This window comes from Myodes glareolus, chromosome 15 (assembly GCF_982192425.1).
Source record: "Myodes glareolus chromosome 15, mMyoGla1.1, whole genome shotgun sequence".
NCBI classification, from domain to species: Eukaryota; Metazoa; Chordata; class Mammalia; order Rodentia; family Cricetidae; genus Myodes; species Myodes glareolus.
The window spans coordinates 41409915-41482003 of NC_142040.1; positions in this window are offsets into that span (position 1 = coordinate 41409915).

Genomic DNA, 72089 nt, shown 5'->3' on the forward strand with positions numbered 1-72089 from the left:
ATCACCATGGAAAATAGGAAGGAAAGACTACTGTTTTGCACAATTCTTGACCAACCATTGAAAAACACAATATGAAATGCTTATTAAACACCTTACTGACACATATTAACACTCTTACTAATATTAATGTTGGCTCCATAAACTCATTCCACAAAGAAACATGACATCTGTGGAACATTTAAACTTGGTAATTGGGTCACAAAAATACTAAGCAGAGACCCAAACTCACTTGGAAATGTTTACTTTTATTTAAAAACAGAATTCTCAAGTGCCTCTCTGCTTTCTGAATTCATTCAGGACAAGAATGAAAATCCTGAACTGTGGCAGGACTTCTAAGGGAACCAGGGCCAAAAAAAAAAAAAAAAAAAAAAAACAACCCACTGAAAATATTGTTCAGATTTCCGGTGATTTTGCAGGGTTGAGTTATCCATCCTTCATTCTTATCCCCTCCGCTGTACCTGAACATGCATCACTGGTTCTTGTCTTAGGGTTTCTGTTGCTGTGAACAGGCTTCATGACCATGACAACTCTTATAAAGGAAAATATGTGATTGAGGCTGCCTTAAAGTTCAGAGATTTAGCCCATCGTCATGGTGGCACACAGGCAGACATGGAGCTGGAGAAGGACCTGAGAGTTCTACATCTGAATCCACAGCCAGCAGGAAGAGACAGTACGATATTAGGCCTGGCTTGAGATTCTGAGACCTCAAAGCCCACCCACCAGAGACACAGTTAATTCCCCCAACAAAACCACGCCTACTCCAACAAGGCCACACCTTTTAATAGTTCCATTCCTTAAGGACCTATGTGGGGACACTTTTATTTAAGCTGCCATAGTTCTTGTCACCTCCACTGTATGGGTACCTGGACATCCATTGCTGGTTCCTGTCACCTCCACTGTATGGCTAACTGGACATCCATTGCTGGTTCCTGTCACCTCCACTGTATGGCTAACTGGACATCCATTGCTGGTTCCTGTCACTTCCACTGTATGGGTACCTGGACATCCATTGCTGGTTCCTGTCACCTCCACTGTATGGGTACCTGGACATCCATTGCTGGTTCCTGTCACTTTCACTGTATGGCTAACTGGACATCCATTGCTGGTTCCTGTCACCTCCACTGTATGGGTACCTGGACATCCATTGCTGGTTCCTGTCACCTCCACTGTATGGGTACCTGGACATCCATTGCTGGTTCCTGTCACCTCCACTGTATGGGTACCTGGACATCCATTGCTGGTTCCTGTCACCTCCACTGTATGGCTAACTGGACATCCATTGCTGGTTCCTGTCACCTCCACTGTATGGGTACCTGGATACCCACTGCTGGTTCCTGTCACCTCCACTGTATGGCTAACTGGACATCCATTGCTGGTTCCTGTCACCTCCACTGTATGGCTAACTGGACATCCATTGCTGGTTCCTGTCACCTCCACTGTATGGCTAACTGGACATCCATTGCTGGTTCCTGTCACCTCCACTGTATGGCTAACTGGACATCCATTGCTGGTTCCTGTCACCTCCACTGTATGGCTAACTGGACATCCATTGCTGGTTCCTGTCACCTCCACTGTATGGCTAACTGGACATCCATTGCTGGTTCCTGTCACCTCCACTGTATGGCTAACTGGACATCCATTGCTGGTTCCTGTCACCTCCACTGTATGGGTACCTGGATACCCACTGCTGGTTCCTGTCACCTCCACTGTATGGCTAACTGGACATCCATTGCTGGTTCCTGTCACCTCCACTGTATGGGTACCTGGACATCCATTGCTGGTTCCTGTCACCTCCACTGTATGGGTACCTGGACATCCATTGCTGGTTCCTGTCACCTCCACTGTATGGCTAACTGGACATCCATTGCTGGTTCCTGTCACCTCCACTGTATGGCTAACTGGACATCCATTGCTGGTTCCTGTCACCTCCACTGTATGGCTAACTGGACATCCATTGCTGGTTCCTGTCACCTCCACTGTATGGCTAACTGGACATCCATTGCTGGTTCCTGTCACCTCCACTGTATGGCTAACTGGACATCCATTGCTGGTTCCTGTCACCTCAACTGTATGGCTAACTGGACATCCATTGCTGGTTCCTGTCACCTCCACTGTATGGGTACCTGGACATCCATTGCTGGTTCCTGTCACCTCCACTGTATGGCTAACTGGACATCCATTGCTGGTTCCTGTCACCTCAACTGTATGGCTAACTGGACATCCATTGCTGGTTCCTGTCACCTCCACTGTATGGCTAACTGGACATCCATTGCTGGTTCCTGTCACCTCCACTGTATGGGTACCTGGATACCCACTGCTGGTTCATGCCACCTCCACCGCTCTAGGGAGTGGATATAGACACTGAGAAGTGACGGTCCACATCTGAGTTCACCGGTTAGCGGTGCCATCTGCCAGATACGCCACTAAGAAGGAAGTTCTTGTGTGGTGTGCAGAGAGACTGTCCTTTCGCATCCGACTGTGACTGCTCTCCCTGGTATTTGTACCCTGTTCACATAGCCTTCTGCTCTGGCCCTCCTTCAGCTGGCTAGCACCGTAGCACAGGAGATGTCATTCTACGATTATCAGTGGGGCAAATCTTGTAAGGAAATGACTCATCTAGACAGCCCGGTCTCAATTACTCAGGGAATTATTCTGATTTGTCGTCTATGCACAGTGTTTGTTCTCCGTACAGAGACACTAACCGATGATGCTTTTATTTATGCAAATTCTTCCCTCTCTGTCAGAAGGGACGTAGAATGGTACCAAAGAATGCCTTTTTATCTCTCGGGTTGTCAGGCGATTTCAACTAGATTGCCTGGAAGTAGCTATCTTCCAGGTTGCATGCTGTTTGTTAGTGTGCGGGCTTTTCATGTCCTGGTACACTCTGTTTTAAAGAGATGAAGCCAGTTTACGACGCACTGACACTGCATAAGCTCGTCTCTCAGTTTTGTGTCTTGTGCCCGATCATTAACAAGCATATTACACAACGTGTGCCATCTTAACATCGTCTTCTTGTCCAGATTCTCACTTCTCTGTGCCGAGTGTTCTGCCTTTCTCTTGGTAACACAGCCATCCTGCTTCCCCCCTCTGGCATTCTTTGAAACCAGACAAGCCTCATACATGTCAGTCTTGTAGGAAAACATTGCCAAGGGCACTAACTGCGACCCTTGGCCCCTGCTCCTCAGCCTGTTTGCAGCTTTTGAGGCTTGACTGCTAACCTTGCTCTCCCCTGCCCTTGCAGCCTTTACGGCAGCACAGTGTGTTCTGGTTCTGTCGCTGTCACTGGTTGCCATTTCCCTCCTACCCTGTCCCCAGATCGTGAGACTCAAAAGCTTGACAGTTCATTCTTCTGGCTCAGAAATCTTGGTCCTCTCGTAAGGAACTTTTGAAATAGAGTAACAATACTCTTTTCCATTGTCCACTTTTTTTTTAACCTCTTTCTCTCTCTGACTCTGCTTTGTAAGAGCCAGCCAGACCTCTTTATAGACTGCACTGCTCCATCTTTCATGCCTCATGGTTTCTGTTTGGGTTTGGTCAAGGTGGAGATTAACAGGTGGGAGGTGAGAGTGTGCAGGTAATTTCTTCTCTTTTTTATTTCAGTTATTTTTACTTAGATAGTCCTTAAAAATTCACTGATCTTTCTTTGTTCATCTGTGTGTGTGTGTGTGTGTGTGTGTGTGTGTGTGTGTGTATGTGTGTGTGTGTGTGCATGCGTGTGTGTGTATGTGTGTGTGTGTGTGTTGGGGGCACATGTGTGCTGTGGCTCATATATGGAAGTCAGAGGACCGCTTGTGGGGATCTATTCTCTCCTTCCACAATATAGATCTTGGTAGATCAGACTCAAGTGGTTAGGTTATGTACGGCAGAAAGCACCTTAGTAGTCTCTCAGGCCTCAGGTGGACCTCTTCAGGTTCTGCTTTCCTTTTGTTTTGGGTTTGGAGGTGTCCTAGTTTTATCCTACTGTGATAAAACACTGACCGAAAGCAACTTGGGGGAGGAAAGGGTTTGCTTGGCTTACATGTCCTGATCCTAATCCATTTCTATTGAAGTCAAGCAGGAACTGAAGGCAGGAACCTGGAGAGAGGAACCCGGAGCAGGAACTGAAGGCCACGCGTTGCTCACTCACTCTTCACAGCTTGCTGTAGTTGGTGAAGCTCCACCACGGCAAGGTTGTTTAAATTGGGTTGGGTGTTCAGGGTGCAACAGAGCCATTTCCGGCAATGTTTGAGACTATGTGAGTAATTATAAAGTCTATGTGAGTATATATGAGTATGTTCATGCTTGTGTGTGTGTGTGTGTGTGCGTGTGTGTGTGTGTGTGTGTGTGCATATATTGGGAATTAAATATAGTGAGCCGAGGACAGGCAACACTTGAGACTGAGCACTGAGATTAACTCAGTCTTGGGCTCTGTGCTTTTTGCTCTGACCAGGAAGAAGTGCATCTGGACAAGAGTGATGATAAATGATTTGATGCTTTCTCTGCAGGACCTGCAGAGTCTATAGACAGAACAGAAGTTGAGACATGCTGAGAACAAAATCACTCTCATGTGAACTCATTGCTTAAGGATAAGACAATGATATCAAATTCCAACTTCCATTCAGCCTATTATGTTGGTCATCGAAGCATTGTCTTAACTAGTTGGGCTACAACCCAACATACCTCTGTACCTTTAAATCTCTTCAGAGTATAGGAAATTTGAAATATTGATGACAGTAAGCAGACACTGATATGTACTGGACAAAATCACTGAACTACACAGCCCAAGTTAAGTAGATACCATTGGAATTATCTAGTAAATTATTCTGTTCCAACAGTCGAATGAGATGATTTTTGACTTAAGTTATTTTTTTTTCTCTTTTGGCTTATGCAGCCAGTCTGAATTGGCTAAGAAACACTCAAGCTAATGGAAGGCTGTGGGCTTTGAGGCAATGGTTAGCAGTAACAGAATAAAATGGAGTCATGTCTGTGGAAATCCTGAAATCCCCTGTGTTTCAACTGGACTTTAACAGGAATGGGAACAAGTAATATAAATGTAGCTTACTTTTGGCACCAAGAGGTTAAAAGGGAGAAAAAATTCAGCATTCCAAACTGAAGCTTCATATTCTAACTTGTTAGGTTAGAGAGAAAAACTAAGAGCAAATAGTCACCTTTGACTGATGTTAGTTGAAATGGCTGATAATATAGGCCCGACTTTCCAGATTTCTGCTCTGGAATGGATGTTTTAGGCAGAGGCCATCTTTCCCTGAATTAGATCCACATCCTCTGTGTTTCTTCAATTAAGAGACACACAGCCCACACTCATGGTGAACAGAGCTATTATTTAATGGAATCTTTCCACTGTGAAAAAGTTATTTTAATTGGCTTAAAATAATACTAAATGCTAAGAGCCAAGCAGGCGACCTCTGGCCCTGTTGGTGTTTCAGATATCATAGCCTTCATAGTTTCGGGTGAGAATCTCAGACCCGCCTCTGAAGATGGTCCAAATGGAAATCAATTCATAGTGTTTAGATCAGGGTTTTGCCAATGTATATTATAGCTCATAGAAACCCTTACTATATAACTCCCTTCCTTGGGTTTTACAGAGTTCTTGTTTGTTGACATTCAGGGTGTGTCTAGAAAGTGTATTTTTGATTTATGCTACTCACCTAGGCAGAGTGCCCTGGACACTAGGGGATCTGGTTTATACTTTGTGGTTTATTTTTTGTGGTTGTATGTTTCCTATGTTTTGTTCATATGCCTTAAAACTTCTTAGGAAAAGCTTGACAGCTCATTTTTATAAATCAATAAATAGGTAAGTAATACATCATGGATCAAAGACCACGGAACAGCACCACAGAGAGAATTATATTGTCCTAGGCACTTACGTACTTATAATGATGATATCCTTGGACTTGAGGCCCAGCACATTTTTCATTAGAACTATTAGATTCCATATAAGATCAACAATTACAAACACTCTAGTCAAGATGATTAAAATTTAACAGGCTTCTTTTACAGGCTTCATAGTTTAGTATTCTCATGTCCTCTTCTTTGGCCTGGCTTCTTCCTGTATTTCAGAATTCTCTTGTTTGACTTCCAAAAGCCACTCTGTTAATACCTCTTAAACCCAGAGGCAGAATTGAGGAAGAACAAAACTTGGAATTCCTGAGTCTTTAATGAGACTCCGTGGAGCCAGGTCTAGGTTAGGAATTCTATCCAGCAGCAAAGGCTGCCTGTGACTCTCCATAGCAGGTCAGACTTCAGAGCGTGGACAGGCTTCTCAGGAACCAGACTCCAGAATGTACACTGTGTATCTGGGGACCATCATGTGCTGTGTTCATCACTGTCTCCAAACCCCCAACATGTTCCTGGCAACAGAGGATCTCAGTATCGCTTGCCAGATTCATGAACGAAAGCAAGCAGAGAAATCAATATTTGAATGGATAGTATCTAATTTCTAATTATAGTCTTCTCGCCGCCTGCGTTTCAAAATGAAACAAAGAGAAATTTGTGAATAAAGGAAAATAAAATGCAGAGAAAAGGAGGGGGTGCAGAGATGCAAGGAAGATGAAAGATTGTATTCTTTTCTGACAATGTGATTGTTTTCCTGCTAATGTGCTTGCTTTTATTTTAAATTCTCTTGCTGTCATTTTCGTCCTGATCTACAATGGAAGGAATGGGCAGATGCAAGGAAAATTATAATCATTGAAATTTGTTCAAAAATCATCAGCACAACCTTCCCTTTAATCATTTTATTACCTAATAATAAGATCAACACAGTAAAACAGCTCCTATGTTTTGAAGCCTTATTCTTTGCCAGGTATGAGCTAAGAGTGTTAAATGGGTAAGTACATGGATTCCTATGTCAACCTTGTAAAGCAGATGCCTTGATCTCCTTCATTTTACAGATGAGATCAGGAGGCTTAATGAAGATACATTCACACAGCATATACACAACAGATTTGAACTCAGCCAGTCCTGTCTCACACCTCCTCTAGGGAGCTTCATGTTCTCAAAGCATCTCAGTGCCTATAATCATTATAGTATTCTCTTAGGCTCTAAAGTCTTAGAAGTTCTACATTGTAGCCAGAAGTGTGTTAGATATTCATAACTGTACGTTCCTTCAATTCACATGTTGATCTCTTAATATCAATATTCATGGTATTTAGAGGTGGACTTTGGGGGTTAGGGTATGAGGTACAGCTCTCACCCATGGAGTTAGAGAGCTCTCTGAGCCCTCTGCCATATGGGGACACAGAGAAAGACTATGAATGCCGAGGCAGGTCTGCATCAGACACTGAATGCAATGGCCCAGGAATCTTGACCTTCCCAGTTCTCAGAACTGTGGAGAAATGAGTTTCTGTTGTTTATAAGCTCCTCTGTCTGTGCTGTTCAGTTCAGGCAGCCCAAATGGCCAAAGTTAATGGGCTTTTCTAACCTCACACCCTTCGAAATTTGTTTATGTTCTTGAGAGTCTTTCTCAGAAGAACAAATCCTTGCTATTAGGTTAAGAGCTGATAATGAGTTAAGTTGTAATTATTCCAAAGAAATTCGTTTATATGTTTAACAGAAGCCTTCTGAAGATCAGGCTTTGCCCAAGGGAGAGATTGCACTGTTGAGACGTTCAAACTATTGGCAGATATTTGAAAAGGGGGCTCTAATTCGGTCCAGGCTGACTTCTCAGTGCCATTCACATCCCACTGAAGAAACAGATGCCTTTTTGGCCTGTGTTCTGGGAAGATGTGACAGGGAGAAAGGGGTGTGTGTGCTTTCATTAGTTATAAGTTGTGCTACTCAGACTCATTCATATGTATACACTCATTTCCCCCTTTGGCTATGAGAGCACCTAGGAAAGTTTTGGCCTGTATCCCTTGGGAATTTGTTGGGGAAATGGGCAGTGTGGAGGAAAAGAGACTGCCTGCTCCTTTTGATTGGCATTTGAGAGCAAACATGCCTTTCTGTGGGTGGGTATGTTCTGAATCAACGTCAGAATTCTTCATTTAGTGTTATTGTTTGTTGTGGTATATGTGTGTGGATGGAGAAAGAAAGTGTGCGGGGAGGGGGTAGGGAATAATGGAAGAGGGAGAGGGAGAGAGAATTGAAAAAGCTCTAGATTTGTTTAATTGGGAATTACTGAGTCTTTTACATCTGTGATTTTAAGTGAAACATATTGAAAATAAAAAAAACTAAACTTGAATTAACTGGTTTCAACTCTAATTATAATTGCGATGCAAAGCTCAGGAAGAAATGTTAGTGGTGGGCAGACAGTGTTGCCGAGCCTGAAGGCCTTGCTGTTGGGGTCGACTTGCTGTGTGGTTGTTGTGTGTGCTGAAGCAAGGTAACTTATCTTGGAGGGTCAACTATGAGATCCTCTCGTCTTGGATTTCCTGTAACTATATGATAATGGCTAAATATTTGTCCTCTTACTTCAAAGACTCTGCCAGCTGTCCTAGGTTGTCTAGTTGCAGGTACCCTTTCCCCCCAATTTCCCAAGCAAGAATTTTGTAAAGGCCGTGCCTTGGAGACTAGAGTGAGTGTATGAGAAACGGGACAAAAGGTCGGAAGCCAAGCAAACTGTTTCAGGAGCGTCCTGGCGAAAGCAGTAGCGTCAGAGCTTCAGTCTTACTCACACAGAGGTCTGGAGTGGAATTTTCATGCCTTAGGGCAAGGGAGCTACAATTCCAATCTCCGCCCTTGCAAAACGCTCCTTTGTCTCCCTGACCCTTCCCTCATTTCCTCTCAGGTTTGCGTTCTCCCAAACAGAGGGGCTCTAGTAGCCCGAGGGCAGTCCTTCCAGAAGACTAACTGCTGGCTACTGGGAGTGCAAGTGTCGGCTGAGAATGAGGTACAAGAAGGTTAAGGAGCTCTCTGAGACGGTCCAGGTGAAGCACCATTCTGTTCCATTCGACCACACACGGAGAAGATTCTCCTGCCCTTGCTAAGCTGCCAGGCCACTACCAACACGGACTATCCATGGACAGAGAGATGGTAGCAACCACTTGAGGATAAATGTCATTGTCAGCGGAACTAGTTCTTATCCTCCAGCCTGTCTGCTTCAAAAGTTCCAGGACACATGGGGACAATATCTGTTCTGATTCCCCTGAAGAACGATGTGACATTTTTTTTTTTTTCACATCACTTAAAGTCAGAGACAGTATTAGGGTGACAGTCGTCGGCTCTTCTGTGTGATGTTCAGGGTCTTATAAAGGAAACTTATCTAAAAGGCAGTCTACGAGGGATAAAAACAAACGAAAGGGGGTTGGGGGAGAGGGACGCTTGCATATCCAAATATTCCAAACAGCAAATGTATTTATGCTCAGATTTCAGGCAACCGTTTTATTTCTTCCTCAGACACACTTATTTTTTTAATGAACCACTTTATTTTCTTTGAAAACACCTACATGCTTAAAATGTTTTCCTTATGAATCATTTTTTTTATTTGACAGAAATTAAGATACTTGTGCCCACAAAAAAAAAATGCCATGTGTTTTTGAAGTGTTAGAAAAAACAGGTCTTTGGCACTAAACAAAGCTGAGGCAGGAGCACAGGGGGAGCAGCTGCGGAGCGACAGAAAAAATGTAAGATAATGAGGCATGTGAGAGAATGTATAATTTAATGTGGGGCCTCGAAGCAAATGGGAGGAAGAGGGCCATAAATGAGAAAACAGTTAAAAATAGCGACTAAATTGACTTTAAATCCAATAACACCGAAAATGAATCAATTAGTGCTTAAATGTTGGAGGAGGCATGACGTTGTGAAAGAATCTGGAAAAGGCGGACAGATTTCTAGTCTATGAATTTAAATTCATAGGACCAACAATTTCTCTGCCTTGAGAAATTTATATGCTGGTGTTCCTCCCTACATTCGTTGACAGAATGACTTCCTTTTCCTCCCGCTTTCCGAGGCGTGACCCGATCTGTTAGAACAGCCTCAGCTTGCAGTTTTCTGAAAACATTGCCCAAGATGTATGGCAAAATGTGTTCACGTTTTAGAAAATTCCTGTAATCCTGTTAAACTGTGGCTCCCTTTGCATATGGGTATTAGAACATCTTCTTGACCTGAGTTAGCTCTGTGAGACAGGCTGATGGGAGTCTGGGAATGACGGCAAGGAACATACGGTCCTTCCTGATGTCTTATTATTATATTTTAGAGACGTCTTACTGGCTTTTAATTATATTTTCCCTGTTTCTGGGTATTAGATCCTGTAGCAATAACACCCGGAGCTTTCCGGAGAGTGCGCCGAGCTTTCCTGTGAGCGCTAACTCCATGGGAAGTTATGGAAAGCCTTTAAGAGCCTGAAAGCCTTTGAGGAGCAGCTTGCCTAGCAATCTGCCTGGAATTGCTTACCTGAAGCTCGCCTTCGTGGAAGTAGAAGTCTGGACAATGTTAGTGCTCCTCACTTGTGAAGGAAAATACAGAGATGCCTGTCATGTTCTAGCAAGCTTAAACTCCTCCAAGCCAAGCTCCACTGAGTCCGCCTAGCCTACCACACATTTTGGTTTAACACATGGTGTACTAGGGATGAGCAGGTCTTTCCCTGGAGATCTCGACGGAGACTCGAACTGCTGCTCACTGCTGTGGCTCAGCATTGCCAGACAGTATCAGAGCTATGTGTCCCCGGCTCAAAAAATGTTAAAATTCAGAAGTTTATGTTTTTTTTTAACCATGTGTGTGTGCATATATGGTGTATGCATGTTTGAATGTGTATGGGCACATGTTGCGTGTAGGGGGTGCATGTGTGCAAGTAGAAGACAGAGTTTGAAATCCGGTATCTTCCTTGATTGCTCTTCCCCTTATACTGTGAAGCTAGGTCTCTTATTGAACAGAGAGTTCACCAATTCAGCTAGTCTACCTAATCAGTCAGCCATCTTGTTCCCAGAGCTTCCTATTTCTTCCTGCAGCCCTAGGATTATACCCAGCCAGCCTTTATGTGATAACTTCAGTCCTCACAGCTGTGTGTCAAGGGCTTTCCCAAATGCTCAGCCAGGTCTCCAGCCTGCTGCATTGTAGTTTCTACCGAATGCGTAACACTCTCAAATGAGAAAACCACAAGTCTCACAGTTATACGTGTTCTCTGCAATAAGTACCTATTCATTACTGACTGAGCACACGAAGGGATTAAAAATAAATACTATGAAAATGAGGTTTGTGCAGTCTGTCTCCAAAAGAATATTTTTTTTCAAAATGACATTTTCATTTAGAATGTTGTAACAATAAAAAAAAATTTATTTTAAACTAAATGTTCGACCTCATCAACATCTTTCTTACACACTCCAAGCTCACATCATCAACCTTCCCTAAAATAACCGTGTCCTTCAAACAGTTTCAATGTTTCAGTTTTTCTTCAATTTTCTTCTAACCAATGATATAAAGGTACCAAAGAAACATTCTAGGGATTATTCTCTTTAAGAGTTTAGATATTGTGCCCGTTGCCATCATTGAAAGAAGCTGTTGAGTCAGGAAATCTGCATCTGAGTGTTATGACCACCTGAGATCTTCAGCTCCTGCCTCTTTATATTTGGATAGTGTTTGTGAACTAGGAACTCACTGTCTCAGGATCATCTGGCATGCCTGTTAAAATTCAGATCGCCTCAAAGAAAATGGAAGGGCTTAGGCACTGAAATCAAATCTGCACCTTCTCCAATCCGCCCTCTCAAGGTCATTCTTGTGAGTGGGAGAAGCCAAGAACTGTTGCCCTAGGTGCAGAGTGGACCGGACACTGTTGTCCTGGGTGCAGAGTGGACTGGGCACTGTTGTCCTGACTGCAGAGCGGACCGGGCACTGTTGCCCTGGCTGCAGAGTGAACCGTTGGCAAAGCTGGGCAGTCTTCTGTGTCTGTTGTGACTCAGCCACTCTTTTGCATGCTACCCGTTTGTACCTTCGATTTCTTTCTCATCTCTTCAAATGTACCATTGTAATGAAGTCTCTCTGGCTTGATTGTCACCTGTGACTTGATTTGTCACCCTTGCCACTCGGTATATGGGATGGCTGAGGATAGAAAGGCAAAGCTGAAGGATCAGCTTTCCACTGGTGGCCTTGTGGCCATTGCGATAGAGCAGTTCCTGGGGACAGAGAATGCGCCTCAGCTTCGGTCACGTGGTCAATGGACTTCATCACCCACATTTCCCTCCTCGCCAGTTGACTCTTCTGCAGTACTAAGTGTAGGACCCCTGGGGACCAGAGTCTGAATAGGGGTCGGGCAAGAGCATCATGAATCTTCTGTCTCTCGTGGTTTCTTTAAAAGTTTTTAATTAGGGAAAATTCTTCCCTTGCCCCAGATGAAAACTTGCATAACTCTATGACTTTTTTGGTCTTAAAAAAATGCAGTCTCACTGGAGTCATTTACAGTGTCTAATTTCATGTCATAATCAAAACTTAGAACTTGAATTAAAATAGAACTCCTCGCCCCCCCCCCCCACCCCCCATAGGACAGAATAAATAGAATCTCCATTTTCCCCAGCGAGGCCTTGCTCTGGGCTGTCTGCTTGCATTGCCCTTACTCTTCTCCCTTAGCCTTGACTAGTATTACTTCTCCCATAATGATGAAGTGAAGGGGTTTCTGGCAGACCTGAGGGTTAGCAGGATTTCCCCTTTGTTCATGTGGTCTTTGGTTGGTCAGACACTCTCTACTCGGAGGTTCAGCCTGTGTTTCAGCCACTTCCCCTGGGCCCATGTGGGTCTTGGAACACAAGTGATGCGCATCTCAGCTTGTGGTTTCTCTCTCCCTTGTTCCCTTGTCTTCCTCCCTTCTTCCTGCTCCCTGATTTCTTTTCTCAATCTCGTTGTTGGCGCGTGCTATGCACACGTGCTTACTACAGAAGCTCCTCCATACCAGGGGCAGGAGTCCTCAGAGGGACATAACTGAGCAGAATTATATAATGTGGTGTGTATTATGGATGTGTACTAATGAAAAGGATGTATTAAGTTGATTTACATGATATGGGCTAGGTAACAAGGCCGAGAACCTGGTAGATGCTACAACTTCATGGAGCTGGGTGCCTCAGTGGTTCTAATCTGGTGCTGAAGGCCTGGAACATTCCTGGAGACCTGTCTGCTGGTCTCCAGTCCCTATTAGAAGACTGGAGTCAGGTTAGTGAGGGTGGTGGCAGTGGCGAACAGAAGGGGTAGACAGAGTCACCAGTGAGAAGTCAGTATATCTGGACCACCCAGAGCAAGGCGCCCCACACTGTGAAGTTTAGTTAGTTAGTGCTTTCTGGAAAAAAAAAAATATATATATATATATTAGCTTGTTCCAAATCCCATAACTCCAAAAATTCAGATTAACCAACTCATCTTGAGCACTATTTTAAGTGGCTTTATGTGTGTGTGTCAAAACTCATGACTTTCCGCAAAGACAGATTTCAGGCTCATTCCACTCTCCTATAGCCTTCACCCCACCCCGTTTTCTATCTGTAGCTGGCTACTTCAGGTATCTATTGCCATGCAACAAATGACTCACGCAGTAGCTTAATGTGAAAAAAAAGAAAAGAAAAAGAAAAGAAAAAGAAAAGAAAAAGAAAAAGATTTCTAATATCCTGTTGCTAAGAACTTCCATACCAGTTTTGTCTGACCCGATTCACACATTGCTTCCAGTAGAGGCTTGGATGCCTGGAGACCCAAGATAGCCTTGCTCAAAACTGTATTGGTAATGCTGGCTGTTGCTGGCATCACTTCCTTTTTTCCCAAAAGGTGGAGATGACCTCGTATGTGGCAGCCTTGGCATAGTTTTTCAAGAGACAGCAGTGACAAATCAAATGCAGAAGAGCTGAACACCATGATAAATGATTAACGGCGTTTGTGGTCAGAGTTTTCTTTGTCTTGACTTCTAATGTGTGCTCACAGAGGTCAGAGGATGACACTGGATCTGGTCCCCACCGTCCACCTTGCCTGGCGCAGGGTCTCTGGGTTGCTTTCTGCTTTGTACTGCACGCTTGTTGCCCTAAGAGCTTCCCATCTCTGTGTAGGAGGTCTGGGATCACACAGGTTAGCCGTGCACATCCTACTTTTGCACGGACTCTGAGGATTTGAACTCAGGTCCTCAGGCTCATTTGGCAAGCATTTATTCACTGAGTCATCTCCACAGTGATGCGGTCAGAGATCTTCTCAGACTTTTTGGTTTTCAGATTTATGTCAAACACCAGTTACACGTCCCTATAATGACAGAAGAGACCCACTGAGCTCTCCCAGTGATTCTGCTGAAGAAATTCCCTTGGGCTGGATTTGAAATCAGGCAAGAAGCCTAGATGGCCACATAAAACTCCTCCCCTTATCTCCTTCCAGATCTACCCCCACCTTCCTGCCTACCCCCCAAATTCGTGTCCTCCTTTTAAAAACGTAATAACCCATGGTCTGCAACTTGCACTATCCACATACTTTTGGGTGTGGGGCCACCATAGCTTCTCAGGGTAGAAGTTCATGAACTCCTTTCCCCTTCACACTGGAAAGTTGACTGGGACGGCTTGCTTGTGTGCAGACAACCACAGATGCTATGAGTTCATGTGTCCCGCAGTACCGTGACATCCAGAAGACAGTGTTTTCTCTGCTCCTCACCGACTGAAAACTCTTATAATCTTTCCACTCCCTTCTTACTTGCTGCTCCCTGAGCCTTGGGGATGAGGTGTTCTATACATGTCATATTTGTAAATGGGCACACTCCACAGACACTTACTTGGTGGGAGATTTTTCTGTGGTCAAAGAAATAGGCACCTTGTGAAAATGTTAATATCAGGATCCAGTGCTTGCTGGAGGTGGCCACTGTAGCACGATTAATAAAAACCTAGAGACAAAAACTGGGGCTCAACCTGAAGGTCAGAAAAGCAAAACAGCCAGCCACTGGCTCTTACCTCTACATCACTCCAAAATGGCGATCCAGCCTCCAGGAATCTCAGAATGAGACTGAGTGTGAGAATTTTCTCCTCCCATTGTTTATTCCTCTACAGTGCTGGGATTAAAAGCATGCACCACTACTGCCCAGTTCCTATGGCAAACTAGTGTGGCTACTGGGATTAAAGGTGTGTGTCACCACTGCCTAGTCTGTAAGAGTGACCAGTGGGGTTATTTTAGTCTCTGATCTTCATGCAAGCTTTATTTATTAATATATAAATGAAATATCACTGTAAAGAATCAACCAGGAAAACCGTCTGTTTTATTTCATAAACCTCTTTCCACCCAGTCTGGCATGTCTTACAGTTTGCACACAAAATAGCCCTTCCAAGTTCGCGTGTTTAAACTTTGGATCTCCAGATACTGGCGCTGTCTTGGGAGGTTGTGGAACACCTACAGGGCTTGCCTGTAGGACTCAGGGCCATAGGAATGCAATTTGAGGGTCATGGCCCAGCCCTGTTACTGGTCTAGGTCTTTGTTTTCCAGAGGCAGACGTGATAGAACCAGTCACCTCATGCTTACATTGTTACAGTGGTGAGCTGCTCCAGCTACCATACCTTCCTTGCCAGGATAACTGTACCCTTTCAAACTGAAAGCCAGCATAAATTTCCTCAAACTTTACCTTTCAAATATTGTGGTCAGCTGTATTAGCTGTCCCCTGGCTTGTCTTCACCATCTTAGCACGGTTCTCAGTTGGAGGGCAGATTTCGTGTTATGTCTTCTACTTGGTTCAAGAAACCCCTTTGACAAGATACTTCTTCGGGCTGTCCTGCTTGGCAATGATCAGTGTCTGTGCTCCCATACCTTCTTCATCTCTGTCCTGAAATCAGTAAGTAGGCCCCCCTGAAGGGAGTGGGCAAGATGGTCAAGTGCAAAGAATGCAGGCATTAGATTCATAGACAGGTGCTTGATGTCATTTCAGCACCAAGTGTTCTGGGGCATGTCTCTCTGTTCTTATCAACTAAGTCCTGCTAGTGTCAACTGAAGACATGCTGATAAAGCAAGGTTATGATGACGATTATGTACAAAATTAGAAGATAGAGTCTATGGACCTTTTTTTTAAGGTTGTGCCCAAACAAGTCTTTTGAGGATGTCAGCTAAACCACTCAGTGGGGATTGGTTTCCTCAAGGTGGGTAAAAGAGGACTGATTTTCACAGAAAGGTAATTGGAATCCTTGGAGCAAGACTACAAGCCAAGCCGAACTTGTCTGGGAAAGTCTTTATCCTGTGCAAACTCAGGACCAGAGACTGGCTTCTCCTGGCAGTAAGTACAGTAGGTGGGGTTGGGGCCAGAGAGGGGGTGATGGGGAATTAGTATGGATGAGGTTTCACAAAGTTGACAGCAAATACCCTCAGGCACCCACGACCTGGCTGTACCTGCATTGGGTCTGGGATGAATGGGCGTGTCTTCCTATGTGGAAGACCAGAGGCAAGGCAGATGCAGACTTTGCCAAGTTAACACAGGGTGACTCAAATCTACACGACAAGCTTGCTTTTGGAGTTGATCCAATTGTCAAAAAAAAATGTGACTTCTCTCCATTTTGGGGTGGGGAAGAATCTACACCTCTTGTGGGTAACAGCAAAGGTCCAAATTAGAACCGTGAGTTATAGCAATGAAGGGGCTGAAACAGGCCCCTCCTTCATGTAGAGCAGAGCCGATCCTTGATTGGGAGGGAAGTGTGTCAGTGTGCAACTTGACCCAGAGGCATTGAGTCAGAACTTAGATGGCAAAAGTGAACACAAATCTGAGAAGAGATTCTGAGAAAGACATGGCCTCAGGAACACTGTCAAGGAGCAAAGGAAGCAGAAGCGGGAGACCCGGAAGACAAGCGGCGCTGGGGTGGCACCAAAGGTCCCAGCGAATTCAACCACAGCTTGGTGATGGGAAGACTTGGGAAAAGGCGACCTGTTTTCAGCAAGCATTCAATGCAGAATATCTGCAGATAAGAGTTTTTCCTTGGATAAAGGTGATTCTCAGAGAGAAGCATAGTTCTGAGTCAGGGTCAAATAATAGCTAATATTTCCCATAGTTAAGAAAAAAGAGCAAGCCCACTGCAGCCCCCATTATTAACCCTGGCTGTTGTTGCCCCCTATAGTCGGAGTGACTCAGACAAGGTCTCATAGCACTTAGCACAGTTCACCTGAAGCTGTGCAAATTGTAGGGCAACCGTTGCTTAAAAACACCACTAACATTTTTGTGTGTCTGCTCCTGAGACCTTGACCAGCCTGCCGGCAGCTGGTGTCTTCTCTTTTAGAATGAGATTCTGCTCAAATTGTGGTACCCAAGTCACCTATCTATTCCTAGCAAGTCTCCAGCCAAAGAAAAAGCCAGAATAACGGAATGAGACGCGTACTACATTAAGTGTTTTTCGCTCTCTGTGGCTCTCATCTAGATGCCAATCACACAAGACAGAAGACATTCAACGCACCTTACCTATAATAGAGGAAAGACCTCATTATCTTTCGAGGGGGTGAGAGTAAGTGCCTTCATTTGCAAGGTGCCCAGATACCATTGTCTTAAAAATGTATTTATTCCCAGTCTCAGCTCCAAATGTTCCCTGCTCTTAACTATCAGGGCAGCAGTCAAGAAATGAAGCATGCAGTGTAGGTGGTCTAGCAGGGTGTTTAGAGTAATTGTGATCTGAGACCCAAGGAAAATGTTATGTGAGTGGTGGATGGCCGCCACATTAACTGTTGCTTGTTCAATCACGCAATACAGGGACATGCTAATTTAATGCACGGCAACACTGGAAGTAGATAGGGGATGCTTGCAGAAGTGCGTGCAGCTGGTAAGAGGCTGAGGTGTGGTTCGAAGGCCGGAGGTGAATTTCAAAGCCTGAGAGTTTACCCTAGACGCCCCTCTTCTGACCTTACTCGCTCTGCTCACCCGTATTAAGCTCAAAAGCAGCAATGAGTAAGTGCTTCAAGATCCAGAAAATAGAACGTTCTTAAATTTAAAGAAATAAAAAATAATGAAATAAACATTCCTTAATAAAAGCACATAGAATTAGCCTTTAAGGTCCTTTTTATACCCCAGCTGCTTTCCATTTGAAGCTTAGGTAGATATCAGGGGTAATGCTCAGTGCAGACCTTCCATCTGAGGGGGCTCAGAGTCCGAGTCGTAATAACTTTTAAGCAGAGAAGTTAAAATGTTCCCAACACACCCCAAAGCCAGAAAAGTTCACAGTTCAACATTAACATGTTAGAAAAAGATCACATTGCAGCAGCTGCTTATGTGGATTACCTAGTCTAGCCATTCTGCTAAGGCTTAAGAAGAAGAAGAAAAAAAAAACCCGTCTGAGTCGTGGAAAGAAAAAAGGAAAACAAGCCTTGGAAATATCAAGTTGGTGCTTGTTGATAGAGCTACGGTTTCCCATTTGTTGCTCCAGAAGACTCAGGTGGATCTGAAACAAAGTCCAGATGTTTCCGCAGACTCCAGGCAGTGGAAGGGTTGCAAGGCTGTGCGTTTTCTCCCAGGGACCAAGGCTGTCTCCAGAACCATAGTTCCCTTGAATATCTTTCTTTCTCTCTTTTTTTCTTTTTCAATTCTTGGAATGTTTTACAGCTGACCCAAACATTAGGAACTCTCAGTCCTTTCCTATAGTCGCTCTACACAAAATTTCAACTTTAATACTATATGTGTGAGAAGAATGAAATATATTTGTATATGCTGTCTTCAACTTAAGTTTATACAAAGACCAGTGATACCTGGAGAGAGAAAGAGAGAGAGAGAGAGAGAGAGAGAGAGAGAGAAAGAGAGAGAGAGAGAGAGAGAGCCAGAGAAAGGAGAGAGAGAGAGGAGAGAGAGAGAGAGAGAGGAGAGAGAAAGCGAGCATGTGATCTTTTAGGATTTAATGCACTTTCTACAACATTAAATAAGTTTTTAATCTTTAAAATGTAATGGCTGAATCTAGTTTTATCTAGTATTGGGGAATGGAGCCCAGGGATTTAAGCATGACAGGCAAGTATTCTACAAGGGAGCTACATGCCTAACCCCTCACTTGACAATTGTGTCATTGGCTTCTTCCCTTTTCTCATTTTGTGGTTACTGTTGGGCTTAATCATGGTAAGAAAACCTAACAAAGTCAGATCCCCAGTAGACTATTTCTTCATTCAGATCATGTTAAAGACCGATCTTTGATGCATGGATGCAGTTCCAACCTAGTGATTCAGATTCGGAGATAGGAACAGTGTACGTTTTCAGGGTCCAGAAACTGTCAGAGAGAAAGAGCTCTTGCTTACGTTGTAGTGTTTTGCCACAAGGAGTGAAACTTCCAACCTAGTTTGAGGATGCTTATAGAAGATTATGAGTTACCTGGGAAGGACTCATGAACCCAAAACAGAAGGCTGTGTTTCTCATCCTGTTGTTTGTAATTTCAGTGTTTCAGGCTTCTGTTATGAACTTTTTTCTCAACTTGAAGCCCTGGGGTTCCTCATGCATGGAGAGAGCTGGCATGAAAGTACACACAGCTGATGTCACCTTACAAAAGGCCAATCAATCCACGGTGTTGCTCTTGGTAGATAAACAGACTAGAAGAAATTCATGTGACAGATCTCAAGCTTTATGATTCGTATAGTCTATTGGCGAAGGCTTTGCCTCCCTTCATGGAGCCTACACCTGGGCTGCAGTGGATAAACAAAGTAAGTGACTCATCCAGCTCCACACTGAACACAGAGGAAGAATCCAATGCTACTTTTTAAGATTGTCCCCAAAGATCCAGGGTTCTCCTCTTTTCTTGTTCTGCCATATTAGTACATGCTTTTTGTCCTCATTGTCTTCAGTTCCAAGTTAGGCATCAAATCCAGACTTCAGGGAAAGGACAAGAAGGGAAAAAGAACACATTTTAAACATATTTTCCCATTTATAAACAGTAGTATTAAAAACATTCTTACCAGAATTCCACATAATAGAATTCCTTCTATATTTCATTGGCAAGAATTGCTTTACATTGCTCTACTTCAGTGCCAGTGGGTTTGGGGAAATGTTTCTGAGTGTCAAAAAGCCACCTTGAATTTTATTTTTTGTTGGTTAAAGAAGAGTTGAAGATAATTATTGAATGTAAACCTAAAATTAGAATGGTTAATGCCAGTGCCCAAGAAAGATATACCCTTTATTCCTTCTTTCGATTTAATGTTGTAAAGATTATTTTATTTTATGTGCACTAGTGTCTTGCCTGCAGGTAAGTATGTGCACCAGGGCGGATGCCTCATATCTGTGGCGGTGAGAAGAGGGCCTCGGATCCTCTGAAATAGGAGGTATGGGTGGATACGTGTGATTATTTGAGGTCTTGAGAGTGGAACTATGGTCGTCTATAAATGTGAAGACTCTTCTCTAGTTTTTATTCTATCGGACTTTCCATTCTTTCTCTTCCTAACTTTTGTCTTTCATCAACCTCCTCCCTCATCTGTGCGCATCACCACATAGTCTTGCGCTGTCTCTCGGCACCATTTTATTTCTGTTCAAAGCAGACAGATAATCAACAAGGACCGACATTCTTCCATTTGGAGCTATTACCGCTCACCTGGAATGAGCTTACTGCACACAGCAACTGTCTCTTTTCCATATACTGAGTTAATTCATCTGTAAATAAAGCTCATTACCCCCACCATTTTTTTCTGAGAAAGTAATTTTATTAAATTATAAAAGTTTCCATTTCCACCCCTCCTCCCAACACCCTCCCACTCCCCCCACTCCCTCTCCTCCTCCCTCTTCATCCCTAAGAGCAGTCAGGGTTTCCTGTCCTGTGGGAAGTTCAAGTTCCTCCCCCCTCCCTCCAGGTCCAGGAAAGTGAGTATCCGAACAGACTGGATCCCCAAAATCCAGTATATGCAGAGGAAACAAGTCCCAGTGCCACTGTCAAAGGCTTTTCAGAAAGACTCCGGGCCAGCCACATTCAGAGAATCCGGCCACATTCAGAGAATCTGGTTGGATCACGTCCTCGTTCAGTCCCAGTCCAACTGGCCTTGGTGAACGCTCATTAGATCAGTCCCCTTGTATCAGTGGGTGATCGCATCCCTCGCAGTTCTGATTTACTTTTTCATTTTCTTCCTCCTTCTGCTCCTCATTTGGACCTTGGGGGGCTCAGTCCGGTGAACCAATGTGGGTCTCCGTCTGTATCGCCATCCATCGTCGGATGAAGGTTCCCTCTGGTCTTGCCTTCTTTGCTCACGTTCTCTTTCCTTCTGCTTCTCGTTTGGACCTAACCTGTCAAAAGAGATACTCCACTTCCCAGATGGAAGAATCCTACAGTGCGAGCTGGAGGCATGCCACACTAGCGGGCGGGGCAAAGCGCAGACTGATGGAGAGGCATAGTGTGACTGTTGTGGATGATGCTTATTGTTACTCATGTTTTCGGCTTACTTGTATTTTCTGTCTCAGCTCATGCCTAATTTCTAAGGTTCCATTTCTATCTTAGGCTTCAGTTTTCTTTTCCTTCAAAACGGTTCTGTGGGCCAAATTTAGCCTGGTGTTGTACACGGCCATACCCATTCAATTAACTTCAATGGCTGCTTTCTCACCCCTCATGGCAGAATTTAGCAGTTACGATAGTTGCCTCCCTGGACCATAGAGTGCTAGTTGGCCTTTTCTGAGGCAAGTTGTCTGACCTCTGGTGTAGATGAATCTGAATTTATAAGATTTCTTTTTTTCCTAAATAACTTTTAATTTCAGGGTTCTGTCCTCTCCAACTCAGGAGCTTAACTTTAGCCAGGTATACCTCTGAGACCGGGGATCCAGCCATGTGTAGAACTGTGCTGTAGGTTCAGTAGGCCTAGATTTGATCTTCAGCTTTTTTTCTGACCTTTGCCTGTAGGGAGATGAGAATCTTTCTAAACATCAAGAGGTCTGATCTTTTATTTACATCTCACTTACATTGGCTATTAAGCCTCCAACCTATTATTGCCTTACTCCAATGCACCACCACTGGGGACAAACACACTCCACATAAAGAATATGTTTCATAAATTTCAAATGTTCAAGTTAGTGTAGCTACCATTGCATTTCAATATCCCAATGTCCCAATCTACTTTACCCCTCAGGGCTGGCTTCAAGGGTTTTTTTTAACATGTAGAGTCGCATAGAGCCTTGCGCTCATGGATCTTGTGTTTGGTTTAATACTATGCTGTCATACTCTTGGAATTCTTAATACCTTTATCTTTGAACTGTGTTTCATATGTGGAGTCCAGTGAGGCTGCAGAGAGACACAAGCATTCAGATCATAACATAATGCCTTAGGACATGAGTTAAATACTCTTATATTATATTTAAGACATAGTATACAAGGTAAACACAAGCTCTAAGACTTGTTTAGAAACTCTGGCAGAACTTTTTTGTTGTTATTTGCTTATTTTCTTTTATTTCTCCTCATTGCACTTTAACTTGGGGGTTTTGCAAACTCTGTGGCTTGTCCTTTACAGCCATAACCAAACATGGTGAGGTCCATCGGTGAATGTTCTACCGCTGCTGTTTGTGGCTGGCGGGTATGTGAGATCTTCTCATTAACGTAGATTCTGACTCTCTAATAAGATTTGTTTCAAGGTCTACCTGAAGCTGATTGCAGGATTGTCCGCGAGGAGTTAGGGAGGCAAAAGGTCAGGGGAAGTGGCCCCCCACACAGTGTGATTGTGGCAAGATTGATCTAGCCAGGCGCTGGAGGGCTGACACGACTCTTCAGAGTCCCAGGTAAGGCACAGCACCCAGACTTTTTCTCTCACACTGAGCAGTCGCAGGCAGGCTGTGCCAGAGAGGAGGCTCTAACTGTTGGTCAGGTGTTTCTCCTTCAGCTGAGGGCAGTTCCTGGATAAGGAACGATTTGTAAAGCATAACAGGTGCCAGACATTTAGAGCAGCTGAGAAGTGGTCAGCTCTATCCAAAATAGGGCCTGAATGGTCCATCCTCCACTGAAGAGAGGCCGGGGCAGAAGACAGAACCCAGAGGCATCAAAAGATTCCAAAAGAAGCTAAAGATTTTCTCTCTATCTTCCAGGCTATAAAAATCCAGACAGTGCAATATCTGCTGTCAGATCTATCACGGAACTACTTCAGTGGTTCAACTGTAACTATTAAAATACAGACAGGCAAGATCTGTTTTAGTACCAGAAAACCAGTACTCTCTCTCTCTCTTTTTTTTTTTTTTTGAAAAGTAATTTCTCCCCTATCTTTTTTTGGTTCCAGACATTCAGTCTCAAGACTTAATTAACTCATCGTCTTCTCCCTAGAGAAAGGTAGGAGCTAGAATGATCCGCTTCAGAAACGTTCATCTCGAGGCTTTATCACAGCAGGGAGGGACCCAATTGCACGGCAGTACAGCTAGGGACAGTCAGCCCAGAGTGACAAAGTAGCCTCCAGTACAGAAAGCGGCTTTAGAATAAGAAGTTCAACCTTCCTTTATGATTGATGAGATTCCACATGGGAGAGGCAGAGGTGGCGTGTGAGTGTGCTTGAATGTGGGTATGCTGGTTGGTGGTTAGAGTGGGGTGCTGGGGGAGGGGGGACACCTTACAAGTTTGAACTGGGCAAGCCCAAAGGAATCATGCTTGGCCTAGGTCCCATAGGACAAGTTTGTACTGGGCCGTGAAAGATGATGCTGGGTTCTGTGTGTGACACCTGGCGTACAAGCTGAAAGGAAGGCATGCCTTGTCAAGGCTTTTCCCAGATGCTTTCTGGATTTCTCCATCATTGTCAGCAGCTCCCTTTAGACATACAAAGTATGTGGACCATGCATTGCCAAAACACTGTTATGGGAGCTGCCTGCTAGTTATTCTTTCTCATAGGAATAATCTTGGGTGGAGGGGGAGACCAGCAAGAAATAGCCCCTCCCCCTTCACTAATCAAGAGTCTTGGATTTGCTGGTTCGAAAGGAAGAATCACACTGCTTGGGCATTTAGATGGAGCGCTGAGACAAGGGCCAACCTCCATCTTTCTTTATCCTGTCTAGGATAGTAGGGTCGTAAGTAGAGCCCAAGCAACATTGTGTAGAGAAACCCAAAGTCCCAGCCTCCAACAGCAGAGAGAAGCCAAATTTACGACCTTTATTTTTAATTATAAAAGATGTGTGTTAGGTTTATATTACTGTGGTAAAATAGTATGAACAAATGTAACTTAGGGAGAAAGGCGTTTATTTCAGATTACTAGTGCTAGGTTGCACTCCATCACTAAGAGAGGTCAGGGTAGGAATTCAAGGCAGGCACCTGGAGGAAGGAACTGGAGGAGAGACAATGGAAGGATGATGATTTATGACTTGGTCCTCATGACTTGCTCAACCTGCTTTCTGATAGCATCCGTGATCACCAGCTCAGTGGTGTTAGCGCCCAGATGAGCTGAGCCCTTCCGTATCAATCATCAATCAAGAAAATCCTTCAGAGTCTTTTTCCCAGGCCAGTCTGGTGGGGCACTTTCTCAGTAGGGGTTTCCTCTTCCAAAATAACTCAATTTGTATCAAGTTGACACAAAACTAGACAGCACAATTGACTCCTTGTCAGCTTGATACACAAACACACCGCTGCCAAACCCTAACATTTCCTTTCTTGTTTATCTCCGAGAGCTCATATTAAAACAAATATCACGATATAAAACATTAAAACTTTTGAAAGTCTAAGTCTTTAAAAATCCAAACACTTTAAAAGCTCAGTTTTTATTTTTATTTATTTACTTTTTATTTATTTGTCTCTCATACAATGCATCCAAAATGTAGTTTCTCCCCTCTCCACTCCTCCCAGCACACCATTTCTCCCCAAGATCCAGCGCTCCTCCATTTCCCTTCAGAACAGAGCAGGCTTCCCAGGGATCAAACAAACACAGTATAACAAGATGAAATAAGACTACTCACAAACCCTCATATCAAGGCTGGACGGGGCAACCCAGTGGGAGCAAAAGGGTCCCAAGAGCAGGCAAAAGAGTCAGAGACACCCCACTGCAACTTTTAGGAGTCCCACCAAGACTCTAAGCTAAACAACCATAACACACTTGCAGGCTCTGTGATCACCAAAAAGTTCAGTTTTTTAGGTCATCTAAAGTCTCTTTCAAAGTTCTAAGTTTCTTTAAAATATACAAAGCCTCTCTAGAATTCCAAACTCTCTATACAAGTCCAAAACCTGTGGCTTTGTAAAATCAAAAGTAAGTTAATTCCTTTCTCACTCTAGTAAAGAAAAACTAGGGGGCAGTTGTAAAAATAATAATAAAAAAAAACAACCAAAGTTCAAGAGTATGAAAAGTTCAGTGCTCAGCAGGTTCTATTTATGTGTGTATATATTAGGTGTGTGCATAAAAATATAAAAAAGAGGATATCACCTTGAGACAGGAATATGGGAGATCTTTGAAGAAGGGTAACTGGAAGGAGCTGGAGGGAGGAAAGGCAGGAAGAAAGTAATATAATTATATTTCTATTAAAAAAATTCAACAAAATTAGTGCTTGCTGCCTGGGACTTGTTCCTAATCCTCTGGGCTCTAAAGTGCTCCACTTCTCACCCCTGCCATTTGCAGTGCAGAAAGGCAGCTCAGGCTGGCTGAACTCCTTGACTTCGGCTGTCCTTGGTGGTGTTCCCATGGTGCTGGGATTTCCAATCTAGGGTCTCCATTGCAACTGGGATGCACCTGTACACATAGCCTCTCTTGGTCCTGGGATTTCCAGTCTAGGGATTTCCAATCTCGGGTCTCCATTGCAACTGGGATGCGCCTGCACACGTAGCCTCTCCTGGGATCTTTTTAGGGACCCTGACACATGGTGCCAAGCCACAGCCTCTTTCCAGGACATCTTCAATCCTGGTTTTTTTGTTTTGTTTTGTTTTTCTGCTACAGAGGCTTCATCTTCACCATGGACTTTCCTGGCTTCTAGTGACAAGACTCAACTGTTTTTTTTTTTTCATGACCCCTGCACACCTTCAAAACCAGAAACACCTGGGAAGCTCTTACATGTTGCCAAGTTTGGATGCTAGCACAAAGTACAGCCTTGGGCCCCCTGAACCACAGCTTCTGTGAGTTGACCCCGAGGAAAGACTCCTCAGAAAGTTTTGCCTCATAATGGTTCTTAATTCAAATTATTTAAAGCCCTTAAAGGACTCTCAAAATCTCTCTCTCTCTCTCTCTCTCTCTCTCTCTCTCTCTCTCTCTCTCTCTGTGTATGTGTGTGTGTGCACCTGAGCACAGGCCTCACGGAGGTCAGAGGAGTCAGATTCTTCTGGAACTAGAGTCACTTAGCACGGGGCCAGGAACTTCACTGTTCCTCTGCAAGAGCCATACATGCTCTGACCCCTGGAGCCACCCCTCTATAGTTTTCAAGACTATTTTTTTTTTTTTTAAATTCTGACTGGTCCTGTTTTAGCTCCGGTGCAGGTGCAGGAGTTGGAAGCACTAGTCACAATCTCCTTTAGAAGTTTTACTCACAAATCTGTTTTTCTGCGCTTTTACACTAACCAATATTCCCTACCAAATATGATTTGTCAAATTTTGCTTTCAATTTATTTTTTGAGAATGATGCCTATGTATACAATAAAATATGATCATATCTGCTCTTCATTTTCCCCTCCAACACCTCCTAAAATAGACCTTCTTGACAAGTCCCCCTCTTAACTTCACCCCTCCTCCTCTTCTTCCTGTTCCTGCTCTTCCTCTTCTTCCCCACTAGTCAAATTAGTGCTGCTTATATGTGGTAGGATGGGCAACTTACCAGTGGCCACACCCTTAAAGAGTGGGTCTCCCTCTGTTGTTAGATACAATCTTAATGAAAGATCAGTGTATCACCCATCACTTGGTGACTTCATTTGACCTTAAATCTGGTGGGTTCCATATAGCTAAGTAAGCAGAGCACAAATTGCCATTAAATGAGCTTTTGAGGAATCATGCTTCCCGAGGTAAGGAGAAATGTCAATACGTTAACCCTGTACTGTATGAAAACAGTCTGGGGCTTGATTCTCTTCTTTATAAAGTCAACAGCTTGTCCATCAGGTGTCCACAGCAAGACTGCATCCCGGAAACTACCTCCACCCCTCTTCCTCATGCTTGCCCTGTCACATTAGCCTGACTCAAACCCTGACTCAAGAGATTAAGCATTCTGGTAAGTGCTTCACTCGCTAGGCATCCAGCTCTGTCCTTCCCCTCATTGCCTCCCCCACCACTCTCTAGTTGTCTCAGCACCCAGGAAACACAAAACTGTCACACATTCAAGCAGCTTTCTTGTCTCACAAAACAATGATCATATTGTAAGCCCCAAGAGCTCTGCAATTGGTGTCTTTCTGGTCCCTTATTAAATGCTGCTAGCATTTGTCTAGCCTTAAAAAAAAATTTTGGCTGTATATCTTATTCATATTTTGGGGCTATAGCTTGCGAGAATTGTTGGGACAAGTAAAACATTTCCCTTTCAGCATTCATTACAAGCAGAAAAAAACCCCATTGTATGTCTTTTAAAGTAACTTGTGACTCATCTCCTTTTTAGGGATAGTTGCAGCCAGAGATTTGGCCAGTGACATGCTTTTCAGTTGTGAAAGGGAAGGGAAGTGCTCCGAGGATGAGAGGTGTTGAATGTGGGTTGTTTTAGGCAGCATTTGCCACTGCTTCAGGACTCTGAGGACATGCGGCAGAGACACTTCATGGACTAAACGACATGGCTTCTGGGACGAGCGCTCCAGCTTCAGACTGACCTGATAATCCTAGGAGAAACGAACACAAAGAGAACAAGTTCCACGTTTGCACAGAACTGTTTTTTAACCAACTTTAAAATTTTCGATTTTGGAGAAATAGAAATAGCTTCTTTTGTGATTACTAAGCAAACGTTTATATTTTAGAGCTTTAAAAATCGTCCCATTCACCAGACAGTGGCGGTGGTGCCCATTTCTAATCCCAGCGCTGAGGAGACAGAGCAAGGCAAATCACTGAGCTCAAGGCTACTCTGGTCTAGGATGGCCAGGGCTATACAGGGAAACAAGCCTCAAAACAAAACAAAACAAAACAAAACAACAACAACACAAACAATAAAAGCATTGCGTCATAAGTTGAAAAAACATACTGACATTCCTATTATCATAAATCTTTTAGAAGGAACAGGGCAGTTAATGCAGAAAACACATTATTATTATTTATGATGAATATTATCATCTAGCAATAATTTGCATTTAGGGATAGTTTCTATCCTGCCATCTTGACTGTCTATTTTCTATGTGTATATATCCATGAGTTTATTTCTTTTTGTCAACACAGTATTTCACCATATATTCTGGTTTCATATATAATGAGTTTCTTTATTCATTAATAAATGAACTACAACATTTCTTATCTTAAACATTTCAAATTATATTTGTGTACGCACGCATGTGTGCTCTCCTGTGTCACCATGAGTGAAGAGATATCAGAAGACAACTGTGGAAAATGGTTCTCTCCTTCTACTATGTGGGTCTTCAGTATTGAACTCAGGTCAAGCTTGGGGGCAAGCATCTTTACCCACTGAGCTTGGACCTTCCTTTTTAGTGAAAAATACTTCATGGAAACATTTTCATAGCAAATAAATTTTATGCCATTTTGTTAGCAACCTGGTGGAAAGACTCAGTAAGTGAGAAGGAACAACTTAAATATTTGTTTTAAGCTTCTTCCTTAATTACAATAAAGGAAAGCATCTAGGGACAAAGATTATAGAACCAAATGGCTGATCATAAGCCTTCCTGAGACTTTAGGCACGGGCTGCCTGAGGACCTGCTCGGTGTTCTCAGGAAGTAAAGGGCAGAGGTCTTGACAAGTGTTAGCCTGGATTTCTGGTCAGAACAGCGTCTGAAATGTTGGTGAAGAAGTTTTTTTTTTTTTTTTTCTCAGCATGTAGCCTTGACTGGCCTGGAACTTGCTATGTGGATCAGGCTGGCCTTATTCCCTCCAAGTGGCAGGATAAAAGGTGTTCAGCAACATGCCTGGCACTAGAGATGTTTTTAATTATTAATTAATTAGTTAATCTTTCAAATGCTGAGAATTGAACTTAGGGCCTCACATATGCTAGTCAGGTCTTTACCACTAAGCTATATTCCCAATAAAGATGAAACTTCTTTCTTTTTTTTGTGCTCATCAATAGTTTAATTCCAACTCCAAAATGTGATTCTTTTCCAGATTAGTTTCACTTGCATTTTGCTTTCTAACTTTGTACAAAACCCAAAGTGAATTTGTATTAAGAATTCATTGTGTAGAGGCTATAAATATGTTGAACTTTAAATGATTTGGTTTATGTAAGTGGAGTAAAATTTTGTTTATTTATTTATCTTACTTTTAAAACCAAATATAAATTTATATTTTTTAATTTTTTTTTATTGAGTCACGCATTGCTTGCACAAATTAAAGGAAATTACTTGTAATTGGAATGGAGTCAAAACTTACCTATTTGAGTTTTGCAAACCGCACAAGAAAATGCACCCAAGGTAGCCTGGATTTTTAAGTAATTCTAAAAGTAGAAAACCTGAACTGGTTGACATTTGACTGTCTCTGGATCCTGAACTTTTATTGAATACTTAGCTGGGGTTGTAGTATGAAGACTAGATGGAACTGTCCCACGTGACTTCCACCTCCTCACTGCACATGGTCTTCCGAGTCCATCTGAAAGGGGCTGTCCTTTGTTTAAAAAACGCCACAGTCACCTTGTGTAGTTTTAAATGAAGCTTACAGCACAGAGAGGGCAAAGCTCCTGGGAAATCTCGTCGGAAAACTATGCAGTTGCAGCAGTCTTGGCTTATTCGATCACGTGATTCTTGAAAGTCCCATGTCTGAACCTCAGGGCCGGAAATGACAGAACTGTCCTGCAGTTCTTTGAGCACAACCGAAAATGGACCCTTGCTCACCTTGCTTCTGGTTAAGAGTCTGTATGTTTAAACAAGAAAACGCTCAATTTTCTAGCTATTATTATTATGTGTACTTTTGGTTAGTGTCAGCCATTGCCTTTGGCAGAACCCAGAACAGTAGCACTGAACTGAGTGATTAAATTCTGCATTGAATTAATTTACAGTACTGAAGAGATGAGTCAAAATCATCTCATTGTATAAAAATTAAAGCACGCACGTGTGTAACTGTCATCAATAGAATGTCCTAAATGTATTCTTTTTTTTTTTTGTAAATTTTATTAAATTATAAAAGTTTCCATTTCCACCCCCCCTCCCAACACCCTCCCACTCCCCCTACTCCCCCTCCTCCTCCCTCTTCGTCCCCCAGGGCAGTCAGGGTTTCCTGCCCTGTGGGAAGTTCCAGTTCCTTCCCCCTCCCTCCAGGTCCAGGAAGGTGAGTGTCCAAACAGACTGGATCCCCAAAATCCATTATATGTAGAGGAAACAGGTCCCAGTGTCATAGTCAATGGCTTTTCAGAAAGACTTCGGGTCAGCCACAGTCAGAGAATCCGGCCAAATTCGGAGAGTCTGGTTAGATCACGTCCTCTTTCAGTCCCAGTCCAACTGGCCTTGGTAAACTCTCATCAGATCCGTTCCCTTGTATCAGTGGGTGATAGCATCCCTCGCAGTACTGATTTCGTTTTTCATGTTCTTCCTCCTTCTGCTCCTCATTTGGACCTCGGGGGGCTCAGTCCGGTGCTGCAATATGGGTCACCGACTGTATCGCCGTCCTTCGTCAGATGCAGGATCTATGGTGATAAGCAAAATATACATCAGTATGGACATGGGCCACGGCCGATTCAGGCACCCACTCCTCTGTCCAGAGAGCAATCTGGGGGATCTCTCCTTGGACCTGGGATCCCATATATAATCAAGTCTCCTGTAAACCCTAAAATGGGTCCCTTAGTTGAAATATAATCTTCCCTGATCCCATATTCATCCTTCCTCCCTCCCCCCCCCATCCCAGGCCACCAAGCTTTCCCCTTTCTTCCCCTACTCCCTTCTCTCTAACCTTCTCCCCTTCCATCGACCCTCCCTCCCCCCCATGCACCCTAGGTTACCTGGGACTCTTGTCTATTTCCTACCTCCTGGTGGATAGCTAAATAATCTTCATCAGGTTCATCTTCTTATTTAGCTTCTCTAGGATCACGAATAATAGGCTCAAAGACCTTTAATTATGGTTAGAATCCACTTATGAGTGAATACATACCGTGTTCCTCTTTTTGGGTCTGGCTTACCTCACTCAGTAAAGCGTTTTCTATTTCCATCCATTTGCATGCAAAATTCAAGATGTCATTGTTTTTTACCGCTGAGTAAAACTCTAATGTGTATATGTTCCACACCTTTTTTAACCATTCTTCTATTGAGGGGCACCTAGGCTGTTTCCAGGTTCTGGCTATTACAAATAGTGCTGCTATGAACATAGTAGAACAAATGCTTTTGTAGTATGATCGGGAATCTTTAGGGTATATTCCCAAGAGTGGAATTGCTGGGTCCTGAGGGAGGTTGACTCCCAGTTTCCTGAGAAACCGCCACACTGATTTCCACAGTGGCTGCACGAGTTTGCATTCCCACCAACAATGGATGAGTGTTCCCCTCACCCCACATCCTCTCCAGCATAGGATATCATTGGTGTTTTTGACTTTAGCTATTCTGACAGGTGTAAGATGGTATCTCAAAGTGGTTTTGATTTGCATTTCCCTGATCGCTAAGGAGGTTGAGCATGACCTTAAGTGTCTTCTGGCCATTCGAAGTTCATCTGTTGTGAATTCTCTGTTAAGTTCAGTACCCCATCAAACTGAATGGAGAGAAACTCAAAGCCTTTCCACTAAAATCAGGAACGCGACAAGGCTGTCCACTCTCTCCATACCTCTTCAATATAGTGCTTGAAGTTCTAGCAATAGCAATAAGACAACATAAGGAGATCAAGGGGATTCGAATTGGAAAGGATGAAGTTAAACTTTCGTTATTTGCTGACGATATGATAGTTTACATAAGTGACCCCAAAAACTCTACCAAAGAACTCCTACAGCTGATAAACACCTTTAGTAACGTGGCAGGATACAAGATCAACTCCAAAAAATCAGTGGCCCTCCTATACACAAAGGATAAAGAAGCAGAGAGGGAAATCAGAGAAGCATCACCTTTCATGATAGCCACAAATAGCATAAAATATCTTGGGGTTACTCTAACCAAGGAAGTGAAAGACCTATTTGACAAAAACTTTAAGTCTTTGAAGAAAGAAATTGAGGAGGATACCAGAAAATGGAAAGACCTCCCCTGCTCTTGGATTGGGAGAATCAACATAGTAAAAATGGCAATTCTACCAAAAGCAATCTATAGATTCAATGCAATCCCCATCAAAATCCCATCAAACTTCTTCACAGACCTTGAGAGAACAATAATCAAGTTTATATGGCAAAACAAAAAACCCAGGATAGCCAAAACAATCTTATATAATAAAAGAACTTCTGGAGGCATTACCATCCCTGACTTCAAACTCTATTATAGAGCTACAGTATTGAAAACAGCTTGGTATTGGCATAAGAACAGAGAAGTCGACCTATGGAATCAAATAGAAGACCCAGATATTAACCCACAAACTTATGAACACCTAATTTTCGACAAGGGAGCTAAAGGTATACAATGGAAGAAGGAAAGCATCTTTAACAAATGGTGCTGGCATAACTGGATGTCAACCTGTAAAAAAATGAAAGTAGATCCATATCTATCACCATGCACAAAAATCAAGTCCAAATGGATTAAAGACATCAACATTAATCCGTCCACTTTGAACCTGATAGAAGAGAAAGTGGGAAGTAGTCTACAAGATTTAGGCACAGGAGGCCTCTTCCTAAGCAGGACCCCAGCAGCACAGACAATAAGAGAAACAATGAATAAATGGGATCTACTGAAACTGGGAAGCTTCTGTAAAGCAAAGGACACTGTCAGTAGGACAAAAAGGCTGCCTTCTGACTGGGAGAAGATCTTCACCAACCCCTCATCAGACAAAGGTCTGATCTCCAAAATATACAAAGAACTCAAGAAACTAGGCACTAAAACTCTAAATGTATTCTTCAATACTAGTTTCCGCACAGTTAAGTTCACGTCAGCATTCTTAGAAAATATGTCTGAAAATCTCTTGGAAAATGTATATGAAATTTTGCCATATATTCAACGGTGAAATAATCTTCTACATTTCCCCATTCACAAAACAACATTAAAAGAGGTAGCGTATATTTTGAGGCTTTCCTGAGTTGAATTCATACAGTTAAAAAAAGGTTATATATTTTTTCTGTTTCTGCCCCAATTTTTTTTTTATCTTGAACTGCAATGAATTTAGACCAAGCTAAACTCACGCACAGACACTACTCAAAAGATTATAATTAGATCTGTCAGTTAAGACACAGCCATGTAAGGAGTCAAACAGAAAGTTAGATGTTTAGTCTGCTGCAGATAGGGCATAATTAATTACTGGATAGGTGCTAAAAACAATTATTTGAAGACTAGATGGCAGAAGATCAATCCTAGCATCTCTATTCCATGAGAGCCACAGTAGGTGAGCCTTAGGGATGTTCCCAGGATAGGATTGAAGGTTGTGTGCTCATTCACAGAGTGACTCGACATGACTGAGTTTATAGATGTCGTATTAAGAGTAAACTGTAAAGAAAAGGACTCTTCCTACGGCTTCCTCATTATTCTGTCTCTATGGGAGAGCGATGCTGACATTGATACAGCACAGAATGTGCCTTGTTGCTGTGCATCTCCACATGGCAACCATGGAACTGGTACCCAGTGGAAACAATAAACACAACTCTTCCACTTTCCCTGTGGCAGTCATATATACCACACTTGTTTTCTTTCTTATTTCACCCCCACCCAATTATGGGGGTCATTTTTCATGACTTCCTACTTACTCTGGTCTTTTATTTTTTATTTTTATAATATTTGTGGCTAAGTCCCTAATTTGAAGTTAATGACAACTTTGGCTTTCTAACATTTAACCCTTGGCCACCTGATGGGTCTTCAGCTTTTTATGGCTGTGGACAATTCTTTGCTGCCATCTGATCTTACCTAGAATTAGCCCCAGTGAAGTTATACTTTGGAGTTGTCCTAAAAGGTGAACTAACATCACAGAAGTAAAATAACACTTCAGACCAATTCAGTGGCATGTTGAGAGGTGTAAAACTATGAAAAAGTTATTCTATTCACTCCTCTATGATGATATATTTAGATATCAAATGGTCTTCGGAGTGAGCATGTGACTGTATACACAATTTTCTTAATTTTGGTATAATCCAGAGAGAAAGCTACTGTGACAGTGGTAATGCCTAGCACTGTTGTCTGGTGGTAGAAACACTGTCTTAGCCCTGCAAAATCACCTTCATCACTGCCGGAACATGGAGTACAATTACCCTTTTTCAAGTCCTTCCAATCCTCCACGTGATCATTTAGGAAGTTTTCTGATCACACGTCACCGTTGCCACGTCACCCATCACAACCTTTCATTTCACCTGAAGGGTCATTTTAAAGAATGTAAGGCTTGATTATGCTGATTCATCTCTAGCCATCAACTTAACCAGCAACATGAGGGCCAAGGTAAGTCTCCCTTGTGACTATGACTTGATGTACAAGAGCATTAAAATTGTACCGAGGAGGTATTCTTTTAGTGTAAAGTATCTCCCAATACCTGATGCCTACTTGGAGAAGCACCAGTCCACATAGCTCCTCAGCAAGACTATGGAGATTTAATCTACACCTGGTGTTTAGAAAAGACTATTTCGCAGTAATCATGCATTCCACCCCAACTGTTATGACTAGTTCTGGGTGACCCTCAAACACCCACTACTGTTCAGTGAAACTTCCACAGCTCTTTCCACTCAACTTCTGCTATCTCAAGACAAATTGAAGGCTATAGTCAGAATCCAAACATAGCAGGAAGGAGAAACTTAAAATTGTAGAGCCAAAAAGTGATTGAGAACCCCGTGACTGTGAAGACCGAAGAAGAAAAACAAAGGACTGGGATAGTTGTGCCTCCAAGTCCTGGAGAGCTGTCATCTGAGTAAGGACCAGATTTGTCTCCTGCACTCACGAGGGACAGAATTAAAGGCAACATGACAGACATAAGTGAACGCTGGGGTTCGGTGTGAGCAAAAACTAAGAGTGAAGATAAGATGCAGCCGTGAGGGGGATGATGTTATCTGCTGGCAGCGCATGAGATGCTAGAAATACCAAGTGCATGAGCCATAGTTTCTGCCCTCAAGAAACTTTCAGTCTATTGAGGGAAACACACCAAGACAGGCATTCGCCATCCAAAGCAGCATCATGAAATTGTAACACGTGTTATCTGACCTGCCCACTGGAATCTACGCTTTGGCTGCAGACAAATCTCATCACTGTTTGGTGCCCAGTAAACATTTGATATATTCATGTTGGCTGATTTTATTGATTGATACAGGTTTACTCTGCATGGGATTTCTGTAGTGGGATACTAAGAAGGCTGTTGCAATAATGCAGGAGAGAGATGAGGGTTGTGTAAATGACAGAAGAGGTAAAGACAAAAGATGACGGTCCATTTGAAAGGTATTTGAGGTATGACATTTATGGAACGTTGGTGACTGGTGTGATGTGGGTAGGGGTGGAACAGGCAAACTCATTACAATGAGAAGGTGGTGAGTCATGACAACGCAGCAATATTTGGAAATTTAGGGAGTGGAGATGCTGGAGTTTCGGCAGAGAGAGCCTTGTGTAGAGCATTTGACATTGAATAATGCTTTGGACTAGAACACAATTACCTACTATCAGAGTTTACTAAAGAGAAGTTAGTGTGGATGGAGCCACCACAGGTAAGTGTGCAAGGTAAAGTAGAAGAGGAACGCTCTGGAGATGTAGACATGGAGGAGGGTGAAGCTCAACACTGAGAAGGAAGCAGCACTAAGAAAATTCCCAGTTGTCGACGAGTATACCTACAGAACTTGGCACTGAAACATGGGACAGGGTTCATTCACAAAGAGGCGCCTGATATTAAATGGAAATATCATTGTTAATAGTACCTGGGGTGAGACATAACTGGGGAAGGGATTGATAGTGACTGGACAGACAGTAACTCATTCGAAAAATCTTTCATGGGAAATCTCAGAGAGGGTCAATCTTGCCACATTTAAAAAAATACCAACAACCTCCAAAGCATTGGCAATAAGATATCATGAAACGGTTTAGATGGGTATATCAAACATGTTAGGCTATTGCTTTTAAAAAATGTGACACTTTAACATTAATGTGCATATAGACATATTTTCTTTTTAAGTGATTTTTTTTATCTACAGGGCTGTGAGTTTCTAAAATTTATGTGTTTCTCCTCCTCCTTCACCTCCTGCTCTTGCTAGGTTGGAATTAATGGAAACACATTTATGGTTGAAGTCTATTTTATTTAAACCGTTTGCACAGGGAAAGGGTGTGGTCAACCTTGGGTGCACTGCTAATCTGCTATATCACAGTGATAGAGTGTCTAACGGTGAAGTCTCATAAATTTCTAAAACTCTTAGTTTACTGGGTGTTTTGTGTATCAAACCAAATGGAGACATAAGCAAATATATGTAAATTTACTTGTTTCTTTCCCTCCAATGTATGTACAAGTCTTTTGGTTCATCGTTGGCAATCAGCTGGTCTCCTGGGGCATGTTTCTGGGCAAAAGCCAAACACAAGTTTAGTGCTGGGGGAAGAGGAACACATTGTGAAATCAGTACGACAGGAACCTTGCGGATCCAAGAGAGCAAGAAGCTTTTATAGTTGAAGAGTGAGCCAAATAAAAATACTTGAAGAGACCTGAGAGTTCCATCTCTCACTTGACTCCAATTTGCTTAAACTTTATTTCTATGGAATCTCGGGCAATGAGTTGATCACCAAATGCAGACACCAGTTTGGGTAGAACCATGGCTCACTATGGGGACGCTTGCTCATTTCCTTGACACTTGCTCTTATTTTTCCATGGACATTGAGTGACCCTGAACATTTTTTTCTAACATTGTAGCAACAAGGGACTTGAAAAAAATTAAATTCATGAGACAGCTATCTTTCTTGGCTCCTGAAAAGGCTGCCTCTTAATTGTCCCAAGAAAGATGAAATGATGTTACTGACCCCATTTCTCAGGAATGATAAATGGGTTGCTTCAGCAATAAATGCAAGAATAGATATTGGCGAGGAATACTTTCAGAGCCTGATTTTTCCCTTATATGTTTATTGTGAATTCAATCAACTAAAAGCTGAACCAAGCTGGGAATTAATACATCATTTGCTTTTTCAAGGTTGCAAAGATTTCAAATGTGATACAGTTCACAAAAGACCTCTTATGCATTTTGAATATTTCTTGCTGATCCCCAACTTCCATGTAAACAAAGTATGTTTCTTGCATTGTACCATTAAGCTGGGCCAGATTATCAATTTTCTCCAAAACAATGTTTGGATGCTTTTCATACACTTTCCCTGTGATATAATTATTATATTTTGAAGGAAATAAAAAATAATTTAGAAATATTTTTTTAATTATTGGCAAAAATATCTGCTTAATTCTGGAAGGAATCAAGGCTTTGAACTCAAAAGACAAAAATGGAAGAGAAAACTACATATAATATTTGATCATCTAGAGAAGACTTGTTTGCTTCTTGTGTGAGCAAACATGGAGCTCTCTATGTCTAACAATCATTAATTAAAACTTCTTTATGGAAGATGACAGCGATAGGAAGTATTGGAAACTTTCTTGTTGTTTTATGCTTGATTCTTACCTACACTAAGCTTTTAGACAACCAAGAGAATATTCTGGAAAGATTCAAAAACTTTTTTTTCAGAGAACCACCCAAAACATCTTGTTTAGAAATTGTGGTTTTAAAAAAAGAACAATTGAAATATCAAGTCATCTATCTATCTATCTATCTATCTATCTATCTATCTATCTATCTATCTACCTATCTATCTAACATCTAGTCATCATCTATCTATTCTATCTTTCATCTATCTATCCTATCTATCTATCTATCTATCTATCTATCTATCTATCTATCTATCTATCATCTATCTATGTATCTATCATCTAATTATCTACCCATCTATCATCTAACTCAATTTAGGTGTTTATTTATCAACTGATAATTGCTTACACTCTCTGCACAGTGTATAAATAGCTATGAATCTAGGAAGTTTTAAGAAACCATGTGCCCTTAGCCATTGTATGTGGGAAATTAGTTGTGGAATCTTTATTTTGGTGAGAAATTCACAGCTTACTATTTATAACCAAGGAGAAAATTGTTCTCATGTTCATTACATGCTTCTTTCTTTATTTTTTTTTCTGATCTAGTGTTCCTCTGAAGGTGACTAACCAACAAACAAATCATACATGGTAATCGTAAAGATTTCTACCCAACTTCCTTGAGCCTTTGAGTACATGAGCCTGGGTGTAAGCATGGGAATTCTGGTTTTATTAAGTGTCCAGGTGAAAAATCACCTAAGCATCAGGAGATACTCTGATAAGTATAAATGTAGGTGATGAGGGCCGGCTTGTTGGGGTATCTGTTCCCGCCCGGTACCCCACAGCCAGCAAGTCCCAGAGAAAATCAATTGCACAGAGATCTCTATAAGTTATAAAGCTGATTGGCTCATTAGGTCAGGCTACTTATTAGCTCTTATAACTTATGTTACCCCATTATCCTTATCTACGTTAGCCACACAACTCAGTACCTTTTCCAGCGGGGCAGCTTACATCTTTCCTCTCTGGTGGTCTGGGCAGAACTGGCAGAGGAAGCTTCCTGCTTTCCAGAATACTCCCAGTCTCTTTGCTACACCCCTACTTCCTGTCTGGTTTTCCCGCCTATACTGCCTGCCTGGCCAATCAGCATTTTATTAAAATATGATTGACAGAATACAGACAATTCTCCCACATCATTTCCCTCTTTTTTTTTTAACAAAGGAAAATACCCATAGTCCATTTGTTGGGAATGTGGGCGTAGTTTTCCAGGCTACTTCTTGTTGGTTGGGGGCACTGATACTCTTATGGGGACCTAAAGAAAATTTAGAGTTATAATCAAGTCCTGACTGGAGTATCCTGTGAGTCTTGATCATCTCAGGCAGCAGTCTTGAATCTGTTCTGGATGTAGAACTCTGTTATCTGGGCCATCTGTTCCTATCGAAGATTTCTCAGGTGATCTTCCTTTTTCGAACCTGATTTTTCTTAACTCAGAATGAATCCACAGCCTCTCATTTTCTGTGGAAACAAAAGCAAAATCTCTTCTCCAAAGCAACATACCTTTTGACTTCAGTTTTGAAGCCAAGGTATTTTCAAAATACCTATCTTGGATTAGTTCAGCAGCATTTATAAGCAAATATCTTCTAGCAGCTGTTGCTCCTTCCTCAGCATTCAAACAATTCAAAGAGAGCATAATAACACACAGTATCAAGATTCTCTGTGTATTTTCCATCTTTATGCAGCTTTATTTTAACTTCTATTTCTTTTTTTTTTTTTTTAACTTTTTGAGACAGTTTCTCTGTATATCTTTGTCCTGGAATAACTCTGTAGACCAGGCTGTCCTTGAACTCACAGAGATCCCACTGTCTCTGCCTCCCCAGTGCTGGGATTAAAGGTGTGTGCTACCACACCTTGAACTCAAAGATCCTTCTGTCTCTGCCTCCCAGGCATTGGGATTAAAGGTGTGTACCACCACACCCTATTTCTCCCTTTCTTTCTTTTTATTTTTAATGACTTTAACCTTTAGCCTGCATATATTTTTAACACACTGTAAACCATTTAGAGGTTTTCTTCCTCTTTGAATCTCTCTTTACTGTATATCTCTTTTTTCTGATCACATGAGCCTTTAATTTACTAAGCAATATTGGTAGGACTAAAGCCATGGCTTTGACAGCTAGATCCAGCCCATTCCTTAGCTTTTCAGCCTCGTGGCTGAGGTACTGGCTGTAGCCATTTTTCCTGCCACAACTCTATGGTGTTTCAAGGTCCTTGCCAGCAAGCAAGCTGTAGCATTCTGCTCACAGACCACACTCAGTCGGACTGCATGCCTGAAAGAGTCAGAGTTTGCCCTGGCAGGATGGCCAAGAAAGCCAGCATTTTAAAACGGCACAGCTTTTTTCCTGCTATGGCTGAAAACTAAAAAGCATGTGTTCAGCTTTTCATCAACACCGTTTAAGTGTTTTGTGGCAGGACCTCTTAATGAGCTGCAAAGTTTTGCAGCTAAAGCTGAGTCAGGAAGCCTCTCTTAGATGAGAGCGCTTGCTTGCCTCTAGCAAGCAGAGCAGACCTAAGAAATTGTTGCCACCAAAAAAAAACATGCTTTACTCTATTCTTTCCCAAGCTTTCTCAAGCTTTCTGTGGATTCAGTTATCCATGTTGGGCAGCCATTCTGTAACATAAGGGCCAGCCACGTTGGGCGCCATATAAATAAACGAGAGTATGAACTCATTTTAGACAGGAATCTTATGTCTATGATGGTATTTAGTGTCTAACACAGGGTTATGCATGAAAGAGTACTGAAGAAATGTCTGTGACACATGACAGTAGACATTTTCACCAATATCCTTTCTGGGAGGACTCATTTCTTGGTATAATTTGATCATCACTGCTATCTCTGTTATTTTCTTTATTTCCAAAATGGTATACATATTCCTTCTTCCTGCTCACTATATTTAGCATCTGCATGTCCTCTGGCTACATAGTATCGGCTTGAATGGAAAATTACCTATCGAGAAGGTGATTACCCAGTGCCTTTGGATTTGGATAAGAAGGTCTTTCTGTGCCAAATTAGCATTTGCAGAGCTGCGTGTACAGTCACATAAATAATACCATAACTTTTATTTGTGTAATATCTTTTTCTTAGGACTAACCTCTTTAGGCTTTATAAAGCAAGTGCAATCTATTCAGCCCTCTATAGGTGTGTATGTTGTTTTAGAGATGCCTTATACAGGAGGATCATTGATTGGACCACCAAGATTTTAGTAGCAGTGATTCTTCCACCTGGCTGCCGGGCCTCAGGGTGGCTGAAAAAGGTGTGTCCCAACAAGCAAAGGCATCTTCCTTTCAGACAGGTAATAGTTTGACACTTAGTTTATAACTAGGTGTTACCTTAGCTGGAGGGGTGAGACAGGGCTGGGACAGGCCAAGGAAGGAGTGTCTTGGCAAAGAGTATGTGGTCGATGCTGGAGGCTCATGACAGACTAACCTGAATCTCAGACGGGAGGACAGGAAGAATCTGAACCAACAGGTCAGAAATGACAGTTGGTAGACAGTGAATCTGAAGATCAGTGTGCCAAAGAGATTCCTTTGAGGCTGGTTGCTACAGCCATGGGGAAAACTGAACCTTGACCTAAAAACCAGTCACCAGACCACATCCTGTAGAGCAAAAAACTCAGCATCCTCAAAGGTCTAATCAGCAAGCTTGGATGGGACGTGACTTGATACATCACTATGCTGCCTGGGCAGAACTAAATGAAAATTCGTCCTCTGAGAAAGACTTTTTGGTTTTTGTTTTTCTTCTATTCGAGCCCTAGGTCCTAGGAGGAAAACTCCTGAAGTTATTCATCCCATGGCTTTTGGAACACTTAACTGGAAGAATACTTCTAAGTGAAAATAGATTTCCGTAGACAGTTGTCCAGCTTTTCCTGACCCGGCTCACATTTCTATGATGTTGGTTACTAACCGACAGCGGCTCTAATCAGATAATATTACATAAAATTTCCCTTTGTTTGTGGTCTAATTTTGCATATTCGGAGAAGACAAGTATGAATCACAGATATGCAGCAAAGCTAACAGGTTCCGAGTACTTTGCCAGCCTCTGGAGTAACTTAAAAATTTCCCCATTGGCTTCCAGCCAACGGGCCCTGTAGGCACCATCAGATGCTGATCTTTGAACTTCAGGCATAGTAAATGCTTTAGTGTTATAAAAAGATTAGGAAGGACAGCTCTTCTCCTTTCCTCTATAACGCTATCCTTTTCTTCTATGGAAATCTCAGTATTTTGACTGCCTGAACTCACTAACCCCCATTAAGATTTCATAGCTAGCGAAGATGCGTTAGTCATTTTTCACTGGAGAAATAGCTGAGAAAACAATGTGGTGGGGGAAGAGTTTGTTCTGACTCATTGTCTTCATCCATGGGCACTTAACCCCCTTGTTCCAGGACCTGTGTAGGATGAGGCAGAAGGTAGCAGGGGCTCTGTGGTAGAGTGACTCTGCTCATGGTGGACAGGAGACAGAGGAAGTGGCTGAGGACAGGACCGCTGATTTATGAGAATGATCCCAGTCACTTACCGCCTTCAATCAGATCCATGTTTCAATAGTCTGTTCAATTATGAGCCTATCACTGGTGAATCCACTGATTACATCATCTCTCTCAGGATTCAATCCCTACCCCCAAACACCCGTATATAACCAATCTTTAAATGCACGGTTTTATGTCCAAATCACAAACGAGTTAACTTTGCTCTTATGCGAGTTTATAATTTTCCCATCAGGACTGAAATTTAGTAATATATGTAGGGGATTTTCTTCTTGAATGAAAAGAGGTTTTGTTTTCAATATAAGGTAAAATGAAAGACTCTGTAGAGCTAAATATATTAGCCTAGTACCAATCTGCATTAATGGTAACTCCCGTGATGGCTGAATACATTCTTTCATTCCTCCTCATCTTTGAGACAAGCCTACCAGGGAAAAGCCCACTTGTTAAGCATCTTAAAAGAACATGGTGTTTGCTTTTCTCCTACTGGATCTCTTGGAAAGATAATTTTCACTGCCACTTAAAAAATACCTACTCTTTAGAATGAAAGATCTTCCAATATTATACAGTCAACAGTAAGGAATATTCTTTTTTTTTTTTTTTGCCTGATTTCAGAACTCAAGTAGCCTAATTCTCACTAGGGAGTGGGAAAAATATATAGGAGTCAAAAGACTATTGTGTGCTCTGTCTTCATAACCAAATACATGGAATTAGAATGTTTTTTTTACCATTTTCAGCATCTATTTCTGCCGATAATTGTCCTGCTTTCTTTTTATTCTGCAGATTAATTTGCAAGATTCTTTGGTGCAGCTTGAGCACCAAGTTTTGATCATTGCCAGAGCCGTATAGGCATCATCAACCCAAAGAAGCAAAATTCAGTTACAGAGGGCAGGGACCAAGAGGTTTTCCAGGAATTCATTCTCTGTGAGTGACAGTTCAGGGGAAGATCTGGTTTTCCATTGCAAATGTAAGAAAGCAGTGTGTAGAGAACTGAGTAGGTTGGCACTGCGGACGCTGTAACTAGGTCTATAGGACATTGGTCTATCAGAACAAATTCATTGTTCATCTTCTACCAGGTGCAGTCTTGTTGCCTCTCTGTAGGTGTGCGCAGTATCTTCAGGATCCCTTGCCCGTGTCTGCTCAAGTATGTGATGGAAGGGGTTTTCTGTTCTCTAGAATATTTAGAGAGGAATTCCTAGGTTTACCCCGGGAATGAAGCGGTGCTTTTTAAAAAGTAGTGGTTAATTGGCAGTGGTTAACCTAAGCATTGTCAAGGACCTCTTTTAAGGCGTTCTAGATCATCATGTTTTTTTTATCTAGTGTGACTTACTCTAAAATATGAAATCACATTTCTGAAGCAATATATAACCTGAAAATATAAACATTATTAAAAAGAACAAGCTGAGGAATCACCATAGAGGCACGTGTTCTGAATAAAAGAGCAATGTGTGTACACATTCTATTTGAGATGTCCTACATAACCCAGAATGGTACCTTCTTTTCCAGAACATGCCATCCAACTTTGATAGGTCTTGTCTCCCTACTCAACATGCCATGTAGCAAGATTATTGACTTGCATGTTCGAATTTTTGCTGGACTCTCATCTGATAGTGGCATGCCCCTCTTCTAATCTCTCTGAATTTTATGGTCGTTATTTGTAAATGACAGAGATTTGACTCTTTGAAGCGTTACAGTCTCTATCATGCTTAAAATTTTGTGATCTCATGGCGTAAGATTTGGTTTCTTGGAAAATAAAAAAAAATTCCCACAAACAACCCCACACCAATGATTTCCTTTTATTGATATACTATTTCATGCATACTATCACTCTTTCTAAAATATATTTTTTAAAAAATCTTTTTTATTTTATATACCAATCCTAGGTCCCCCTCCCTGCCTCCTCCTGCTTCCTCCACCTTCTTCCCACTCCCCATCCACTCCTCAGAGTTGACTCTCTGAGTTGACTCCCAACAAAGTCTATCACATCACTTTGGGATAGGACCAAGGTCCTCCCCGCTGTATCTAGGCTGAGCAAGGTATCCCTCCTTAGGGAATGGGCTCCAAAAAGCCAGTTCATGCACTAGTAATAAATCCTGGTCCCACTGCTAGGGTCCCACCAGTCTGCCCCAGCCACACAACTGTCACCTATATCCAGAGGGCCTCATTTGGGCCTATGCAGGTTCCCTCGCTGTCAGTCTGGAGTCAGAGAGATCCCATTAGTTCTGTTCAGCTGTTTCTGTGGGTGTCCCCATCATTGTCTTGACCTCTTTGCTCAATCCCTCCTTCCTCTCTTCAACTGGCCTCTGGGAGCTTGACCCAGTGCTTAGCTGTGGATCTCTGCATCTGCTTCCATCAGTTAATGGATGAAGGTTCTATGATAACAATTAAGAAAGTCATCAATCTGACTACAGGAAAAAGCCAGCTCAGGCACCCTCTCCGCTATTGTTTAGGGTCTTGGCTGGCATCATCCTTGTGGATTCCTGGGAACTTCCCTAGTGCCAAGTTTCTTGCTAACCCCATAATGGCTCCCTCTATCAAGATTATCTCTCTCCTTGTACTATCACTCTTAATATTTCCATGTTAATTGTTTCCTAGAATATTATGATATAATATGATATCTATTTACTAGCTACTGGAAAAAACTTGGAAAAGGTATCCTAACTTCACTTTTTTCTTTAAGAGGAAAATGTTTGGCTCCAAGGATTGTGTGAAGAAACATGTAGTGTGCTTGTCTATTGATCTACTTAGATGAAGCTTGGACTATGGGAAGCTGGGAGTTCCTTTAGTTCTAGTCAAGGCTGAGCATTTTATCTCCTGAAATTTCTGTGTTGTCTTAATCAGGCTTTTGTTCCCTTTCCTTTCCTTTCTGGCCAGATCAGTCGGCATGTTGTTTTACATAGCAAGGGGGTTGATGGTGTCTGAAAGGAAAACAGGCTGATTTTGGGGGCAGATTGTTTTTTATGGGTCAGCACTTTGGTGACTATAACAGACCGTGACTGATTAAGACGAATGGTTCTTGGATGATGGCGAGGAGAAAGGTTTTGTTCAGTGAGCGTCTACAGAGGAGAACTCCGGGCTTTGAGAGCCGCTAGGCATTTGCTGTCATGGAGTACATACCCTAGCTGTGGACACCCAGGCTTGGCAAAATTACGCCTAATTTGGCTAACTTCTTACATTGGACTATACTAGATTCTTAGGTGGAGAGGAGCAGAGTTGGCGACACTGTAATTAAAGACAAATTTGATAAGACTTTAAATTTAGAAGAGAAATAGATGCCTAAAAGATGCCTAAAAGGAGCAAATGGTACCACTGGATTGTGAACTCTTACAAACTAAAATGATCCAAAGAGGAAAAGAAACTGACATTAATGCTGAATTTTCTGACTTGAACAATTATACTGTAGCTATGTAAAATAATGCCTTCATTCCTAGGGAATTCGTAGAGGTGTGTGCTAGAGGAAAGGGTCTGAAGTGTTCAGGTAATTTTTTTTTATACCTAGAAAACTTTATAACAAGAAGTAGCAGTGAATAAAACAATTTCACTTGTATCTGTTTTATCGGCTTATTAAAATAAAAAAAAATGAGACAGAGAAGGAGGAGGAAAAGGAAAGAGGCAACTTTGGGAAGGAATGCTTACCAATAGCCACCTACTTTGTGTCCAGCGCCAGCAAGTTGGTGAAGTTCTAAATGAGAAATTCAAGGGGTTAACGGAAAATAACAGTCCAAGGCTTATGAACCATAAACCTCTCATCTCTCTCTACTCAGCATCGCAACCTGGTCTTTTGTCTCATTATCTTTTGTCTGCAGCAGACTGGGAAGAGCTTGAGGTAATCAGTTCCACTCCCCGAGAAAGTCCTTCTAATACCTTGACCTAAGTCACAAGAAATATGTGTTAAATCTCCCCAGGAATTGGGAAAGCCTTCAGGAGTTTTCAAGCTAGAAGGTCCCTTTTTGTTGTTGTAAGTCAAGGTCTATAGATTAGGTTTTGCCTTTCTTTCACCCTGGCTTAGTCTAGTCTCCACTTTCTCACTGTGGTGGGGAAACCCCTATATTCTGGTTTTTTTTTTTTGTTTTTTGTTTTGTGTGTGTGTGTGTGTGTGTGTGTGTGTGTGTGTGTGTGTGTGTGTGTGAAGCCTTGCTTGTGGGCAAGGGCATGCATGTTCAGTTTGCTGAACCACCAGGCAGAAAGCTTCACGGTCAATAATAGATCATAATAAGTTTTTGCTTTCTCGAGTATCAAATTAAAATGGACACATAATCCTGTTTTCTCTGAGCTTCCTGAAAGAGTTGCACCAGGGGTAAAGGGGAGCAGATACTGGTGGGCTGTTTGAGAGAGAGCAACAGGCTCGGGTCTTTTGTTTTAATGGAGCATTTGTTTTTCCATGTGGGGCTCCATGCTCCTGAAGCATTAAGGGCATAGCACGAAGGATGCACGTCTCATAGTTTCAATTCCCACCCAAAGAGGTACCTTTGATCTCATCTGGAGTTCATATTCTGGGAGTCTCGGGGAATAAAGGGCTTTTCTGGCTACTTCATAGCTGTGAAAGCATGTCTGATTCGGGAGCTTCGTGGCAAACGGCCTGTGAAGTGGAGGCCGCTTTGAAGGAATCTCCTCAGCTGTAACATTCCTTCAGCGGGAGGAGGATGGTTTGGAAAATGTAGTTTTTCTTGGAAACAAAGATCCCCACCAGACTTGCCGGGCTGAAGAAGGTTAGAAGGATACTTTTGCCTTCGGGGTGTCCCGTCTCAGCCGCTGGGTGCTAGTCCGGGCAGGTAACGCTTTAGTTGACACCTTCAGGACGAACAGACAGGGAGAAACTTGTAGTCATTTTTCTTGGCAGAAGCCACAACCCAGCCCAAGTTAATTATGTCTGAGAAGAAGAATAGTGTCTGGGCACCTGCAATTTTCAATTTGGTACCTTGTTTTCCTGTGCCAAGTGTTCTATCAAGCCATTCACATGGATCTTCACAAAGTCCCTTCCTGGTTTCGTGGTAGACAATGGGAACACTGAGTTTGTAAACGCCTGTGTAATTGTCTCTGTTTACCGAGAGCGATGTGTGTGCCAGGGCTGATTAAATGCTGTGCTTGCCTCCTGTCATTTAATCTTTGTGACAACCCTGTGAGGGACACAAATTTATTGCTCACATTTAGCAGTGGAGAAAGAGAGTGGGGGCTTACACAACATCTTGCCCCAAATCACATGACTGGATAAAGTGGAACAAGAGTGTGGAATTAAGTCTAGAAAACTGAAAGGCCCACAGGCTTTGAAGACATTTTGTCAGTACACCACACACACACATACACACACACACACACACACACATATACACACATGCACACACACTTTTGAATTAGAAGGTGGCCAATATTAGTCTCGACATCATGATCAGATATAATTTAGGAATATTTTCTGAGAAATACAGTTTGTTGATGCCAAAAATAGACCTTCTATTCTCTATTTAACTTTCTGCATTTATTGATAAACATTACTAATGTTGGGTCTTAATACCCCAAAGTATGGCATATTGGTATACTGGATACTTGCAGTTGAGACTGTAAGGGACTCAGAAGCACAAAGTTCATTCTGAACTTCTGCCCTCCTCTCCCCTCCTTTCACTGCCTCCCTGAGGCAGATGTAATAGCTTGGACCTGGGGTGCCTTCAAAGGTCCATATGTTTAAAGTTTCATAGTGATATTGGCAGGTGGTGAAATTTCAAACAAATGGAAACCAGTGGGGATGCCAGCCCCCCTGAGAATGTTTCCTTCAAGACCGTTGCAGGAGACTAGTCTTCTCTCAGTCGTCCCAAGGCAGGTGGCTTCTTCTACCACACTCTCCTGCTGTTATGAACTGTCACACCGAGGAAATGGGGGCAATCGTCTATGGTAAGGAACCTGAAAAACATGCGGCAAATTAAACCTTTTTGCTTATTAAGTTGATTGTCCCTGGTATCTTCTCTGACAGCAAAAGACTGACAACTCAGTAGACAACAAAACCTAGCCCCTGCTGACCCAAGGCAGGTCATGGGACCAAGAACTTCTTTCCCATAAAGCCACAGAATGAATACGAGAACATGATCCATCCTTCTGCTGCACACAAGAAATACACCTCAACCTTAAAGGCAGACATTACCTCAGAGTAAGGATTTGGGTAAAGATTTTCCTAGCAATTGGATCTAAGAAACAAGTGAATGTAGCTATCCTAATATCTAACAAAATCGACTTCAAAGTAAAATCCATCAAAAGAGATGGAGAAGGAAAAAGCCATCAGGATAAAGTCTCAATTCTGAACATCTATGCCCCAAGTACAAGAGCATTCACTTATGTAAAAGAAACATTACTAAAGCTTAAATCATACATAAAATCCCATATACTAATAGTAAGAGACTTCAACACCCCAATTTTACCAATGGACTGGTCTGCCAGACAGAAACTTAACAGAGAAATAAGAGAACTAACGATGTCATGACTCAAATGGACTTAACAGACATCTATAGAACATTTCACACAACCACAAAAGAATATACCTTTTTCTCAGTACTTCATAGAACCTTTTCTTAAATTGATCACATGCCCAGTAACCAAGAAAACCTCAACAGATACAAAAGAGTTGAAATAACCTGCTGTATCTTATCAAATCACCTTAAAGTTAAAATTCAGGAATAATACTAATTGCAGAAAATTTACAAACTATTGGAAATTGAACAATCCTCAATTGAATCATCCTGGTTCAAGTAAGAAATAAAAAAAGAACTTAAAGTCTTCTTCAAATTTAGTGAAAATGAATGCACAACAAACCCAACCTAGGGGACACTGTTGAAGCAGAGTCAAGAAGAAAGTTCACAGCACTAAGTGCCTACATAAAGAATGTGGGAAAATCTCACATTAGTGACTGAAAAGCACACCCGAAAGCTCTAGAACAAAAGGAAGCAGACTCACCTAGGAGGAGTAAATGATAGGAAACAATCACATTGAGGGCTGAAATCAACAAAATAGAAACAAAGAAAGCAATACGAAGAATCAATAAAATAAAGAGCTGTTTCTTTGGGAAAATCTACAAGGTACACAAACCCTTATCCAAACTGACCAAAAGGCAGAGAGAGTACAAGAAGCTTATGGAACACCTGAAATTAACAAAATCAGAAATGAATAAGGGGATATAACAACAGATATTTAGGAAATCCAAAGAATCATTAGGTCATACTTTGAAAACCTGTACTCCACAGAAGTGAAAACTATAAAAGAGATGGATAATTTTCTGGGTAGATAACACATACCAAAATTAAATCAAGACCAGATGAACAACTTGAATAGACCTATAACCCCTAAGGAAATAGAAACAGTCATCAATAGTCTCCAACTGAAAAAAGTCCAGGGCCGGATGGTATCAGCACAGAATTCTACCAGAACTTCAAAGAGCTAATACCTATATTCTTCAAATTGTTCCACACAATAGAAACAGAAGGAACAATGCCAAACTCTTTTTATGTGGCTAAATTGCCCTGATAACCAAACCACACAAAGATTCAACTAAGAAAGAGAATTACAGACCAATCTTCCTCATGAACATTGATGCAAAATAATCAATAAAATTCTGTAAAACTGAATCAAAGAACACAACAACAACAAAAAACATACACCATGATCAAGTTCCAGAGATGCAGGAAGGTTCAACATATGAAAATTTGTCAATGTAATAAAACATATAAATAAGATGAAAGAAAAAACCCATATAATCTTCTCATTAGATGCTGAAAAATCCTTTGACAAAATCTACCACCTTTTCAAGATAAAGGTCTTGGAGAGATTAGAGATACAAGGAATATATCTAAACTTAATAAAAGTAATATACAAAAAGCTGACAGCCAGCATCAGATTAAATGGTGAGAAACTCAAAGTGATTCTACTAAGATCGGGAACAAGACAAGGCTGTCCACTCTGTCCACTAGTATTCAAAATTCTAGCTAAAGCACTAAGAAAACAAAAGGAAACCAAGGGGATACAAGTTAGAGAGGAAGAAGTCAGACATTCAGTATTTGCAGTACACATGAGTGACCCTAAAAATTATGCCAGGGAACTTCTAGAACTGATAAACACCTTCAGTAATGTGGCAGAATACAAGATCAACTCAGAAAAATCAGCCGCTCTCTCCTTTGTAGAAATGATAAAAGGACTGAGAAATTAGATAAACATCACCATTTATAATAACCACAAACAACATAGGATATCTTGAGGTAACACTAACCAAAGATGTGAAAGACCTGTATGACAAGAACTTTAAGGCTTTGAAGAAAGAAATTGAAAAAGATATCAGAAAATGGAAGGATCTTCCATGCTCTTGGATAGGCAGGATCAACATACCAAAAATGGCAATCTTATCAAAAGCAATCTATGTAGTCAATACAATCCCCATCAAAATCCCAACACAGTTCTTTGCAGACCTTGAAAGGACAATACTCAATTTAATATGGAAAAACAAAAAGCCCAGGATAACCAAAACAGTCCTGTACATTAAAGAAACTTCTGGAGGCACCACTATCCCTGACATTAAGCTCTATTATAGAGCTACAATAATGAAAACAGCTTGGCATTGGCATAAAAACAGACAGGTGGACCAAAGGAATCAAATCAAAGATTCCAATATTAACACACACATCTATAATTTTTGACAAAGAAGCTAAAATTACAGAATGGAAAATATAAAGCATCTTCCACAAATGGTGTTGTCATAACTGGATGTCAACATGTAGAAAAATGCAAATAGATCCATATTTATCCCCATGAACAAAACTCAAGTCCCAGCGGATCAAAGACCTCAACATAAATCCAGCACCCTGAACCTGATAGTAGAGAAAGTGGGAAGCACCCTTCAAATCATTGGTACAGGAGATCACTTCCTAAATGTAACCTCAGAAGCACAGACACTAAGAGCAACAGTAAATAAATGGGACTCTCTGAAACTGAGAAGCTTCTGTAAGGCAATGGACATAGTCATTAAGACAAATTGGCAGCCAACTGATTGGGAAAACATCTTCAGCAACTCCATATTAGACAGAGGACTGGTGTCCAAAATACATTAAAAACCTAAAAAATTAGACATTGAAATACCAAATAATCCAATTAAACATGGGGTACAGATCTAAACAGAGAATTCCCAACAGAAGAATCTCAAATGATCAAGAGACATTTAAGAAATTGGAATAGCTCAACATCCTTAGCCATCAAGGAAATGCAAATCAAAACGACTCTGAGATACCATCTTACACCAGTCAGAATGGCTAAGATCAAAAAACACCAATGATAGCTTATGCTGGCTGGGATGCGGAGTAAGGGGACCACTCTTCCACTGCTAGCACAAAATATAACAGCCACTTTACAAATCAGTATGATGGTTTCTCAGAAAATTGGGAATCAATCTATCTCAAGACCCAGAAATACCATTCTGGGGCATATACCCAAAGGATACACATTCATGCCACAAGAACATTTGCTCAGCTCTGCTCACAACACCATTATTTGTAATAGCCAGAACCTGGAAACCATCTAGATGTTCCTCAAACAAAGACTGAATAAAGAAATTAAAAACATTTACACAACGGAGAACTACTCAGTGGCATAAAACAAAGGCATCTTGAAATTTGCAGGTAAATGGATGGAACTAGAAAAAACCATCCTGAGTGAGGTTCAGAACCAGAAAGAAAAAGTCCGTATCTACTCACTCATAAGTGGATATTAGATGTAAAGCAAAGGATAACCTGTCTATAGTCTATGATCCCAGAGAAGCTAGGTAACAAGGAGAACCCTAAGAGAGACATACATGGATCTCCCTGGGAATGAGAAATAGACAAGAACTCCTGAGAAATGGGAGGTTGGGGGAGAAGGGAGGGCAGAAGGGGAGCAGGAGAGGAAAAAGGAGGAGGGAGAGAAGAACATGAAGGAACAGGATGGTCAAGATGGGGGAAAGACAGAGAGAGAGAGCAAGGAAAGAGATATCTTGATCTAGGGAGCCATTATAAAACTAGCAAGACACCCCACACTTGGGAAATTCCAGGAATCCACAAAGATGATGCCAGCTAAGACCCTAAGCAATAGTGGAAAGAATGCCTGAACTGGCCTCCCCCTGTAATCAGATTAATGACTTCCTTAACTGTAATCATAAAACCTTCATCCAGTAACTGATGGAAGCAGATGCAGACATCCACAGCTAAGCACTGGGCTGAGTTCCCAGAGTCCAGTTGAAGAGAGGAAGGAGTGATTATATGAGCAAACACATCAACACCATAATGGGGATACCCACAGAAACAGCTTACTTGAGCTAATGGGAGCTCAATGAGTCTGAACTGACAGCGAGGGAACCTGCATAGGTCCAAATTAGGCCCTCTGAATATGGGTGACAGTTGTGTGACTGGGGCAGTCTGCAGGGCCACTGACAGTGGGACCACTATTTATCCCTACTGCTTGAACTAACTTTTTAGAGCCTATTCTTTTTGGAGGGATAATTGCTCAGCTTAGATACAGTGGGGAGGGCTTTGGTCCTGCCTCAAAGTGATATGTCAGACTTTGTTGACTCCCCATGGCAAGCCTTACCCTCTCTGAGGAGTGGATCTGGGATGGGGTGTATGGAAGATGAAGAGAGCAGGAGGAGGAGAGGAAGAGGGAACTGGGATTGACATGTCAAATGAGAAAAGATTGTTTTAAAAAATAATAAAAATGGTACATAATCATTGTACATGGTATTGAGTAACATAAGGGCATCTCCACACAAGTATACAATATACTTGGAGCGTGTTCTCCCATAGGTCCCCTTCCCCCTTCTCATCCTCCTCCTAGTGCCCATTACTATCCTAGGTGGTTCTGCTTCTGTATTCTTGTCATATATTGGCACATTGTTTTATGCATCTTTGTAGAATCTGAGATCCACAAATGAGAAAAAGCATATGAGAGCCACCTTTCTGAGACTGACTTAGTTAACTTATGATAGTCTTCTGTTGCATCTATTTTCCTTCAAGTGGTAAAATTTAATGTTTCTTTATAGTTGAATAAAATTCCATTGTGTATGTACTGCATTTTTCTTATCCATTTCTCTGTTACTGGACACCTAGTTTGGTTCGATAAGTTAGTCATGGTGAATATCAGTACAATAGACATTGAAATTCAAGTATCCCCATGATACTGTCAGGTAAACACCCACGAGTGGTATAGTGAGGACAGAGGGTAGGTTTCATTTTAGTTCTGGGGGACCCTCCATACTGATTTCCATAGCTAGACTAAGTTATAACTTACCAACAGTGTATAAAGGTTCCCTTTTCTTTAAATTCTTGGCAGTATATATTGTTATTTGTAGATGGAGACTGCTTGTTTGTTTCCTGGTGACCTAGACCCGAAATAATCACCCAGAAACTGTATTAATTAAAACACTGCTCAGCCTATTAGTTCAGACTTCTTATTAACTAACTCCTACGTATTAAGTTAACCCATTCCTATTATTGTGTGTTGTACCACGAGTCTTGTGGTTTACCAGTAAAGTTTGGGCGAGTGTCTGTCTCCTTTGGCAGCTACATGACATCTCTCCCTGACTCCCCTTCTTTTCTCCTCTATCTCAGCTTGGAGTTTCTGCCTAGCTCTGTTCTGTTTTGCCATAGGCCCAAAGTAGCTTCTTTATTAACCAATGGTAATAAAACGCATTCGCAGCATTCAGTGGGGAATCCTACATCAGTTATTTGTGTTCTTAATTACATAAATATGACTGGTTAAGAAAAAATCTAAATAAAGTTTTAATTTATATTGCTGAATTTTTCATGTATCTTAAAATATGTCTTCTGTCATATATTAGCAAGTATTTTCTGCCATTCTGTAAATAGTTTCTTTGCTCAATTAATTTATTCTTTTGCTACACAGAAGTTCTTCATTTCATAAAATCCTATTTGTGAATTTTGGGCATTATTTCCTTTGCAATTGGAGTTCTTCTAAGAAAGTCATTGCCTATGTGTGTATCTTGAAGTGGTTGTATTATTCCTCTAAATGCTTCAGGTCCTACATTAAGACATATTGTTTGTTTTGAGTGGATTCTTGCTCTCAGTGATAAATCTGGATATAATTTTATTCTTCCCTACATGAGTCTACACTTTACCCGGCAGCTCAAACTGAGGGTCCATCGTTTTTCCCATGCATATTTTGACATTTGTTAACAGTCAGATGGTTTTAGTTCTTTTGGTGTGTTTCTAGGCCTCTTTTCTAGCCCACTGAACTGAATGTCCATTTTTATACCAGTACCATTTTGTTTCTTGTTACTATTGCTCTGTCGTATATTTTGAAACCAAGTGTGATGATAGTTCCAGCCTTGTTCTTTTTGTTCAGGGATACTTTGGGTATCTTGTGTGCTTCCATTTACTTTAGAAGACAGATTTGTCTCTCTTCTGTGAAGAATGAGTGTCCTACTTCTTAAACTTACACTTACCCCTGGACTACAATGTTCTTCAAAGGTCAATGACTATCCAAAGTCAAATACTATGAATAATATTCCTTTTCTCGCAAACCCTAAAATGGCTCCCTTAGTTGAGATATATACTTCCCTAGTCCCATATCCATCCTTCCTCCCCCCTCCCATTCCCCAAAGCCATCCCCAATCCTCCCCCTCTCCCTTCTCTCTAACCATCTCCCCTTACTTCCACCCCCCACCCCACCCCCCCTGCACCCAAGTTTGCCTGGCAATCTTGTCTACTTCCAATATCCAAGAGGATAACTATAAGACTTTCTTCATGTTCACCTTCTTATTTAGCTTCTCTAGGATCACGAATTATAGGCTCAAAGACCTTTAACTATGGCTAGAATCCACTTATGAGTATGTACATACCATTTTCCTCTCTTTGGGTCTGGGTTACCCCAGGCCCAAGGAGAGGTCCCCAGATTGTTCCCTGGACAGCAGAGAAGAGCGTACCTGAACTGGCCCTGGTCCATAACCATACTGATGAATACTTTGTATATCACCATAGATCCTTCATCGAGCGATGGATGGAGATAGAGACAGAGACACACATTGGAACACTGGACTTAACTCCCTAGGTCCAAATGAGAAGCAGAAGGAGGGAGAACGTGAGCAAGAAAGGCAGCACTAAAGGGAACCTTCATCTGACGATAGATGGAGATAAAGACGGAGACCCACATCGGAGCACTGGACTGAGCCCCCAAGGTCCAAATGAGCAGAAGGAGAGAGATCATGAAAAAGGAAATCAGAACCGTGTGGGATGTGTTCACCCTCGGATACAAGGGGACTGATCGAATGAGAGCTCACCAAGGCCAGCTGGACTGGGACTGAACGAGCATGTGATCAAACCGGAGTCTCTAAATGTGACTGACATGGGGGCTGACTGAGAAGCCATTGTCAATGGCACTGGGTCTTGTTTTGTCTGCATGTACTGGCTTTCTGGGATCCTAGTCTGTTTGGATGCTCACCTTCCTAGACCTGGAGGGAAAGGGGAGGAACTTGAACTTCCCACAGGGCAGGAAACCCTGACTGCTCTTAGGACTGGAGAGGAAAGAGGGGAGGGAGTGGGGGGGAGGAGGAGAGGGAGTGGGGAGAATGGGAGGGTATGGGTAGGAGGGGAGGAAGTGGAAATTTTTATAAACAAATAAATTAATTAATAAAAAATATTTCTTTTCTCAAATTCTTTACTGCTCTGTTAGAGGAAAAAGCTGTAATATCTAGCTACCAAGTATTTACATCATGTATTTAATATTTTATTATACTTCATTACATCCCTCCAACTATTCAGTCATCCCTTTCCCCTCTTTTACCTTTGTAGTCTTTTTATTTCATTATATTGTCTATCTATCCTATGTCCTGGCTATTCCTTGAGCATTGGTGTATTTGCTCTCTCTGGATTTGATTATATTTTTCCTTCATCTCTCTTTCATTTCCCCTATCTGAGATTCCGTTCCCTATTATAAAGATGGTAAGATGAAGCTTAGCTCATAGCAGACTCAATGGAGAGTGATCTGAGGAACTGCAAAGGACACTGTTCTGAGCAAAGATTTGAACTTTGAAGCTTAATCACCTGGCAACTCATGTCAAAAGGAAGTTTGAAATAGAAACAGAAATTATAGAAACTTAATAGAAAACAAATGCAAAAAAGGTATGCTGAAATAGAATGGTAGCCGTGGTCAGATCAATTGCTGTTGCTATAAACACTCAATATAAATGGCAAATTGATCCACTCTGATGAGGAGAGAAAATACAGTTGGATGCTGTTTTCAAGAAGCTTGCTTCAAATATAAAAACTCAAACAAAGTAAAAGGATAGAGAAATGTGGCCAGATGTTAGCCTAAGAAAGCCACTGTCATAAAATGTAAAACCAAGCAGTGGTGTGGCACTTGCCTTTAATCCCAGCACTCCAGAGGCAGAGGCAGAGACAGAGGCAGATGAAACTCTGAGTTCAAGGTCAGCTTGGTCTACAAAGTGAATTCCAGGACATCCTTTTACACAGAGAAACCCGTGTCTCAAAGCAAAACAAAAACAATCCACATAGACACCAAGCAATTAATATTATCACGAATGAGGAAAGACATTTAATAGTGATAAATAAATCAAAGGGGCACAAATGTGCATGTGCTTAAAACCTATGTTGAAAACACATGAAACAAATACTAATTGAACTTAGAGAAACAGGCAATCCACAAGTGTAGTTAGGCATTTCAATACATTCTATGTTAATAATGAGTCTATTTACAACTTAAGATAGAACACACACACACACACACACACACACACACACACACACACACCACACTTCTTAGCTGTGTCTTGTTCTCTATGACAGCAAAAAAAGTTTCCCTCCTGTCAACATTATCTATCCAGAGCACTTTGTATAATCCTACACAGCATCTTCACATTCTCTTTTTCTGTGTTGGATTCTGCAATGTATCTTAAATTATGCATTAGAGATTAGATTACTAGAATGAATAGATAATAAGTTATCCCCAACTCCCTTGTTTGTTCATGAGAAGATCTGGCAATTTAAAAATCTGAGCTAATGAGCCCTTATCCCTTTCCTTCTCAGAAGAGATGTAACTAGGCGTTCGCTTGATTTTCATGCTCAGCTCAACCTGTGCAGTCTGTGCCCTCCTGCTCTGAGGTTAGGGTAAATCCTTCCCTCTAATGATGCCACTGCTCTCTGAAGGTCAGTTGTAGCACCCACAGAACTCCTCTGTATTCATTATTTACGTGTCAATTTTTATTCCAGCATATATTATCTATAGAAAAAATTACAATATTTGTTCAGGATTCCAGAACATGGCCCATTTCATCTGATATGCTAATGTTCTTAAGAATATTTGTTGAGTGAAAGAATTAAGAAACAAAACATGAAGCAATTACTTGAGTGTGATTTCCCTAATTCTGTATGGCTGAAGAATATGTGATGGTCAGTCTTGTCCAAAGAATTTTGATTTTAGAAGTAGCAATAAACTTTCAAAAACATATATAGTCCGCTTTGTGAAGACACTGTGAAGATTATGTTGAGAATGTTTGGAGGGATGAAAAACTTTGTGATATCTGGGGAAAATCACCCAATGTAATAAAAATGTTGGTTTATCCCATTATATAGATGATTTTCAATGATATTTGTGACTTTTAAACATATATGAACAATTCAGTAGAGATTAGATGGGGAAGAATATTTTTAGAAGGGGTTGAGTTCTTTAATATGTCAGGCCAAACCATGATGTAAGGGTGCATGATAGGAGCTTGGAGACATGGAAGTGGTACAGATCCCTTGGGAGTTCAGGCCTATTTATATAGAGACCTCTCCAGATTGGAGCCGGCGGGGTCAGGAAATTGAGGCAGAGAGTCTCTTCTGTCTCCTCTTTTCCATTGCAGGAGTCCAAGAGGAATGCTTTGGCAGAATTTTCGAGACTGATGACTTGTCCAATCTAAATATAAAGTTACCCTTAGGAATGAACAGTAGTCCACTGACTCTTGATATGATCCACAGAAAATGTAATTTATTTATTTTGTGAACGGGGTAAAATACTCATTAGCAATTTCCACAGTTAACACAACAGAACTCAAGTATACAAAACTATTCAGAAAAGAAGAGAGAGAGAACACTGCTGTATGCATGCTCCTCCTGGTGTCCTGGGGTATGTTTATTGGAGGTAGGCAGGGATGTTCTAAATTTTGCATAATTTAGTTTGGGAGCTGTTTGTACTGAGAGAACCTTGGCAAGGACTACAAACAATGGAATCAGAATTAAATTTATTTTTTTAGAGAAAAACATATTACATGATAATGAGACTTCAGGATTATCGCTGTTAGGCCCAAGTTTTGGCCACATCTGTGCTGCAGATTTGGTTTTTAGTTGAGTGGCTGCATTTCTTAGTCGCTAGATCTGGGAAAACATGGCCATCAGTTGTTATGATTGTAAGGAAGGCCACACACGTGAGCTCAAGCATAAGCATAAATGCCTAGTATGTGTCTTCTCACAAACAGGATCACAATCCTCACATAAGCTAGGGCCTATGGGTTATATCTACAGCTCAAGTTTTTCTTCTCACAGGTGACTAAACTTCAGAAGGTATTTATAAACTAACCATGGCCAGCAGCACAAACTCAGCAGCTCTCAGACTAGGGCGCATTTGATTTGGTGGCTTAACCTTCAGTGCGTATACTCTCCTCTGCTCTATTTTCCTGCCCTACACAAACAAGGCAGATTGCATTGGAGGGGCATCCTTAAGCACGTGTATCTTCCAGGCTTGTTCAGGCATCATTTATGAGACAGTAAAGGCCTCCTGCCTATGTTGCAAGATCTCAATTTTCCAACTGAGCGGGCCCAGTGATGGCTTGCATGTCTAGTTGGAATCACACAGCTATGCTTGCATTAGGTTGTACTTTCAACTATAATAAGTCTTCAAAATGAAACACACCTCATGGTCAAGCAGGATTTATTCCTTAGACTACATTTTAAAACATTTTCTTTTGAGTCAAGGGCTAGTATAGTCAACATTGCCCTCCATTTGGTATGTAGCCAAGACCGACTTTGATCTTCCTGCCTCCACCTCTGGATTACTGGAACTACCAACATACAACACTGAAGATTGAACCTTGAGTGCTGTATGTGTTTAGCAGGCAGTCTAGTAACCGAGCTATATTCCTAACCCAATTTTAAAGCATTTGAAGTCTAGAATTTTAGCTTGCCAATTTTTTAATTGTTTTTAAACATCACATTCTTTTCCTTTGAATTTTTGTAGAATGTTTTAAAGAGTTTCTTGGTTTTGAAGTTAGACAACTTGACTTTGTCAGTTAGTACCTTTACTTAGAAGGTTTTCTCATTTGTAGCAATAGGGCTATGGCTACCATCTATCTTCCAATGTTATTTTGAAGGGGCCAGTGGTGTTTTCAAATATGTTTAGTGTCTGGGAAGTACTTGATAAGCATAAACTGCCCTCATTACAATTAAAACCATCATTAGCATACTACAATAAAGGCAATCTTTACTGGACATTTGTTCTAAGAAAGAGGTCAGGTATGCTGAGATACTGGTAAATATTTAGCTTTTTTGAAGACCAAGTATACATGAATTACACTTCTGTGTATCTGAAATACAAGAAAATACGCTGTATGTGGCCATACATTTAAATAGGCCTGAACATTTAAAGCATAATGAAATGTGAAAGCAAAGTTAAATAAAGAACATTATGAAACCAGACTTATTTTAATATCACACTAGCAATTACATGGGATTATCCTAGGGTGATTTTCAAATGATTTACCTTATCACCTAAACCAATTCATTTTGCGCACACACTGCAAGCACCCACTTGCATGTGAACATGCAGAATTCAATTATTGATTTAGGAACAAAGACTCCCTGAAGGAGTTTAAAAAGCTGCTCTGTCCCAGCGTGCCATTCTATATTTTACATCCATGTCTGAGTCAGCAGAAATGCGTGCAGAATCCCATAAAGCCTGCTAACTCCCCTGCTAGTCTGTGAAGTCAGAACCCACACACGGGGATGGTATGAGTTACTTATCCTATCCCAGGTCTGGAACTTATCATTACCACTGAGTTCGTAGCCTGTACAATCACCAGAGATGATGGTAATGTGAGAAGAGCTGGGGCGTGAAACCACAGTAAACCATCAGGATTGTCTAGCCTGCGATGGGTCAGACACAGTGGTGCTGCTGTATGATCTCTGCATGTTGTGCGCCCGAGCAGCAGACCACCAAATCATATCTTTGTCACTAGCTGTGGTGAAATTCACAATTGCTTACTTGCTTTTTTATATGTCCATGAATACACACTCAGAGACCTACTATGTCACTGCAAATAGTTTGGGGGACAAGATTCAGACAATAACTGCAGTGTCTTCTTGTTGAACTACTTTGCATAATTTTGCCATGAATTTTGGATAATAGACATTTCCTGTGCTCATTGACCAGATGTGGGTAGTAGCTATGGGGCCAGCATATGTCTCCATTTTGTATACAGCATCGAGGTACGTCTTGAAGTATTCATATTTAATTGTTATAGGAGTGCTATCTGCTTGTAACTCTTCAAGGACAGGGTGCGTATATGATGCCCTTTTTCTTTCTACAATTTACAGAACAAAATTTTTCACAGAATAGGATTCAATTAGTGGGTTGAACAAATAAGTATATTAACAGTTAACATGGAAATGAGTGGATAATGCAAATCTCTGAAAACCCAAGCTGTTTTTTTATCTGTGAAATTGATGACTTGACGCTGATGAAATTCTACTCATAGTCATTTCAACTCCCAGTATTGACTTTCCACTGTTCCACTCAACAATAGCCTACTGAGTATTTATAGTTGTGTAAAGTATCATGTGACTTCAACAAGGTACCATGCTAGAAGACACAACATAAAGCAGCTGCCATTGTTGCAACAGTTGTTGTCTCAGGGATTTCCTAATTTGAAGAAAGCCTGCAGTTTTTCAGCCATCAGCTTTGAAAAAAGGACACACACCTCAGCATGCCGGCCAGTCCTCAAGGATGCTGCATGCTTAAAAAGTTAAGTGTATTTGCCTGAGAATCTATTTAAGGGCGCCAAACAACTTTCATAAAAATGTACTCCCCCAAGCTGGGCGGTGGTGGTGCACGCCTTTAATCCCAGCACTTGTAAGGCAGAGGCAGGTGGATCTCTGTGAGTTCGAGGTCAGCCTGGTCTACAAGAGCTAGTTCTAAGACAGGCTCCAAAGCTACAGAGAAACCCTGTCTTGAAAAACAAATACTCCTCCAAATGGTGTTATTTTTTAAAGACCAAAGTAAGAGAATATTTTGAATTCATATTACTAACTTGAAGTAAGTTATCCCAAGGGAACTTAAAATTAATATTATTTTGGGCACAAGAGGGAAAATTAACATTGTGTACTATAAATAAACTTAAATACCAATCCAATTCAGTGGTGTGGGAGCATCAATTCCCTGAAAGAGTTTCAAAACTCCCTGTTCTGGCCCTGAATGCTTAATTATGTCTTTGGAACTTCAGTTGGTAGAAAGTATTTGTTTGATGCCTTTCTTGAGCTAGTAGGTTTTTTTGGAAGTTCAGGACTAAAATCCATCCCCCCCTCTCACCCTCCCTTCCTACCTATGTATCCATCTACCTACTTATCATCTCTCTGTCTATCTGCCAATCTTTCTATCTACCCATCTATCTGCCTACCTACCTATGTATCAATCTACTTACCTATCATATCATCTATCTATCTATCTATCTATCTATCTATCTATCTATCTATCTATCTGCCTGCCTACCTATGTATCTCTCTACCTACCTCTCATCTGTGTATCTATACATCTATCTATCTATCTATCTATCTATCTATCTAGATACATAGACATCTCCATGTATGTTTCTATGTATCCATGTATCTGTCTCTCTATGTATCTCTCTATGTATCTATCAATCATCTATCTACTATCTCTGCATCTATATGTCTGTCTATTTATTTGCTCATCTACAATCTGTCTGCCTCTCTGCTATCCACCCAGTCAAGCACCTTGCATAATCTCTGGTGCATCTTGGGAGTACACTGCTTGTCTGTTGAGGTAACGCAAAGGAGAGTTCCTGTTGGTTTGCACATCTGAATCATGCTGTGAATCCTCTGAAATCAGTTATGTGCATTTGCCAAAGAAGAAGAAAATGTGAATGACGAGCATTGTGTCTCCATTGTGCTTTTGTTCACTGACTAACCCAGGCCACAGGTTGTGGTGAGCTTTCCTATAATGCTTTCATTTCCGCACACATTTCCCCCTTCGTCTGACTCACGTTGTTACAACCCTCACGTATTAATCATTTTGAAACCACAGTACTCTGAATCACTGCTGCGTCCTGGGTTACAAGGAAATCTGTCCACTAGAAAATGAGAGCGCTTCTAGGAAACACCTCCTTGCCATGGTGCATATTTTGATAAGATTCTTGGCTGCCAACCTGGGCCCATGTAAATAGTGGAATCAATCTTCTGTTCTCCTGTAGGCAACTCACAAGTGCATTCTCTTTGGTGCCAATAGTTTCTCAAAGCAACTGCATGTATGTGAGGATTGTGCCGTCTAACTGCTCATGAGTTTCATGAGCAAATCATATAATATCTGATTGAGAAATGAGTTTTTACACGGAGACACTATAGTGGTCATTACACTCCTTTCCCGTGTCTGCTTCAGATTCCCTTGTACAGCATTAGAAGCTGAACTTCCAGGGCTTGTTTGTAGCCATAAAACTTGGTTGTCAAAGCCTCTTAGGCTAGAAGCCTTTAATCTTCCTATCTAACCATCTTAACACGGGTTATGTTTGTTTTTATAAACATACTAGTAAAAGATTTGAAGCAGTTTGGGCTCCGTGAGAGAAAATTGCTGACTGAATAACTGAATGGATTGTTGGAAGGTTCTGTAGTGGGTGTCTTCCTGGTTGTGAAATCAAAGGCTGGACAATCGCAGTTGCTCTTCTGTGTCACCATCCACTCCCTCCAGATGAGGGAGGCAACACATTTAGTCCGAGGAGAACTTGGAGGCATTCGGCACCCTTCTCCATCATTGTTCGCCATCAGTGGCTCAGGACTCTGTTTCCCGGAACAAGTAATTGCTTCTTAATCTTTATTTTAATTTCAAAAAGCGAGTGACAGATGTGCCGATGGTTTTTTGGCGATAGCTATAATTTCCTTTGTGATTACAAAGCTCTACAGAATTGCAACATCCTCTTGACCTAATTTGGTAAAATAGCATATGATGCCAGAGCACTGAAAAGTGGGGCTTGTAGTTTACATGCAAGACAATAGTATGGTTTTGATATGCCCGATCTAAGTTCACACTGCAAGTCTGGCTTTAACTAGTTGCTAGTTTCACATTGTCCACACTTACTCATAGAATGCATGTTCTTTGTCAGACTTGCAAGACATGGCAACAGTCAGTACGCTTTTTTTTCTGATTAAAGCAACTGTTAAATCAGGCTTTTTGGCCTGAGGTTTGTGGCTCCCATGAGGACATTTCCAGACTAGAGGAGAGACTCATTCTTGCTTAGTCATGTGACTATCCAAATCTGTTTCCATTTCAGTTTTCAAAATTTCTTGCCACAACGGACACTCTTGGGTGGTTTTATTGATTGAGTTGTGTTCACTCAAATGATAATATGAAGTTCTAACTCAGGTACTTGTGAATATAACCTCTTTAGGAAATGGGGTCTTTGCAAATAAAATTCACATGAGATGAAATCATTAGAGTGGACCCCAATCCAGTGTAAACAGTATCATAGTGCAAAAAGATGGAAATTCATACAAAGAACAGGACAAAATGACAAAGAGAAAACGGAGTGATGTAATTGTGACTATATCCCACTCCATGTTGGAAACAGAAAGGCCAAGAAGGACCTACCTTAGAATCTTTAGAAAGAGCATCTTTCGATACCCTGCCTTTAGAGTGCTAACTGCCAGAAGGGGAATAGAATAAACGTCAATGTTCATGCCACACACTTTATTATAGTAATGAAAATAGTTATTAATATTTTTGTTGATTGCATGACACGGCTACCCTCATCTGTTTACAACAGTTGCCAGAATAGGCAAGAAGAGACTCAGAGTTGGCCAGGCTGGTACCCAGAGTCAAGAAACCTAGCTCCCAGGAAAAAGATTTCTGCTGCTTTAGGAATTTGGTGTGTTATATGTTGTAGCAGAGGAAGACTGATACAGATGGAATCATTTTTGAGATGACGAAAATCATGACATTTCCTCTGCAGTTTTCCCAGCTGGTCTTTCGGTCAGTGGTTCCCAACCCTTCCTAATGCTTCAGTCCTTTAATACAGCTCCTCATGGTGTGGTTAGCCCAACCATAAAATTATTTTCTTGCTATGCCATAACTGAAATTTTCCTACTGATGTGAATCTCAATGCAAATATCTAATATTCAAGACACCTGATATGTGATCCCCAAAGGGGTTGCAACCGTTAGATTGAGACCTGCAGCTCTGTTATGTATGAGACTCCACTGACAGCAAGAAAGCAGTACCTCCTTTGTCTTGCTACTGGAATTCATCTTCCTGAGTGGGTCAGGTACCATCCTGACTATGGTGGTATAGAAGCAAGTGAGAGCCAACACTCCTATTTCCAAACCGCCAACCATTTCATAGCCTCTGCTTGGAGTTAGGACATGAAAGAGACAGGGATATTGCTAGGTCTGCACTGGTCATTGAGAACTGCACTTTGGAAACCAAGACTATGCACTTTTTTTAAAAAAATATTGTCTTGGAGCCTCTGCCCAAACTGAAATCTAAGCCCTTCTACTTCTAACACTCCAACTTAAGCCTAACATAATAATTTCTGCCACACCAATTTTACTAATATTAAACTGGACACAATGTTTTATTAATTTGTTAAAATTCTATATTTCAATATATGTTCCATCTCTGATCTGCACACACACACACACAGACACACACATGTGCATGTATTGTATCTCTCTCTTTTATTTGATGAAATTGCTGACCTTCATCTTGAATAATTTATCAGTCTTTTTAGAATCATTTTTTCTGGTTCATTGGTAATTCACTACTGTCAACACCACTATCTTTTTTATAGTAATTTTCTTCTTTCTCTGGTTTACTTTATTGTTTCTTAGCTTCTAGAGTATATTTACTTTTTAACATTTTTTATTGATTTTTTTTGGAATTTCACAAATCCACTCTTTTCCCAGTCCCTCCATATCCCCACCTCATCCACATAGTATCTCCTTGAAAAGAAAAGTTTAAAAATACCATTAAGAACAAAACAAGCAAACAAGAACTCATTTCACTCCTCTGTCTTTCTTGCCTCTCCAACAACTTCTTATTTGATTTAGTGACATTGGGAGCTGCAGGGAGTCACACACACCCTTTTGGTCCAGTGTCTTAGTTAGAGTTTCTATTGCTGTGAAAAGACACCGTGACCACAGCAACTCTTATAAAGGAAAACATTTAATTTGGGTGGCGTACATTTTTGGAGATTTAGTTCATTTTCATGTTGTGATACAGTGTCATGCAGGCAGACTTGGTGCTGGAGAAGCAGCTGAGAGTCCAGAATCTTAACAGGCAACAGGAAGTGGTCTGGGCCACTGGGTATGACTTGAGCATATATGAGACCTCAAAGCCCACCTCCACAGCAATACTCCTTCTTCATCAAGGTCATACTATTCCAACAATGCCACATTTCCTGAAAGTACCACTCCCTTTGGGGATCATTTTGTTTCAAATCACCACATCCACTCAGCTTTACTTGTAAATGTTGGTTGCAATGAGTTGTTGGTCTTCTTCAAGGCCTCTGACCTCTGGCACATCATCAACACTGGACCCTCATGGGAACTCTTCTCCTTTTGATATCCTTCTATTGCCAGGAGCCATGAAGATCTTGTGACTATGGTTCCACAGGAATAGTCCCTTCACATACTTGGGCATATACACTCGGATAGAGCTGTTGGGGTGAGCGAACTCAAAGCTCATGGGTCTAGGGGGTAGCTGAGGTGGTCAATCCAGGTGCTGGGACCGACCCACCTCAGGCGAGGGGTTGAGGCAGATCTTCTACAACCATGCCATCCAGGCCAGCTCGCCCATGCCCGTGGTAAGTGTGGAGTGTATTTAGTTTTTAGGAAAAGCTTATCACTGATCACTGCACCTTTTGTGAACATTTGTTTGATTGCACAGCAAATGTGCCCATGCAGTGTGATCTTTATGCTGTGCTTTTCTTTTTTTCCAGTTTCTAAGACCTTCGTGATTTCTCTTACATCTAAATGTATAGAGGTTTCCCAGGAATTCTCTTTCAGTGTTTCTGGTTCTGTCTGATTTCTTCTTTTACTCAAAATTTCTGTTGCTCTGGATATTTGTTGTCAGTTTTCGGGTAACTAACATTTTGATGTGAACTTTGAGTTTTGATTGGATTTGTTTCATAGGATTTCAATATAATTATATTGGATTCCAACACATTAAAATGGCCCATTTGACTTTTGCGCTGAACCTAACAGTATTCTTTTTGATTTCTTCACATATGCCACATTTGTAAATACCCCAAGTGTTTACAATGAATCTGCATTCTGTGTAGAGAATAGAGTCCTGTGACAACTTATATTTCAAATAATATGAACATTGCAAATCTTCTATATCTTTGTTAATATTTTTAAAGAGATTTGAGTTAAATTTTCTCACTGCCTATGGGTACTTGTCCCTAATGACTGGGATTATTTACATTCCCACCAACAGTGTATGAGAGTTTTCCTTTGTCTACATCCTCACCAACATTCATTAATTTTTGTCTTTTTTGTAACAGCTGTTTGCACTGTGATGAGATGATTTTGTGGTTTTTGATCTGTTTTACTCTGATGATCAGTGAGTGAAGCTAGTATTTTTTCATACACTTGTTGACCATTTGTTTTGTTATTTTAAAGGAAATTTCTGTTCAAATCACTTGGCTATTGCTTCATTTGTTTTTTTTTTTCTGTATGAATGCTTCTTACACAGTTTGCTGAAGGATTTTCAAACAAAAATGTGCTAATTTTTATCAAATGACTTTTCTATATCTACTGTAGATTATTTTGTCATTCAGTCTGTTGGAGTGGTGTTATGTTTATTGTTTTGCCACTTTTGCATTCTGGGATGAATCCCATGTGATTGTGGCATATGAAATTTATGAAGATTGTTGGATTCAGTTTGCTAGTACTTGGCTAATAATTTTTGCATTGATGTTTATCAAGAATGCTGGGTTCTAGTTTTCCTTTGTTGTGATATCTTTGATTTTGGTATTACTGTAATGTTTACTTGTAGGCTTAGTGAGGCAAAATTCTCCTTTTCAATTTATTGAAATAGTGCTGTGGGAAAATGGTCTTGTACCCTGTAGAGACTTGTCACTTGCATTGCTTTAATAAAATGCTGATTGGCCAGTAGCCAGGCAGAAAATATAGGGAGGACCACTAGAACAGGAGAATTCTGGGAAGAAGAAAGGCTCATTCTACAGTCATTACCCAGATGCAGAGGAAGCAAGATGAGAATGTCTCTCTGATAAAATGTACCAAGTCACGTGGCTGACACAGACAAGAATGATGGGTTAATGTAGGATGTAAGAGTTTATAAGAAGCCTGAGCTAATAGGCCAACCAGTTGATGATTAATGTAGACCTCTGTGTGTTTGGGATGAACAGCTGCAGGACCGGGTGGGACAGAAACCTCTATTAACAAAATAGTTTTAAAAGAGTTGTCATCATTCTTCTTTAAATGTTTTGTAGACTTAACCATCAAAGCCATCAGGTTCTGCCTAGTCTTTATTATATTGTGTCTTCTTGTGACTTCCATTTCTTTGAGGTTCATTATTTATAGATTTTATGAATTCTGGAGTTTATCCACTTTTTACAGGCTTTTTTCGTTGGTTAGTGTATAGTTGTTTACGATAGTTCTTAACAATTTTTCATGTCAAGAAGGTTAAATAAGCCGGGCAGTAGTGGCTCACACCTTAAATCCCAGTACTTGGGAGGCAGAGGCAGGCAGATCTCTGTGAGTTCAAGGCCAGCCTGGTCTACAAGAGCTAGTTCCAGGACAGACGCCAAAGCTAGAGAAATCCTGTCTCGAAAAATCCAAAAAAAAGAAGGTTAAATATTGAATATTTAGTATAACTTAATATATTAGTTGTAGTGGTTCCTTTTCAAGCCTAGTTTTATTTTTTGAAATTTTTTCTTTATACTTGTTTAGCTTATTTGTGTGTTTATTCATTTCACGCCCCCCTCTAGTCAACCTTATTTCATTGTTCTTTAGTATTTGTCTTTTATGTTTGTTTCTGCTCTGATCTTTGTTATTGTATTCCTTCCACTAATATTGTGTTTGTTTTGTTTTGGCTTTCATTTATATGATGGTTGATGTTACAATTAGCATCTTGACAGATTCCAGAATCAGCTAGGAGATGGACATCTGATTATGTCCGTAAGGAATTATCTTGAATACATTAACAAATGTTGGAAGGTCCATCTTAATAGTGCGTGCATGTTGGGGACTAGGGCAAGGAATCCTGGATCATTTAAAATGGAGAGAGAGCTGAGTACTTGCATAGTCGCATTTATTGTGCTGCTCATGGTTGGTTCCCATTGTGAACCTTGAATTGTGAAGCAAAATAAACCATTTCTCTTTTGAGTTATTTTTGTTATAGTATTCATCTTGACAACAGCGAAGGAAACTCAGTTTATTTGTTCTCTCTCTCTTTGTGCCATTGATGAAAAACTGTGTTATAATATTGCTTTTTTTTTGTATTCCATAAGCATTTATAAATTGTATTTTTTTCTGGGATTTTCCTTTGTATTTCTTCATTGACTCATTAATAATTCAAGAGCATATTGTTTTGTTTTTATGTAGTTTTATAATTTCCTAAGTGACCCCTGACTCTGTTCTTTAGTTTCATTTCTTATGACTATAAAAAAATGATATGGTTTTAATTTTTAATTATTTACTGTTATCTGTTTTGTGCGGATAATGAATAGTTTCTCTTGAGTAATGCACTCTGTATTCATAAAAATAAAATCAATTATTTTAATACTGTTTAAGAAGCTTTATAAATGTTTGTTAGGTACATTTGGTTTACAGTGTAATTTAATTTTGCTATTTTATCATTGACTTTCTTTGGTCTATATGGTTTGTCCACAGATGAAAGTAGGTATTCAGGTCTCCAAAGATTATTGAATTGGAATCTTTCTCTCCATTTAGGTCTTATAGTGATGGTCTTGTATAATTGAGTTTTCCAGAGTTGAGGGTTTAATTATATTTGTCATCTCCTCTTGATAAGTTGATTTACTTATCACTGTCTATTAACATTCCTTATCTTGTTAACACATTTTGATTTAAAAGCTTCCTTACTTGATCTGAGTGTAAAACTACTCTAACTGGCGTGTTTTTGTATTTTTGAAGAATGTAGTTCTCCTTCTGTTTTAGTCTATATTTTAAGAGAGTTTCTTGCAGGTAACATGTAACTAGGTTGCATCTTAAAAATCCCATCAAGTTACCACATTTCTTTTGATTGAAGAATTCAATCTTTACATACAGGGTTAATAAAAAGTAAAATTTATTATTATCATTTTCTTTGTTGTTTTAAAATTATTTTGTATGTTCTGTGTATATTACTATTTGCTTTTATGTTTTGGTGCTTTCTGTAGCAATAAGATTGAATTATTTAGGTTGTTTCCAGGTTCTGGCTATGAAAGCAACTTAAGGGATACAGGGGTGGCTGTGGCTTATAGTCACAGGGGGTATAGTCCACCATGTTGGGGAAGATGAGTTAGCAGTCACGGAGTGATGCGGGAGAATTGTCTGTATTCTGTCAATCATATTTTAATAAAACGCTGATTGGCTAGGCAGGCAGTATAGGTGGGAAAACCAGACAGGAAGTAGAGGTGATGCAATGAGAACAGGAGAATTCTGGGAAGCAGGGAGGTTCCTCTGCCATTCCTGCACAGACCACCGAAGAGGCAGCATGTAACTTGCCCAGCTGAGAAAGGTATGGAGCCATGTGCTAAGATAGATAAGGATAATGGGGTAACATAAGTTATAAGAGTTAACAAGAAACCTGACCTAATGGGCCAATCAGCTTTATAACTTATAGAGATCTCTGTGTGATTGATTTTCTTTGGGACTTGCTGGTTGTGGGGTACTGGGCAGGACAGACACCCCAACAAGCTGGCCCCTCATGCTACAACGGAGGTCATCATGACAGGAACAGGAAGCTGCTTGCACAATTTCCAAAAATAATTCCAGTGAGTGACAAAATGTTTAAATCAGTGGTTGTCATCCTGTGGGTAGAAACTCTTTTGAGGGTCAAATGACCCTGTCACAGGGGTCACCTTAGAACATCAGAAAATAGAGACATTTACTTTATAATTCATAACAGTAACAAAATTACAGTTATGAACTAGCAGTAAAAATAATTTTTGGTTGGGGATCACTACAACATGAGGAACTGTACTAACGAGTCACAGCATTAGGAACATTAGAACCACTGGTTTGAATGCATGAGACTATAGTGTATTTTACATTTGGACTTTTACAAGTAATTTGAGACCCCTAGAACTATCTGGCCATCAGTTTCTTTCCAATGATTTGGTTTTCTGCATTTAGCTTGTTGAATGAATTTTTTTGTCTTTTATCTTGAATAATCCTTCTGGAATATTCATAATTATTTCTTTAATTGTTCTATAATTGTCATAGACTTTGCTAATTATTTTTTTTATTTCCCTCTGTCCCCCTTCTCTGAACCTTCTTTTATTCATTTCTTCTTTTTTGATTACTTTTTCAAAAGACATTTTAAATTTCATAAATTATTTCTCCTGTTCCATCAAGTCTGTTGTTGAAGCTCTTAGTTGTATTTTTTCTCAGTGATTGAATATTTCAGCCCAAAGATTTTGATGGATTATTTTTCATGATCTATATTTCTTTGTTGAATTTGTCATTCTACAACCCTTACCTGTTCTAATTTTATAGGGCAACTTTCATCAGGAGAGCTGTTTTTCTGTGATGGGTTGTAGGATGTTAGTTGGTTGGGGTACACTGGCCTTGGTTACAAGGAAGCACAAAGGAGCAATATCTGTGTGAATTCTCCAGATGTTGGCAACATCACCAGTTACTAGGTGTCCCAGTGTAGTATGTGAGTTGGCATTGGATGTAGACTTCCAGAAGTGAATGATTTCGAGAACTTTGGGCAGGCTTGAATTTTGGTAGTAGTAAAGACAGTGCTGAGGTATAGGCTGTTGAGGTTTCACAGGGAATGTTGATGCTAAGGGTACAGAACATGGGGATGTCTACTTGTTTGAGCTGAGAGAGAGAGAGAGAGAGAGAGAGAGAGAGAGAGAGAGAGATATGCTTCTACCCCTCATGGTAATAGTGTAGGGGTTCTAATTTCAAGATAGCATTATATTCCAACCTATACCCTGGAGCTTAGAAAGGGTTAACCCCATTCTGAATTACTCTGCAGCAAAGCTACTTGGAGGACTTTAGGCAGCTCCTTCCATTTGACTCCATGCCTGTGTCAGTTGTGAAACTCTCCCGTGCCTAGGATTTCTGCCATCGATAGCAATGAGATTTGAGGACGCTTTCATTTGCTGTTTATCTGCCATCCAGAGTCCACAGTCCCCCTGACCTGAGATGGGGGGGGGGGGAGTCAGTGTTCTGCTTGCCCTGCTGGGTCTGTGCACCTTACAAGATTCCCATTCCCCATTTCTGAGCTCCAGCACACTCCTTCAGCCATCACCTTCAAAGGTGATCACTCACATTTTGAAACAGTTCTTTGTGGAGAAAGTGGTAGCTGGGTACCTCTATTTCACCATTTTGGATTCGCTTGTCTCTAAGTTACCTTTATATCATCCCTTTGTAAATTGTGTAGACAATTCTCTTTTCTTTCTTTCTTTCTTTTTTTTTTTTTTAGCAAAGGGCCAATCAATAACCACAACAATCCCCCTTTAGGGGCGCGGGATAACGGGAGCTGGTGAGGGAAGACCTGGAGACCTGGACAGTGATCTGAGCCGCCCGACTGATCTTTATTCCAGTGACTGCGACAATTCAGTGCCAGGCTAGAGGAGGAGATTCTTGACTCTCTGCCACATTCTTCAGTCTAGCTGTACCAATAACAAAA